The following is a 72089-nucleotide window of genomic DNA, read 5'->3' as shown; positions in this document are numbered from 1 at the left end:
CATTTATGTTATATTTTGCTATGCTTGTTAAACTCCTGGATTATATTACTCTGTTTACCTAGGTCCTTCTGAGACCATTAGGGGGAGTAATTTTTGATGTAGTTATCTTTATTACTTTGTTTTACCCTTTGTCCCTTTGAGACAAAAAGGGGGAGTAATTTTTATTTTTTGACCGGGATTATATTTTTAACCGGTCAAGTGATTTTTGTCCCAGAATGGCCAAAGGGGAAGTTTGTTAGTTTGTAATTGGCCACTTTCTGTTGGACAAAATCACTTCGTTGTAAAGATGCTTTTTAACAGGGATTCCACTATTCAGAGTACTTCAAGAAGATTCTGTGCAGATTACAAGTCAGAAAATTCGATTCCCTGTCAGCCGTCTAGACGACGTGTCATACCATTTGAACGCCCAGCTATCTAAAGCTTCAGCCGTCCTGACGACGTGTCATACCATCCAGAAGCTCATCAGACTAAAGCATCATCCATCCGGACGACGTGGATTCCCGTCCGGACCTTTCAGCAGCCCGTCTGGACGACTCTCAGTGTTCAACCATGCTTCAGATTTTCTTTCCAAAATCAAATATGGGAAGATTGCTGCAACCATCCGGACGACATGGATTCCCGTCCGGACGCGCTACTCCTTAAGGCAAGTTCGCAATTCAAATTCAACCATCTAGATGCCAGACTACCATGGTCCGGACGTGCGTATGACATATATGGAAATTGCGTGCAGTAGATCACCCGTCCGAATGGCCATCCTCCTAGTCCAGACGTGCGAAGCCTTTATAAGGAAATTACTTGCAGCGGATGTGCGACCGTCCGGACAACAGTGCCTTACCATCCAAACGCGGCTCTCAAATAGGAAAGATCTTCAGCGAAATTTTTGGAATTTTGGTCGCATAGTTGTCCGTCTGGACGGCCTATGACCACCGTCCGAACGACACCCAGCTTTATCAAGCCAGATGCTCATTTGAGCCCTCAGCCTATAAATAGAGGCCCTTGTACTTGAGAATTGCATGAATTCGGTATTGAATTCCACTATTGCTTAGAGAGTTATTTTGTGAGGTTATTGAGCTGAATTGTTCTCTCTAAAGCCATTGCTGTGTGTGCTGTTACTGCGCTTAAACTGAAGTCTATCTTAGGGGTCTGCCCTAAGGTAAAGGATTCCATTGAAAACCCCTTCAGGTAGGAGACCTGGTTGGGAGGCGTTCGTGTTAGGCCACATGTTAGAGTGTAAGGTACGACCACTGCATCAGGGGTATGTGAGTGCTACTATCTTGTAACTAGTCTTGTCTTTTGAATAGTGGATATCCTGGGTTTGGCTGCTCCGAAGTGGTTTTTCTCATCTTGAGCTTCCACTTCGTTAACAAAAATTCTTGTGTTAATTTCATTTTAGAAGTTAATTTCATTTAGAAGTTAATTTCACACACTTGCTTTATTTTAGAAGTTAATTTCATTTTTCACATGCAATGCGTGTATATGTGTGAAAGCTTTCTCAATAAGGTATGAAGTTCACTGATATGACTTAAAGCAACCAGATTTTCTAAATAAGAGAGAAAATCAATGTTAGATCAGTCAAAAGTCAAACCTTATTATGCTATGGCCTAGTTACCTTCATCTGATACACTCCACCTAAGCTACAACACTTTTCTTTTACTATGTCCTTTAGTGACCGTCTATTTCTGCAATGATGTGGTCACTGACTGTTTCTTTAGGGACAAGATCAAGAACAGATTTAGCACAAAAGTAGTGGATCTTTTTATTTATCCATATTTTTTTTTTTTTTTCAGTTTTGAATGCTTTTTTTCACTTGGTGCTGCAACCTAGAAAGAATGCTAGAATTTATGGGTTCTAGGATCAACTAGCGAGTTGGTCAATTTGACCATCTTAGCAAAAAAATCTCTCTCATTTAAAATTTCCAGAAGCTAAAAGTCAGAGAGAGGGGAAAAAAATGTACCTTAGGGGAGCTTTGGATAGTGCACAATTTTTTATCGCATGAAAGAAACAACTATCTAGTATTAAGATGCACAGGAAAACTTAGCAGATATCAGACATAAACTCTCAATCATATATAAGCATACTCAATTAATGCACAATGAACTAAGATATCAGGTAAAAACACATACAATATCTGAAAAGCAACTAAAAAGGAAAAGAAAAAAATCTACCTCTTCTCCCCCAATTTTTTTATTTTTTTTTTTTGTTGAAAGGAAAAGAACATATGTCTAGACAAAGCATGTAGGTAAGAGCAAACCTGTCCTCAGGGAGAGAGGTTTGACTCTACTAAGACAGAAAAGCAGTGACATGCTTTCTCTGTCTTCCCTAGAATGTACCTGTAGAAAATTCTCAAAGCAACCAAGAGAAAATTTAGGGATAGAAAAGGTGGTTCCTCAAACAGAATGCAAGGCAAAAATAGGATATGTAAGATATGACAATCAATGCAATGCAAACATACATGGTATGCACTAGGATTTAGGAACCAAAATCCTAGGAATGTTGAGACCTCACCTACTAGGTAAGTCCACTCCCGCTCAAGGGGTGAATGGTTTCATCCTTCCTTACCCATACCTTCTCTACCTATGAGGCAGGGGTGTGAGCCATATCCAAATTGATCAATCTGACTAGGACACTCTTCATCATGTTTGACAAGCCCTTTATTGGTCTAATTCTTCTTGGGTTTGTAAGACTTCATTCTGAAGCTTTCGGCCTTGGTGTGTCCATACTTACCACATTGACGGCAAGAGGGAGAACCCCTTTGAGGATAATGTTGTTGTTGCCAAAAAGCATGATGAGGCTTAGAAGGTTTAGACCTAGACTTACCTGTCTTTTGCTCTGTTTTCTTGATCCAAGGCTGCTGATGTCTGATCTGAGGACAGTGTGGCCTGATGTGTCCAGAGACACCACAATGAAAGCAGGTAGGCTGACTTCTTTTGCTGAAATGCTTCTTGAAAGGTTCTGCAAATTTAAGATTAGCATTTTCACAAATAACAAAGTCCTTACCTCTTTGAGATATATGCCTCCTATGGGGTGGGACATATTTATCTGAAGAGGTTTTCTCAATAAAGCCCTATTTGGAATCCTTCTGCTTCTTCCAAGGTCTGTGGGATTTTAACAGATAACACTTTGGTCTAATGTAACCAACCTTCCCACAATGATAACAAATAGGAACAAACTTACCTTGTGTTCCTGAATCCTTGGAGTTAGGCTTCACACAGTTATTTGAGCAAGAAATATCTAAACAAGCTGCATCTACTATCACATGCTTAATATAAACAGAATCTAATTCAGAATCAGAAGCATGTGAAGTAGAAGTACTTAAATCATTAACAATTAAATCTGGCTTGTTAGAAATATCTGTATGAATAGAAAGCATGCTTTTCAAATTATTACTAGAGAATTTTTCCAATAGATCCTTTGATTCTTTTAATTTATTCTCTAGTGTATCAACAGTATCAAAAAACATGATATTCTCAGATTTCAAAGAGTCAATCAAAACATGTGATTCAAATAATTGTAAAATCAAAGACTCTTTTTCTTGCTTAATCTTCTTGAGTTCTTTATTGGATTTCTTAAAGAGTTTACTTATCAACAAAGTATCTTTAGAGAAATCATAAGAATAATCTTCAAAGAACTCAAGAAGATTTATGTTAGAAGAAGTCATGGATCACACTTAAGAAATAAATCTAAAACACAAGTGTAACCTGCTCTGATACCAATTGAAAATAATTTATTGGCTTCTTAAACAAACCAAGTGTGTGTTTGTGTGCAAACAAATATCTTAGATGCGGAATTGAAATGAGACAAGATATTTGTTACGAAGTGGAAACTCTATGAAGAGAAAAAAAACCACTCCAAGGTAGCCAAACCCAGGAAATCCACTCCAAAAACAAAGCTAGTTACAAGACACTCGTACTCACATAACCCTATGCAGTAGTCATACCTTTAACTCTAACGTGTAGCCCAACACGAACGCTTCCCAACCAGATCTTCCAACTGAAGGGGTTTTTGATGGATTCCTTTACCTTAGGGCCGACCCCTAAGATAGACTTCACACAAACAACAAGCACACACCGGCAACGGCTTGAGAGCTAGCAGATCTTCAATTCTCCCTAAACACTCTCTCAAAACAGTATGGAATTCACCACCGAATTTTGTTCAAAACACAGACATAGAGCCCCCTATTTATAGGCTTTAAGAGACCTTGAAAACTGCTGAAAATCAGACTTTGTCTGTCGACCGTCCGGACGGAAGTTTGCCCCGTCCAGATGGGTTTCTACTATATCCTTCAGAAACAACGCATATCTTATCCTTATCAGGTGTGCGTACGGACGGCTTGACCGAGCGTCCGGACGGTCTTCATTGAAATCCTTTCCGCGTTCGAACGAAATTCTTGAGTTATCTGAATTACTGTATATCGTTTGGACGTGTTGTCGAGTCGTCCGGACAGCTTGTAGATAATGAACATCGTCCGGACGTGATGCTGAGTCATCCGGACGGAATACCGAAACTTCCTAATCGGTGTCGATTTCTGAGAACAGACTTCTTGTAGAATACTGATTGACCGAGCGTCCGGACGGTGTGGCTCTGACGTCTGGATGTCGTCAATGTTTATCTGTAGGACACTATGGGGCGTTCGGAAGCCTTCGAAGGCCCGTCCGGACGGTTGCACAGGAACCAATTCAATTGACTTGATTTTTGCACAGGACTCTTCATGGATAACTTCTAGAAGCTTGTGAACAGTAGATGTCTGAATATATGAAGATTCCAATTTGAAAACCGACTATCCTGTTAAAATGCAACCATTACAAAAAGTGTTTTTATTTTAACCAGAATGTAGCCAATAAAAATACTAACAAAGATGCACAGGAAAACTTAGCAGATGTCAGTCAAAAACTCTCAATCATATATAAGCATATTCAATTAATGCACAATGAACTGAGATATCAGGCAAAAACGCATACAATATCTGAAAAGCTATATAAAAAAAATAAAATTCTGCATTTTCTCCCCCAATTTTTTTTTTCTTGAAAACAATAAAATAGAAAAACAACAAGGACATGCTTATGGAAAAGGAAATAACATCTAGTCCTAGCATGTAAGGTAAAATCAAACTTGTCCTCAGGGAGAGAGGTTTAGAAATACCAAGACAGAAAAGCAGCCGCCCGACGTGCTTTAACTATTATCTCCAAAAATATCTGCAGAAGTTTCTCAAGACAACAAGAGAAAATATGAGGATAGAATAAATGGTTCCTCAAATAGAATGCAAGGCAGAAATAGGATATGACATGATAAACTAAGCAATGCAAAAACATACCTAACATGCACTAGGATTTAGGAACCAAAATCCTAGGCATGATAAGACTTCACCTCTACTAGGTGAGTCCACTCCCCCTTAAGGAGTGAATGGTCTCATCATTCCTGACCCATACTTGCTTGACCCGCAGCGGTGGTTTGTAGGTCTTGTCCATGTTGTCCATTCTTCTTAGTATACATTGCATTAGGCTCAGCAACCCTTCATAGCCCTGGTTGCTAATGGGCTTTAGCGGCTTTCTCTTGTAGCGCCTTGATTTGTTCTTCTTTGATTTGCCACTCTGATTGGCAGGAACCAACTTCAGCTATTGCTGCTGATGCCGTGGAGCCTGAAATGTAGTCGGAGATAGAACACCTGTTGTAGCTCTTTTTGGCAGCTCCTTCTGAAGCATCAACTTCTGAGCCTAAAGATATAGACATTTGGGTAGGATGTGACCGGTGATGCCGCAGTGATGACAGGTGGGTAGGCTTCTTTTGTTGGAATGCTGCTTGACTTTCTCTACAGAAATATGGTTAGCATTCTTACAAACAATATTGCCCTTACCTTTTATATGTCTCTTATGCGGAGGGACATATTTTGACGAGGAAGAATCTTCAACTTCACTTTTCCTCAAAGCATCCTGCTTAATCCAAGGCATGTGGGATTTCAACAAATAACTATTTGGCCTAATATGACCAATCTTCCAACAATTATGACACTTAGGAATAAACTTAACTTGTATTCCTGATTCCTTGGAGTTAGGCATCACATGATTAGTTAAGCAAGAATTATCTTAACAAGCTGTATCTTCTATCACATGCTTAATATCAATCGAATCTAAATCAGAATCAGAAGCATGTGAAGTAGAAGTACTTAAATCATTAACAGTTAAATCAGGCTTGGTAGAAATATCTGTATGAATACAAAGCATGCTTTTCAAATTATTACTAGAGAATTTTTCCAAGAGATCCTCTAATTCTTTTAATTTATTCTCTAGTGCATCAACATTATCAAAAAGCATGGTATTCTCAGATTTCAAATAGTCAATCAAAACATGTGATTTAGATAATTTTAAAAACAATGGCTTTTTTCTTGCTTAATCTTCTTGAGTTGTCTATTGGATTTCTTAAAGAGTTTACCTATCAAAAGGGTATCTTTAGAGAAATCATAAAAATTATCTTCAGAGAACTCAAAAAGATTTATGTTAGAAGAAGTCATGGATCACACTCAAGAAATAAATCTAAAACACAAGTGTAACCGGCTCTGATACCAATTGAAATATTTATTGACTTCTAATTTAAACCAAGTGTGTGTTTGTGTGCAAACAAATATCTTAAATGCGGAATTTAAATAAGACAAGATATTTGTTACGAAGTGGAAACTCTATGAAGAGAAAAAAAAAAAAAAAAAAACCACTCCGGAGTAGCCAAACCCAGGAAATCCACTATCCAAAAACAAAGCTAGTTACAAGACACTCGTACTCACATAACCCTATGCAGTAGTCATACCTTTAACTCTGATGTGTAACCCAACACGAACGCTTCTGATCTTCCACCTGAAGGAGTTTTTGATGGATTCCTTTACCTTAGGGCCGACCCCTAAGATAGATTTCACACGAACACTTGAGCACACACTAGCACCGGCTTGAGAGCTAGTGGATCTTCGATTCTCCCTAAACACCCTCTCAAAGTACTATGGAATTCACCACTAAATTCTGTACAAAACACAAACCTAGAGCCCCCTATTTATAGGCTTCAAGAGACCTCAAAAACTGCTGAGCTACGGACTCTATCTGTCGAGCGCTCGGATGGAAGTTTGCCACGTCCAGACGGATTTCAGTGATATCCTTCAGAAACAACGCAATTCTATCCTTATCAGGTTTGCTTCTGGACAGCTTGACCGAGCGTCCGGACGGTGTTCACTAAAATTCTTTCCGCATTCGAACGAAAATCTGGAGTTATCCGAACTACTGGATATTGTCCGGACGTGTTTCCGAGTCGTTCGGACAGTCTACAAATACTGGACATCGTCCAGACGTGTTGCCGAGTCATCCAGATGAATTGCAGAGACTTCCCAAATAGTGTCAATTTCTAAAAACAGACTCCTTGTTGAATACTAATTGACCGAGCATCCAAATGGTGTTACTCTGACATCCGAACATCTTCAATGTTTATCTGTAAGACATTGCAGGGCGTCCGGACGCCTTCAAAGGCTTGTCCGGACGGTTGCACAGGAACTGGCTGATTTGACTTGTTTTTTGCAATGGACTCTTCATGTATATCTTCTAGAAGCTTGTGAACAGTAGATGTCTGAATAAATGAGGATTCTGATTTGAAAACCATCTGTCCGAATACATGAAGATTGAAAAACCGACTGTCCTGTTAAAATGCAACCATTACATAAAGTGTTTTTATTTTATCCAGAATGTAGCCAATAAAAATACTAACAGTAGTATCTAGCACAGTGGTAGTCAGAGGGTAGTAGCTCTTGGCTGAGATATGTGGTAAGCCTAGCATTGAAGTGCTAGCTCATGTAAGATGTGTGCCTTGCGGGTCATAGCTTTACGGGCGGTGTTGATGGTAAGCCTAGCATTGAAGTGCTAGCACTTGTGAGATATATGGTAAGCCAAGCATTGAAGTGCTAGATCATGTGAGATATGTGCCCTGCGGGTCGTAGCTTTACGGGCGGTGTTGATGGTAAGCGTAGCATTGAAGTGCTAGCTCACGTGAGATGTGTGCCCTGTGGGTCGTAGCTTTACCGATGACATTGATGGTAAGCCTAGCATTGAAGTGCTAGCACTTGTGAGATATGTGGTAAGCCTAGCATTGAAGTGCTAGCACACGTGAGATGTGTGCCCTGCGGGTTGTAGCTTTACGGGCGGTGTTAGTAATTTGGATGGGCGGTGTTAGTATTTTGGCCTCATTCTGTATTTGGACAAAATCACTTATGTGTAAAAATGTTGTAAAAAGGGATTCCACTTGTCAGAGCATTTTCAGAAGACTCTGCACTATGAAAAAGATAGAAGATTTCAGATTCCCTATCAACCGTCCGAACGACGTGTCATCCCGTCCGGACGCCCATCTGTCCACTATTCCATCCGTCCGGACGACGTATTCAGCCCGATCGGATGCCAGATAGACCAGCATCATCCGTCCAGACGACGTATCTTTTTCATCCAGACCCTACACTGTATTGAGAAACTTCTGTTCCAGCTTGCATCCGTCCAGACATCTCATTAGCCCGTCCGAACACCTCTCAGTACTCGAACAGTCTCATATTCTTTCCAAGTTCCAATAAAGGGAAGACCGATCAACTGTCCGGACGATGTGGTATCCCGTCCGGACGCGTGTCTCCTTAAGGCAAGAATCGCAATTCAAATTTCACCGTCCGGACATCAGTCAGCATTGGTCCGGACGCGCACTCATTAGTTAAGGAAATTGCCGATTCGACTTCAACCGTCTGGACGTCTGCCTCTCTTGGTCCGGAAGCACGCATAGCAGATATGGAAATTGCATGTTGAAGAATTGCCGTCCGGACGTTCATCCCCCTTGGTCCGAACGCGCTAAGCCTTATATGGAAATTACTTGCAACGGACGTGCGACCGTCCGGACATCAGTGTCTCACCATCCGGACGCAGGTCTTAAACAGGTAAGATTTTCAGTGAAATTTTTGAAAAATCCTATCGCACAGTTGTCCGTCCGGACGGCCCAAGTTCACCGTCCGGACGGTGTCCGTACATATTACAGCAGTCGCCCATTCTACACCTCAGCCTATAAATAGAAGCCCTCAGGCATTGAGAACTGCAAGAATTCGGTATTGAATTCCACAAGAGCTCAGAGAAGTTCAAGATCCCTCTGATGCCGTTTCAAGTGTGTTGCGCTACAACTGAAGTCTATCTTAGAGGTCGGCGCTAAGGTAAGGAATTCCATTGAAGACTCCTTCAGGTAGGAGACTTGGTTGGGAAGCGTTCGTGTTGGGTTACACCTCAGAGAGCAAGGTACGACCACTGCATCGGGTTAAAGTGAGTGTTACTATCTTTTATCTAGCTTCGTCTTCTGAATAGTGGAATTCCTGGGTTTGGCTGCCCCGGAGTGGTTTTTCTCTTAATTGAGTTTCCACTTCATCAACAAAAACTATGTGTCTTTTATTTTCCGCTGTGCTTGATTTTTGTTGACACTTGTTGCACACACTTTCTTTTAGAAGTCAATTTCAATTTTCAATTGGTATCAGAGCTTGGTACACTCTGAGAAGATTAAATTTCTTGAGTGTTATTTCTTTGACTTCTATAATGTATAATTTGAGTATGCATAAAGTTGCTTCTGTTTCTCATGATATGTCTGTTCATAGAACCATGTTTGTTAAGCCTATTATGTCTCATACTCAATCTATCTGTGGGAGAAAAGGGGTAAATCAGTCTATACCTACCTGTCATCATTGTGGTGTTACTGGTCATATACGCCCTAATTGTTTCCAGATTAGGTCCCAAAAACCTAGGAACAACACTCTTGCCCCTAGAAAAGATGAACCAAGTTTTACAGAACAAGTTAAAATGTTAAGTGATCAAGTTAACCTCATTAGTGAGAAGTTAGCATGCCTCACCTCTAATGAGCAAAGATCTATCCTGGTAAATAAACATAAGAAAACTTCCAAACAAGTCTGGGTCAAAAAGGAAGATAATCTGTGTTTAGTTTCTCATACTGCACTGAAAATTCTTGATACTTGTTTGTGGTATTTGGATAGTGGTTGTTCTAAGCACATGACAGGTGACAAGACGTTACTGAAAGAAGTTAAGATGGGCAAAGGTGGACGGATCACCTATGGAGATGGGAGTCAACCCAAAGTTATTGGAAAAGGAATCATTGATATTCCAGGTCTCGGGGCATCCCATGAAGCTTTGTACGTAGAAGGGCTCAAAGCAAATCTTCTCAGCATCAGCCAATTTTGTGACAATGACTTAGTGGTGCAATTCTCCAAAAAGGAATGCAATATATTTGACAGCAGTGGTAGATGGCTTATGGGGGGAGAAAGAACTGTTGACAACTGTTATGGTCTTCCTGGTCTCACTACAGATCCTCAGATCTTCTGCAATAAAGCAACCATAGATGACAATGAGCTGTGGCATCGGAGGTTAGGACATTTAAATTTCTCAGATATGTTAAAAATTGCTGGCAGAGAAATTGTTAAAGATCTACCCAAAATGGAGAAGACTGGGAAAGGAATCTGTGGTGCTTGTCAATTGGGGAAACAGATTCGGGCAGCCCATAAAAAGACCTCAGGTATTCATACTTTAAAAAATTTAGAATTGCTGCACATGGATCTCATGGGTCCTACTAGAACTGCTAGTCTGGGTGGGAAAAGATATATTCTGGTTATTGTGGATGATTTCTCTCGATACTCTTAGGCCATCCCCCTTCGGGAAAAATCTGATGCTTTTGATACAACTCAGCATTTATTCAAGAAGATTCAGGTTGAGCAAAACTGCCAGATTATGAGAATCTGCAGTGATCATGGAAGAGAATTTGAAAATTCCAAATTCAAAGAATTCTGTCTCTCATACGGAATCAATCAAGAATTTTCCTCTCCTATCACTCCTCAGCAAAATGGAGTTGTTGAAAGAAAGAACAGGGTTATTCAGGAGATGGCTCGTGTGATGATCCACTCAAGGAATCTTTCTCAACATTTATGGGGAGAAGCAGTTAATACTGCATGCCACATTATCAACAGCGTATACCTGAGGCCTGAAACAAACAAGACTCCCTATGAAATTTGGCGAGGTAAGAAACCCACTGTAAAGTATTTCAAAACTTTTGGAAGTAAATGCTATATCCTTCGTGACAGGGAGAATCTTGGGAAGTTTGATTCCAAGAGTGATGAAGGTATATTCCTGGGATACTCCACAAACAGTCGTGCCTACAGGGTCTTCAATAAAAGGACAGAGACAGTGATGGAATCCATAAACGTGGTTGTTGATGATGAAGAAGATGAAAGACCAAGCAGCAGTGAAGAAAGTCAGCTCAATACAGTAGAGCCAGCTCAAGCAAATTGTACTAAGTCTTCTCCGAACATGTCTCCAGAGAAATCTCCCTCTCCCACAGCTTCGGACACCACCTCTTGTACTTCCAAAGATGAGGATATTTCTGCTAATCAGCCTAAGCAAGCATGGGTAAAGCACAATCATCCTCCTCAACAGCTCCTCGGAACCATAAATGAAGGGCGTAGGCTAAGAAGCAGGGTCATTCAGCCTAACAGTGAAGTAGCCAATCAAGTTTCCTACAGCTGCTACCTTGCTCAGTCAGAACCCAAGAAAGTTGATGAAGCTTTACTGGATGAAGGATGGGTGTTTGCCATGCATGATGAGCTCCATCAATTCACCAGAAATGATGTTTGGACCTTGGTTCCCCGTCCTGCTGAACATAACATCATTGGGACTAAGTGGATCTTCAAGAATAAAACAGATGAGCATGGCACTGTGGTCAGGAATAAAGCTCGCCTTGTTGCTCAAGGATATACTCAAATAGAGGGTATAGACTTCGATGAAACCTTTGCTCCAGTTGCAAGGTTAGAATCCATCAGAATTCTTCTCTCCAGTGCTTGTCATCTTGGGTTCAAGCTATACCAGATGGACGTAAAGAGTGCTTTTCTTAACAGTATTCGTCAAGAAGAAGTTTATGTAGAACAACCAAAGGGATTTCAAGACCCTCATCATCCCCATCATGTGTACAAACTGAAGAAGGCATTATATAGGCTTAAGTAGGCCCCTCGAGCATGGTATGAGCGTCTCACCACTTATCTCCTGGCTAAAGGGTTCACAAGGGGACAAGGTGATCGAACCTTGTTTATCAGGCAACAAGGTAATCACAAACTCATCGCTCAAATTTATGTTGATGACATCATTTTTGGAGCCACTTTAGACTCTCTTGCCCATGAGTTCTCTGAGGAAATGAAGCAGGAATTTGAGATGAGCATGATTGGTGAGCTGAACTACTTCCTTGGCCTTCAAGTTAAGCAAACTGTTGAAGGCATCTTCATCTCTCAATCTAAGTATGCTAAGGATCTGGTCAAACGATTTGGTTTGGATGGAAAGAGTCGTGCTCGCACTCCCATGAGCACCAGTGTCAAGATTAGTAGTGATCTTGCAGGAAAATCTATTGATCCATCCCTTTACAGGAGCATGATAGGGAGTCTTCTGTATCTTACAGCCAGCAGACCAGACATTACTTTCAGTGTGGGAGTATGTGCTCGTTTTCAGGCAAATCCTAAGGAATCTCACCTCACTGCAGTAAAGCGTATCATCAGGTATGTCAATGATACCCTTTCTTATGGCATTTGGTATTCTAGAGAAACAAACCTTGTTGTTGCAGGATACTCTGATGCAGATTGGGCTAGAAATGTTGATGATCGAAAGAGCACCTCGGGAGGATGTTTCTATGTGGGGAACAATCTTGTTGCATGGATGAGCAAGAAACAAGCCTCCATATCTCTCTCCACTGCTGAGGCTAAGTATATTGCTGTGGGTAGCTACTGTACCCAATTACTATGGATGAAGACATTGCTGGGGGACTACGGATTCTCTCAAGATACTATGATTATCAATTGTGATAATACTAGTGCCATCAATATTTTCAAGAACCCTATTCAGCATTCCCGGACCAAGCACATCGACATCAGACATCACTTCTTATGTGATCTTGTGGAATCCGAGGTAGTCTCACTCTCATTCATCCCCACTGAAAACCAATTGGCTAATATTCTTACCAAACCTCTAGATGGTGGCAGGTTTGAGTCCCTTCGAAAAGCCATTAGTGTGTGAGCCATGTCCTAGACATGATGTTCCATGTTGGGATAAGATTCTTGCCTGCATGATGTTGTTATAAAAAAATAAAAAATAAATAAAAAATTTAGCAGGTTGGTCCCTTCTAAGGTATGTCAGCTCTCTCATGCATTTTACTTGGTTTATTAGTTCACTATGCATGGATGAATTTTCTTACATATGGTTGAGAACACAAATCTGACATATGCTAAGGTTTCCTGTTCACTTGCTTTGATTGATAGCTTTTTTTCCTCATGCGATGAAAAATGTACACTATCTACGACTCTCGTATAAGGTACATCTTTCCTTCTCTGACCTTTTTGTTTCTAGAAATTCTGGATAAGAGAAGAAGTTTTTGATATGATGACCAAATTGACCTCATGCTAGTTGAACCTAGAGCCTATAAACTCTAGCACTCCCTATAGTTTGCAGCACCATAAGAAACAAGCAGTTAATCGTATGAAATCTATGCTTTACAGTATATATTCTCTGCTTATGTGCTACATTTGCTTTATGCCTTGCCCTTTACGTTCAAGTAAAACATTTACGTTGTCCTTCATGGTACAAGTAAATCACTTAGGTGCTGCATCGCAAGGGGAGTGAATCTGTGCCTATCTTATTTTTTTCTATCAACTGTATGTTTGAATAATTTTGACATGCTTTGTGTCTAATTTCTCAAGATAGGGATACATGCGCGTGCTCTTATACTTGTGAAGGACCTATCCATGCTGCTTTTTTTTTCTTCTTCTTTCCATTCAGCTTGATGTTTTTCCTTCCTTTTTGGTTGTAAAACTGGTTGACTTATATTACTCTGTTTACCCGGGTCCTTCTGAGACCGTTAGGGGGAGTAATTTTTATGACAGTTGGTCTTTATTACTATGTTTTACCCTTTGTCCCTTTGTGACAAAAAGGGGGAGTAATTTTAATTTTTGGACCGGGAATGTATCTCCAAACCGGTCAAGTGATTTTTGTCCCAGAATGGCCAACGGGGGAGTTTGTTAGTATTTTGGCCTCATTCTGTGTTTGGACAAAATCACTTATGTGTAAAGATGTTGTAAACAGGGATTCCACTTGTCAGAGCATTTTCAGAAGACTCTGCACTGCGAAAAAGATAGAAGATTTCAGATTCCCTGTCAGTTGTCCGGACGACGTGTCATCCCGTCCGGACGCCCATCTGTCCACTGTTCCATCCGTCCGGACGATGTGTTCATCCCGATCGGACGCCAGATAGACCAGCATCATCCGTCCGGACGACGTATCTTTTCCGTCCGGACCCTACACTGTATCGAGAAACTTCTATTCCAGCTTGCATCCGTCCAGACATCTCAGCAGCCTGTCCGGACGCCTCTCAGTACTCGAACAGTCTCATATTCTTTCCAAGTTCCAATAAAGGGAAGACCGATCAACTATCCGGACGATGTGGTATCCCATCTGGATACTTGTCTCCTTAAGGGAAGAATCGCAATTCAAATATCACTGTCCGGACGTTAGTCAACCTTGGTCCGGACGTGCACTCATCAGTTAAGGAAATTGCCAATTCGACTTCAACCGTCTGGACGTCTACCTCTCTTGGTCCGGACGAACGCATAGCAGATATGGAAATTGCGTGTTGAAGAATTACCGTCCGGACGTTCATCCCCCTTGGTCCGGACGCGCTAAGCCTTATATGGAAATTACTTGCAGCAGACGTGCGATCGTTCGGACGTTAGTGTCTCACCGTCCAGATGCAGGTCTTAAAGAGGAAAGATTTTCAATGAAATTTTCAGAAAATCCTGTCGCACAGTTGTCCGTCCAAACGGCCCAAGTTCACCGTCCGGACGGCGTCCGTACATATTACAACAGTCGCTCATTCTGCACCTCAGCCTATAAATAGAGGCCCCTAGGCATTGAGAACTACAAGAATTCGGTATTGAATTCCACAAGAGCTCAGAGAAGTTCAAGATCCCTCTGAAGCCATTTCAAGTGTGTTGCGCTACAACTGAAGTCTATCTTAGAGGTCGGCGCTAAGGTAAGGAATTCCATTGAAGACCCATTCAGGTAGGAGACCTAGTTGGGAAGCGTTCGTGTTAGGTTACAGGTCAGAGAGCAAGGTACGACCATTGCATCGGGTTAATGTGAGTGTTACTATCTTGTATCTAGCTTCGTCTTCTAAATAGTGGAATTCCTGGGTTTGGCTGCCCCGGAGTGATTTTTCTCTTAATTGAGTTTCCACTTCGTCAACAAAAACTGTGTCTTTTATTTTTCGCTGTGCTTGATTTTTGTTGACACTTGTTGCGCACACTTTCTTTTAGAAGTCAATTTCAATTTTCAGGCAGTGTTGACAGTAAGCCTATCATTAAAGTGCTAGCAATAGTGAGATGTGTGGAATTTTGTTTATGGTATGCATGGAATATTGTTAGTAAAAACCGTGATAATATACAAGTGTGTGATGAACAGCGTGACTTGTACTCGATAATGTGTTCTTGTGTGAACTTAATGATTTGTGAATAACGCTGTTGAACCCTGCATGCATTTATGTTTGTGTAGATTGTATACTTAGTGAGTTTTATACTACTGAGGCCTCGACACTTCTTATTGAGGCGGTGAACTCACACTTTCACCTATACGGATGTGGCTACACCACAACCGTATAGATGGAGCTTCTTTGGATGTAGGTATTGATGATGCGGAGGATGACTCCATTGCACACTATGTGGAGTACTACGACTAAGCACGTCGCTTGAGTCGTAGGGGTGTAAAACTCGGATAGTCCCTTTTGTGTATTTTGTATATGGCTAGTGTGACTTGTAACACGTAGATGTAGCCATTCTTTTGTATGCATAACTTATGCTTAAGACTTAAATAGATAGACATTAATAGGCTCTTTTGTGTAATGGGCAGTTTATGATTATGTTGTTGACTTCCGCAGTTAGATTTGTATTCCGATGCATATATTATGTAACTCTAATATATCAGGTACTTGTTAAGGAATGTGTACTATGAGTGGCTTAGTGACACGTAGTTATGTCACTGTGATGACTCATTTGTATGTTTATAAAAAATAAAAAAAAAATAAAAAAATAGGTCGTCACAACCCCATAGCATAGTATATGGGGTATTGCAACTGAAGGTTGACGCGACAGTTGTAATGTGATGGACCACGTGTTGTTCATGTCTTTTGCATATTTTGTATATGGCTTGTGACGCTTGTGTCAATTAATCTTTTGTAAAGCCATCTTTTGTAGTGTAATTAATGTTAAGTTTAAGCCTTAAACATATAGACTTATGTATGGATCATTTGTGATTAACAGTTATGTTACAGAAGTGTTTTTACGCTATTCAGATTATGTATAATTGAATGTTCCTTTGTATAGATGTAACTCTAAATATCAGGTACATGTTATGGAACGTGTACCATATGTTGGCTGAGCGACAAATAGTCGTGCCACTTTGATGATTCATTTATGTTTATGTTTTTTTTTTAAAAAAAAAAAATGGTGAGTCACAAGTGAGGTGGTTCTAGATGAGATGGTGATGCAATAAAAACTACATCTTCAGAAATTTTTGAAGATGAGGTGGTTGTATCAGATACACCACAGATTACTGTTAATGAGACACCAAGTAACATCATACCGCGTCCTAGTGGGAGGATTGTTAGGGCACCTGACAGATTCATAGGAGTAGCTAATGTAGCTATTTCAGATGAATTTGAATCTGATCCAAGTACCTACAATGAAGCGGTTAATGATGTGGATGCAGACCATTGGGTCAAAGCTATGAAAAGTGAGTTTGAATCTATCTATTCCAACAATGTCTGGTCTCTTGTAAAGGCACCTAACGGCATTAAACCTATTGGTTGTAAATGGGTTTACAAGAGAAAGAGAGGGGTGGATGGGAAGGTTGAAACCTTCAAGGCAAGATTGCTAGCTAAAAATTTCACTCAGAAAGAAGGGATCGATTATGAGGAAACCTTTTCACCTATTGCCGTGCTTAAATCCACCAGATACTCTTGGCCATTGCCGCTCATTTTGACTATGAGATTTGGCAGATGGATGCCAAGACTGCGTTTTTAAACGAGCATCTTGACGAGGACATTTATATGATGCAACCAAACGAGTTCATAGCTAATAAAGGTGGATATGAGATGTAAGTTGCAAACGTCGATTTATGGAGAGACAATCAAATGGTATGGTTTTGAACAAAACCTGGATGAACCATGTGTGTACAAAAAGTGTCAAGATAAAATAGTAATGTTTTTAGTGTTATATGTTGATCAGATCCTGCTAATTGGAAATGATGTAGGAACATTATCAACAATAAGAATTTGGTTGTCTAATCAGTCCGATATGAAAGACTTGGGAGAAGCAAGATATATTCTAGGGATCAAGCTTTAGCGAGATCGCCGTAATAGAACGATAGGCTTATCTCAAGATGCATACATAGATAAGGTCTTAGCAAGGTTTAGCATGCTAGACTCTAAGAAAGGGTTACTTTCCTTTAGACATGGAGTTCCTCTTACTAAAAAGCAGTGTCCTAGGACACCTCAGGAGGAAGAGCATATGAGGAATGTTCCTTATGCTTCGGTTGTAGGAAGCCTCATGTATGCTATTCTATGCACTAGACCTGATATTTGTTTTGCAGTTGACATGGTCAGCAGATATCAGTCAAACCCTGTACCAATACATTGGGTAGTTGTAAAGCATATACTCAATTATGTTCGGAGAACAAGGGATTATATACTTGTCTACCATTGTGAGGATTTGACAACAATTGGTTATACAGATTCTGAATTCCAGTTAGATCGTGATTCTCGAAAATCTACCTCAAGGTATGTCTATACCTTAGATGGAGGGGCCATTAGTTGGAGAAGTGTGAAGCAATCCTGTATTGCTGACTTCACTATGGAAGCTGAATATGTTGCGGCTTGTGAAGCCGAAAAGGAAGCAGTATAGCTCAGGAAGGTCCTAGCGGATCTTGTTGTTATGAGGATAGAGCAGCCTCTTATCACGTGGTTTTACGACAACAGTGGAGCAGTTGTACAATCCAAGGAACCAACCATAGGAGAGGGAAACACATCGAGCACAAATATCATCTCATCAGAGAGATAGTGACTCGAGAAGATGTGATTGTGGCTAAGATTCCATCGGCTGAGAATTTGGCAGACCCGTTCACAAAGACCTTACCTCAAAAGATTTTCGAATCTCCCTTAGAGGGAATGGGAGTCAAATGTATGCCTAATTGGAATTGAGTGCAAGTGGGAGTTTGTTGGGGTTTATTGTAACGCCCCGAATTTGAGCCAGCAAATTCGTAAGCAGAAACCTCCGGTTCCCACGTGACGTTACTACATCAGAGATAACTCTCGCAGCGGAATATATTTTTGTTCTTCTAAAGACTTAGGAATCGATAGCATAACACGTTAGAGCTGACTTGAAATACTTCGATGCGTTTATAAAAAGTTACTTAGGTTTATCTTTACACGCCATTTGCACACTAGGTGCATTAAAATAAGTGCCACAAACGGCACATAAACATACAACATGAAAATACACCAAACAAAACATCGTCATAATTATTACAAGCCTTGAAATAAAACACACATAAATATGCCTAGCAATTTCTAAGCTAGCACATATTGCTACAGCAATGGTTTCAAAAACCATTAAAACAGGCATATGAGTCCATGCCTTCGTCCTCCAGATCTGCATCAGCAACTATGTAAATATGACGTCATCATATTTACATAGACAAACAAGTGAGTCATCTATTTTCATATCTAAGTTACCATCAGATCAATAACAGTTCATAAATAGTATATATGCAAGAGTTGTATGAATATACATCGTAGTAACCATTTAGTTTGTATCTTATGATCATCTTTCTTCAGACCCCTCGTTCTAGGTTATCAGAACCCGTTCACGTCCGTTGCCTCCCACTTAAAGTCTTACCTGTTTTTACTGGAATCCTACCGGTCCCAGCATTAGTTTATATATTAGGACTTCGGACTCGCACTTTTTAGGGTTCACTGATGAGCTTTACCTCCCCTTTGCTACTACATCAGCTTTGGTTTTTTAACCCCCCAAGTCAACTGATGTACTGGCTATCTTATCAGCCGTTATATTTTATTAGACTCAACATGCTATGCATAAACAACCACATGCAATAAGCACACAACACACAGTCCTAATGAAACATAGAATCATTCCTCAGTAAGTACATCCATACTTACTCTCTTCTTCGTGTAGTTCCTTTAAACTTCTTTCCTGCATATAAATCCATCCATACAATAATATATTTATCAATCATCTATCAAACAAATCATTGTTTATAGACCCTCATCTTTTTATATTTATTATTCATCACTTCATTATGTTTGAGACGATCACTCATAATAAATCTTAAAACCTTGGTTCATGATTTGGTGACGAGGCTATATGACCAATGCTACCAAATATGAACTTGAAGGCTTAAAATATATCATAAGGACAATAAGGAATAAATACGATCAACTCATGAGAATCATGAGGACAATGAAATGTAAAGGGAATATAAATACGATCAACTCATGGAAGTCATGAGGACAATGAAGTATAAAAGAAAATATAAATACGATCAACTCATGAAAGTCATGAGGACAGTGAAATATAAAAGTAAATATAAATACGATCAACTCATGAAGTCATGAGGACAATGAAATGTAAAAAGGAAATATAAATACGATCAACTCATGAAGTCATGAGGACAATGAAGTATAAAAGGAAATATAAATACGATCAACTCATGAAAGTCATGAGGACAATGAAATATAAAAGTAAATATAAATGCGATCAACTCATGAAAGTCATGAGGACATTGAAATATAAAAGTAGTTTATATTACTTTTTATTTTAATTCTTTTTATCTCATAAGCTTATTGGGTCTTTAAACAACTCATAAAACAAGTAATGCAACCAAAACCTATATCATCAAATTAATGAAATTAATGATTGGAAGCTTACCAAAATACTTTTTAGCACACACTTCAAGTCTTGAACCACACAAAACTATACAAATCTCACAATTTTCTCTCTTGGTTGTAGGTGTGTGAGTGAATGAAGCTTAATGAGTATTGCATCTTCCACCATGGTTCTATTTATAAGAGAATGAATGGTTAGGATCAAGTAGACACATTGTGATCCAATGGATGGGAATTGGTGCATCTTAGCCTTATCTCCAAGGCACATGGGTTTCATCATTACTAAGGTGGTGCATTCTAGATGTGGGATGTGGGCAACACTTGTGGTGTTGAGTGCAACTCATTAGAGGAAGTGGGTGATGAGTTGTTCAATCAAAGGAAGTATTAAATAATGCTATATATGAATTTTCGTCTAAATAGAGGCCAGCTTACTCCAAGTAACGTTTTGATGGTCAAATCTACTCCGATCGCTGTAAAATTTTGAGGGTAGATAGATGACGTCAAGACGAACACTTTATATTTTTGGTTCAACTCAATCCAAGTTCGTTATGACTTAGTTTTGGTCAATCAAAGTTTCTGGTTTACTTAGACAAGTTAAACCAAGATATTGTTTAGACTACTTTCATTTTATGATTACTCTAGATTCTATTCTAGACATCTTTTATTCTTTCATCATAAGAGGGGGAGGGAATAAATGTAGTGGAAGGTTGCACTAGGTGTTGAATCATCATATCTTACACTATCCTATTTAATCAAATCTAACTAGGATGATATATTTAATGACATTCTTAAAGCATAAAATATAGGTCTTCCACATGTTGAGTTGGGTGATAACACATGTAGTAATCATGGCTATGGGCAGATGACATGTGATAAGTGGGTTGGGTTTGTGGATAGCAATTGGAATGGGTTGGGTTAAGTTCAAAGATGGTCCATTAATGAATAATGTGAATTTCCGTTCAGAACAGGGGTTGTATTTTTCACCGGTGTTTTCATGGCCTTAACGACTTCCAAACATCATGAAATTTGGAGGGAAGCTCTGATACCATTCTGTAACGCCCCAAATTTGAACCAGCAAATTCGTAAGCAGAAACCTCCGGTTCCCACGTGACGTTACTACATCAGAGATAACTCTCGCAGCGGAATATATTTTTGTCCAACAGGCTTGGATTAAATAACACATTAGAGCTTTTTAAATTAAATACCTCTAGATATTCATTAGAAAATACTTATAACAGATACAAGGAAACAGGTGTCCATAATGACACAAAAGAATACATATAAATCATTAGCAATCTTGTCAACATAAAATGCTATAAACACAGAAGACTACAAACAAAATATAAACTATGCGTCCTTAGCTATAAAACCTCTTGAGTTCTGGTCTTTGTCTATTAACCTGCATTAACGGAATATATATATATATATAGAAACAAAAACACAAAACAACCAAAGTGAGTCCACTGTTTCCAATAATAAGGTGAATACTGATTTACTTAATAAATTCCTTAACATGCAGATATGGCTTTATAGCCACGCGTATAATGCAAATGTATGGGTTGTATGAATATGCATCGTAGTAACCATTTAGTTTGGTATTTTATGATCATCTTTCTTCAGACTCTCGTACCCAAGGCCATTAAATCCCTGTTCGTTTACGCCCGTTGCCTCACACTTGATGTCTTAACTGTTTTTACTGGAATCCTACCGGTCCCAGCATTAGTTGTTATTAGAACTTCGGACTCGCACTTTTTAGGGTTCACTGATGAGCCTTACTCCCCCTAGCTACTACATCAGCTTTGTTCTTTTCTAACCCCCCAAGTCAACTGATGAAATGGCTATCTTATCAGCCGTTATTTTTTATTAGACACAACATGCTATGCATGATCGGCCACATGCAATGAACAAATTAAATAGAACAATAAACACAATATTATGGAAAAATCCACCAGCTTCGTCCTCAGTAAGTATAGAAATACTTACACTCTTCTTCGTGTAGTTCCTTTAAACTTCTTTTCTGCATATAAATCCATCCATGCAATAATATATTTATCAATCATCTATCAAACAAATCATTGTTTATAGACCCTCATCTTTTTATATTTATTATTCATCACTTCATTACGTTTGAGACGATCACTCATAATAAATCTTAAAACCTTGGTTCATGATTTGGTGACGAGGCTATATAACCAATGCTACCAAATATGAACTTGAAGGATTAAAATATATCATAAGGACAATAAGGAATAAATACGATCAACTCATGAGAATCATGAGGACAATGAAATGAAAAGGGAATATAAATACGATCAACTCATGGAAGTCATGAGGACAATGAAATATAAAAGGAAATATAAATACGATCAACTCATGAAAGTCATGAGGACAATGAAATATAAAAGTAAGTATAAATACGATCAACTCATGAAGTCATGAGGACAATGAAATGTAAAAAGGAAATATAAATACGATCAACTCATGAAAGTCATGAGGACAACGAAATATAAAAGGAAATATAAATACGATCAACTCATGAAGTCATGAGGACAATGAAATATAAAAGCAGTTTATAAATACGATCAACTCATGAAAGTCATGAGGACATTGAAATATAAAAGTAGTTTATATTACTTCTATTTTTAATTCTTTTTATCTCATAAGCTTATTGGGTCTTTAAACAACTCATAAAACAAGTAATGAAATCAAAACCTATATCATCAAATTAATGAAATTAATGATTAGAAGCTTACCAAAATACTTCTTAGCACATACTTCAAGTCTTGAACCACACAAAACTACACAAATCTCACAATTTTCTCTCTTGGTTGTAGGTGTGTGAGTGAGTGAAGCTTAATGAGTATTGCATCTTCCACCATGGTTCTATTTATAAGAGAATGAATGGTTAGGATCAAGTAGATACATTTTGATCTAATGGATGAGAATTGGTGCATCTTAGCCTTATCTCCAAAGCACATGGGTTTCATCATCACTAAGGTGGTGCATTCTAGATGTGGGATGTGGGCAACACTTGTGGTGATGAGTGCACACATTAGAGGAAGTGGGTGATGAGTTGTCCAAATCAAAGGAAGTATTAAATAATGCTATATATGAATTTTCGTCCAAATAGAGGCCAGCTTACTCCAAACAACGTTTTGATGGTCAAATCTAATCCGATCGCTGTGAAATTTTGAGGGTAGATAGATGACGTCAAGACGAACACTTTCTCTTTTTGGTTCAACTCAATCCGAGTTTGTTATGACTTAGTTTTGGTCAATCAAAGTTTCTGGTTTACTTTGACAAGTTAAACCAAGATATTGTTTAGACTACTTTCATTTTATGATTACTCTAGATTCTATTCTAGACATCCTTTATTCTTTCATCATAAGAGGGGGAGGGAATAAATGTAGTGGGATGTTGCACTAGGTGTTGAATCATTATATCCTCCACTAACATATTTAATCATCTAACACACATTAATTAATGGCATTTCTTTAAGGTATAAAAATAGGTCTTTCACATGTTGAGTTGGGTGATGACTCATGTAATCATCATGATCATAGGACGATAACATGTGATAGATGGGTTGGGTTTGTGGATAGCAATTAGAATGGGTTGGGTTAAGTCCACAGATGGCCCATTAATGAATAATGTGAATTTCCGTCCAGAACAGGGGTCGTATTTTTGACGGATGTTTTCATGGCCTTAACGATGTCCAAACATCATGAAATTTGGAGGGGACCTAGAGGACTTCAAAACGAGCGTCTCAGTTTTTTAATCGACCAAAATGGAGTTCATTTGACCCTGTTTCCGTTATTCCAAAGTTTAAGGTCTGTTTTGAGTTTTTATCAAATTGCAACTATAAACGTTTCTACAAACAAAAATACACATTTATTTTCATAAATAATCGTAGTTATTCTTTTTCCTTATTAAAAATGTTTTAAAATTAATTTAAACCATTATAATTTATGTCTTAAAATCTGGGGCGCTACATTCCTCCCCCCTTAACAGAATTTCGTCCCCGAAATTCGTAAACTATGCTTCGCATAAAGTTTACATTAAGGGAAGATTTAGATTCCTAAATCTTAAGTCTAGTGATACAGATGTTAAGTGAAGCATCCAATTATGGAAAAAATAAACAAGTATACAGTATAAAGTTTACATTAAGGGAAGATTTAGATTCCTAAATCTTAAGTCTAGTGATACAGATGTTAAGTGAAGCATCCAATTATATAAAATAAATAAACAAGTATACAGTACCGTATGACAAATTATCATATATAGAATTTTAAGCTCATTACAGATTAAACTAGTATGTAGACTGCAGAAAAGAAAGCATTTATTTAACTAATCAAACTAGTATGGAAATTACTACAGCGGTTGCATTTATTTTTCTCATTATAGGAAAAATTTCCTGTATAACATTTCCCTTTTGCGTTGATGCTTTCTGATAATCTTGGTGGAAAGCTTGCCAAATAAGAACATGGAAGCCTCGAAGGTGAGGAAGGTGGGGAAGGTGAAGAAAGCAAAGAAGGCGAGGCAAGCAATCAGGAAAGGATATGAGTGCGGTACTCATATCGTAGTGCTCTCTCTCTTCTGTCATAGATCGCCATCACCGGATTGAGAGTAGATGCCAGAAAAGTTTATGGTGATGCGAAGGAAGAGAAAGATACTTCATCTCAGAAGCATGATCAAGAATAATCTTGCTTCTGGATGACACGATCAAAAATAATCTTGCTTCGTTGTTTGTGAATCTGGTTGTGATGCTGCATTTTTCTAACTTTAGACTTCGAAATTGGTTATGAAACTACATCTTCTTTCTCAGGAAGCGATGAAAAGCTTAGACCAAAAAATTTTGGCTTTCAAAGTGTGAAGGGTTGAGAGCTCAAAGGTGTACTTTGCAAGGGAGAAGATGAGTGAATTTATAGAGGAGATTTGAGAGGGGACGGTGCAAGTGGTGCTGACAGTGGATCGTAATATCTCCATCCCTTTCTCGGAATGCTCATCCAGCTCTATCTCGAGATGCTCTTCCAGCTCTACAAGGTGCGAAAAGTGCGGCGAGAAATCCGGAAAAGTCATTGGGTAAATTCGGAATTCGAGAAGGTGAAAAGGGTGAAAGCCGAAAAGAAGGAGGGTTCGCGATTCGAGTATTGAAATACAAAGTACATGTGATAAGTTTTTTGAGTATGAGAATAATATATAAAATCAGGAGACTCAGGGAAAAAGAGGTGGAGAATTAAATGGTAATATCTTAACTATGAAAGATTTTATGGAGGAACCAAAAGTCAAAATTAAGTAAATTTAAAGGATTAATTGTTTTAATAAAAAAAAAAAATATAAACTAGAGTGCAATTGCAATTGTTTAGTGGAATCAATTGTAATAAATAGTGATTGGATGAGTCATAACTATTTTAGCTAGTTTTTATTTTTCCTTTAAGTCCCTCACCAAGCTGATTTAGTTTAACCAAATCAAACTTTTTATTTATTGGGCTAGTTGTTTTTATGTAATTAAAAACATTGGTTAGAGATAAACTGTGCATCTGATGCAAGAGGAGATTGGGCTTTGGGATAAAACCAAGCCCATAGGCATGAAATGGACACATGGGCCGGGGAGTTAATCCCTAACCCCATGCGTCACTTTTAAGTGGTGGAAGACTAGGAAGTTTCCTAGCCCTAGCCATCCACAACTATAGGGAGTTCTAGGTTATCTAGAACTTCAACTACTGCTTGCCCCACATTACTTAAGTCTCTCAGTCTCCTAGTATTCTGAGCCTATAAATTGACATGACTGTAGCTCTTCAAAGATAAGCTATTTTGCTCAGTTCTTTAGTTTTTACTAAGAACTAATATTATTGAGTTAACTCTCAAGAATAAGTTTAAATTTTGAAGAGGAAGTTGAGAGCCCAGTCTCCTGGTTATCATCAGTCATTGGTGAGAAGATCTGAAGGTCATCACACGTTCTTCGTCGAGGAGCAAGGAGCTTAATCTTGCCCATATAGCCAAGGAGTGGCAGTTTAATTTTAAACACGTTCAAGTGTTTTTGATTTACAGTTTATTTTTAAAATAGCATTATTCTTCGCCTGTTTTTCATAAATTTCGTTCTTAGATTTGGGAATTTTATTTTCTGTTGTGCAATATTATTTTTGCAAACCAATTCCCAACAGAAAGGACCTAGGGAATCCTTCCATGATATGAAATATATCATCTTTATGTTGTATCTTCTTAAGTGTAGGCTTTGAGTCTTGTTGTTGGTGACTCTTAGACCTTTTGTTTAGGATCCATATCATTTTGATGACTGGTCTTTTGGTCGTTCTTTGAAAGTTCCAGCTATCTATGTTATGATGATGTATTAGCTTACTCTGGCTATTCATGATGTGATTGTGGATTTTAGAATGCTACCTTTATTTCTTTAACTAAAAATCTTCCTATGCATACTCTTTTCGAAGAGGATGATATCCCTGTGATCTTGTTCTTCTTAGAATAAGGTTGGGAGACGGACCATGAAGTCAACTACCAGTTAGTTAATTTCATCGGGCATTGCAGCGTACATATCCGGGGCATTAGTGTTGTATTACAGGTCCCTTGGGATAGTGCCAACCCTGCCGGGAATGAGTTAATTAATATCCTGGGCAGATCATATGGGATAAACTATGACATATACATATACGAATATATATTTATAGCATGATTTCTCCTGCGTTAAACTATAAGTATTGTCACCAAAATTATGCATTCGTAAATATTTTCAGAACAAACCATGACCTTTTAATGAGAGCATAGTAACGGGGAAATACACGCCATTTTCTCAAAAAGACTCACGTTTATGATTCCACAAATAAAATTTGATACTTAAAGCTTATTTCATCACTAATCTTGTAATGATTTACTTACAAAGTCATAGACTTAATTAGTGCTCTCCTCTGTCTTGAAACTTCTCTGTATGACAATAATTATCAAGCTGACCTTGGTTAGAGTTGGTAGGTTCGTAAGGGTGAAGGCACCAAGCGAATGGTCCATTGGCAATAGGTTTGTCTAGATTGGATTTAATTTTGGATAACTCTTGGTCTATATTTGATGATAGTGCTATTTGAGGTTTAATTACTTTTAGATTCTAAGATTTCATGTCCTTCCGTTTTTCGCCTTTCTTTCACTATGATTAGTTCACAAATGGTGGTTCCACTAGGCAATTACCAGTTGATTGTCCTAGAGGTACTACAGTAACTCTCCAAGTTAAGTAAAATCATTACCTAATTTTGGGGGCGTTACACCATTGTTTGAGTCGTCCTCCACTACGTTCACAGACCTTGAGGAACCTTCATTCTCATCATCCTTGTTCTTCTTTCGGTCTGGACAGTCCCGCTTTATGTGCCCTTTCTTCCTGCACTTATAATAGTTGACGTCCCTTCCTCTTCCTGGACTTTAACCAAGAATTCTTGTCGTTCGAACCTACCTTGTTACTGGTTGTTCCACGCTTCTGGATACCCTTCACAATTAGCCCTTCTCCTTGAGAATTATCATCACTGACTTTCTTCCTTTGATGAAAGGCCAACATGGCTCCTATAACGTCCTCTGACTCCAAGGACTCTTTCCCCCATATCAGAGTTGTAACCAAATTCTCATACGTGGTAGAAGCTGGGAGTGAAATCAATAACATCAACGCCTTATTTTCGTCTTCGAACTTCACATCAACCCTCTTCAAATTGCTAAATACCTGATTGAACACGTTGATATGTTGGCTCAAATCCGAGTCCTCCGCCATCTTCAAGCCATACAATCGCTACTTTAGATAGAGCTTATTCGTCAATGACTTGAACATATATCAATTCTCTAGTTTTAAAGAAACTACTGCCAGAGATTCTTCGTCCTTGACATGATACATCACATCATCCCCCAGAAAAAGCCGAATAGTAGCCACCGCTTTCGCCTCAAGCTCCTTCGAATCTATGTCCGGCATATCATCTGGTTTTGTCCCATATAAAGCCTTCACCATCCCTTGTTATCCCGAATTTACCGGTTCCATCAAACTTCATCACGTCGAATTTCGCAGTAGATGTGCCAACCCCAGCCATCGCAGAACCTGGGCTTTGATACCAATTATTGTTACCGTGCACAAGAATGATGAATAATAAGGAATTGAAAAGAGAGAGAGAGAGAGAGAGAGAGAGAGAGAGAGAGAGAGAGAGAGAGAGAGAGAGAGAGAGAGAGAGAGAAAGAGAGAATCAAGACACAGATTTTTACGTGGTTTAGCAATGTGCCTACGTCCACAGGAGTACAGCTATATTTCGGTATATGATTTAGGATTATAGCATAATATATTTATATAAAAACCCTACTATATAGACAAATAAGAAAAATCTCAAAATACCCTATACCGTACCATGAGGGAGTTGGCCCCACACCCCCACAACCTATTTGTGCCAAGGCTAACATAAACTTAATTGCGCCCAATGGGCCAATTGTTAGAGCTCGGGTACGCGTCGACAATTTGGCATTTATACTAGCATGTCGCATTACTCTCAATGCATGAGAGAATATGAGCTACTTGTTCCAACAAGCCAATTACTAGTTATTTCCAACCAATAAACAAAAGCGGTTTGCCGGTTACCAGCCGACTTTACACTCCTATGAACGAAACAATAAAACTCAATTGGATTCCGATTGCTTTTCTTTCAAATAAAATGTAGAAAAACAAATTGATGATGGTTTGTGGTTTTGGTGTCGTTATAAAATAAAGAAAGCAAATATAAAGATTTAAGGGTGGTTTGATGTTAGACACATACAATTACTACTAAAAAAAGTCTAAAATGGTTACATCTTGCGCTTCTTTTTGGATGAAAGCTATAATGCAAAAAATTTGTATTTATACGAGAATTTGGATAGGTAAAGGTAAGGATAAATATGTAATTAAATCAAAATGGTGAATTTTTAAAGGTGATTATTCTATAAGATTACAATCTCCTAACTTCTTCCCTCATTTTGTGATAAAAATGAACCCCCTTAAAATCTTTTTATTAGTAATATATGTTATATATCATACTACTATCTCACTCACTATGCCATATAGTATAATTTTGTTTCAAATCCAATCTTATCTCAAATTTCGCCACTCCATCTCAAGAACGTACATGCATGATTCCTTTTGTTTCCCTTTATCCTTGTACACTTAAAAAAAAAACAAAGTGAATGAGGTTCTTGAAAAACTTGTGGACACATGGATGGATCGTTTCGCAACAAAAGTCACATGATCACGAGGCAAATTCATTTGGAGTTAGGCGGACAGGACTAAATCGGTGGTCCAGCTTACAGCATCATTGTAATTAATACGACAAGGATCTCACCTGTTCCTCTATTTTCTGTGGTGGCAAATGCATGTGGGCTTCATGCGACTCATCATCTACCAAATGGAGAGATTAATAAAGAGAAGAAAACATCGGGAATTTGTGATCTCTGGTTTTTAATATTACTTTCGTTTTTTTGTCAATAATGAGAACCAAGAGCTAGAGACGGCCTCTATTATTGTGAGAGAAAGAATTGAAGGGCCTTAAGCTTAGTCATCACTTGCGTGTGGCTGGAAACATCTCTCCGGCCGATCCCTTCCTAATTGCATTTATTGCATGCGATAATTAATATAAAATTAAGCATTAATGCTCCGACTTAAGAGCGCTAGTCACCTTCAAATCTGAATCAGCAATCACTAAATTATTAACATTAAAAAAAACAAGATTTGTGGTGCTGAGTGACTGAAAATGGAGTATATAATACGGATTATTATAATGTTTCTTTGGACTCATTACACGTGTAAATTCTGCATTCAATACTAACAATCATGCATGTTTTACTCACTAGCCCGAGCTTTCACTTCTCTTAACGTGGGTGGGGTCTCCATCCAATCAAATAAAAAAAGCTGTGCATGTTGAGTCCATCCTTATCCCCAACAAGTGGGCTCAATACTTCATTCTGTTCGGAATAAGTGAATTCTTGCTATTTTTTTAATTCCTGATCAACTCTCATTTAATATTTTTTTGAAACTAATTATTTGATTTGTTTCCTACGTGTCAATCTTTCATATTCAATGATTAATTTTTTTTAAAAAAAAAAAATCATTAAAATCCGATAAAAATTTGACAAAAATTGAAGAATTAGCATTTGTCACTCAATCAATAGTTTTGATTGGGTGAGAAGCTGTGCATTTTGAGTCCATCCTTATCCCCAACAAGTTGGCTCACTTCATACTGTTCGGGATTAGTGACTTCTACCGTTTTCTAAATTCAAAAAGAAACTTGCTATCTTTTTAATTCATGATCAACCCCCATTTAATATTTTTTGAAATTAATTATTTGATTCGCTTTTCTACTTGTCAATTTTACAAATTCAATTATTGATTTTAAAAAGAGTTGTTAAAATCCGATAAAAATTGAAGAAATTGCTTCTTCTTCTTTTTTTTAAAAATTTTTTACCGTGGCCTTGAATTTATTGTTTGCGGCTCCTTAATTGATGTATTTCCCATACACATTCAATAATTTTTGAAATTAATTATTTGATTCGCTTTTCTACTTGTCAATTTTACAAATTCAATTATTGATTTTAAAAAAAGTTGTTAGAATCCAATAAAAATGGAAGAAATAGCTTCTTCCTTCTTCTTTTTTAATTTTTTACCATGGCCTTGAATTTATTGTTTGCGACTCCTTAATTGATGTTGATGATGTATTTCCCATACACATTTTCCAAATGAGGCAAATAAAGGTTAGGTGCTCTAATTAACTTTCATAATTAACATGTGACAAGAAATATGATATAGAAGAATCATAGCGTGGACCAATGACCAGTACTGCAGTAGTAATAATAGAGGGAGCAATTATGACACTTGCTTTCATGACCCAAAAAGTTGATTGCCACTAAAAATGCCGTTCCACCAACCGCAGGACTCACATGAAGTATGTTTTCCAATGTTGCGGAATGAATATATATATATATATAATTTTTATTTAAAAATAAATATAAAATTTCTGAGCATCGTGTCTATATATATACCCAACTTACAGCCAAGCTAGGCAAACAGCGCTCCTCCAACAAAGCAGGCAAAGGCAAAGGCAAACCAACCAGCAAAAAAACAAAGAGCTCGTCCATTGAAAAGCTTTTGTCAATAGCATATCGGAGTCCGACACATCGCCTTGTTCTCTGCTGTTACCTGTTCCAACCACCAGGCTGTAACATGGAAGGTTGCACCCTTCCATGCTCGTACACTCCTCTCCCCCATGAACCCCTCCCTGCAGAATCAACTCCGGCGAGGCGCAGGCCGCCCAAGAAGGCTACCCTCGTTGTCTTTTCTGGGTTGTTGATGCTTGGTCTATTTTTGGCCATTATCAATGGTTATAGGGATTCAGATGTCCATGCACCATTGGATAAGTTAACATCATCAATGTCATTTCCGTCGGAGCCCTTGCAGCCGGTGTCACGTGGGTTATCCGCCGGCGTATCGGAGAAGTCGAACCCGGTACTGGCCAGCGTCAATGCGATGTCGTTTCCATGGAACAATACCATTTTGTCCTGGCAGAGGACAGCTTACCATTTCCAGCCAGAGAAGAATTGGATGAATGGTAAGTTTATAATTTGAAATGGATTTGTTTGACATTTGTTAATTGTTATTTGTTATTTATTTTTTCATTGGTCCAATAAAGAGTTTCCAAAATTATTAATATAATCTCCGGTTATATTCTGTTAACCATAAAATTTGAAACTTTAATGTATCACCATAAATATAGGAGTTGTGGTTATACTTATAGATATATATAGTTAATTAAGATTTTAAATTCCTATAGAATAGTAACAAAATGCATTATCTTATTATTACCTAGTCGGACAACTGCGTCTCACACCAACTCTCTTATAAAAGTTGCCCAAATTGCTGTCGGATTTCAATTCAAAAATTATTTTATTTGGACCAAAGAATACAAAAAATTAATGTGTTATTTAGTAGTACACTTAGTCCTTCGCCCATATCTTTCCATTTTGAAAGGAGACATGTTACTTCTCCAACTCTTATGTAACAATCTAATTTTTATTTAAACTAACCATTAGATTTATTTTCCGATATGTATGTCATACATATCTAATGGTTGATTTTTGAAAAAAAAAAAAAAAAAAAAAAGTTGTTAAAGTTGGACATAATTTTTTTAAAAAAATTAACGTAATGCCTTTTATCAGTATTCTATAGGAATTTAAAAATCTTAATTAAGTATATATATATATATATATATATATATATATATATATATATATATATATATATATATATATATAAATATAACTATAACCACTATGTACTCCTATATTAATGGTGTTCGATACATTCAAGTTTCAAATTTCAATAAGGGGCCGAGATTACTAATATATAATTTTGGGAAAGGTACAACTCGGACCAATGAAAAAATAAATAAATAAATAACAAATGTCAAACATTTCTATAATGACATTTCTCAGAATGTAATCGCAATTAGAATATCAATATTTACTTTAAACAAGTATCAGTGCGCATATTTTATTTATTATTTTCTTATTATGTACTGATTTGGGTCCCTTTTTGTTTTAATCTTTTTATGGTTAACTATCACGCCTTTGATGGGGGACTCTTGTCGTTGTTTCTGCTTCAGATCCTAATGGTAAGTGGCCCTTATTATCACGAATTTAATGTTGCCAATGCTTTAATTTGTTTCCTTTTTTTTCTGCGCTTGATTAATATTTACCATAAATTAAACACTTGGACAAAGTAACATCTGATGATGATCTGGAAACGATGTGGGAAAAAGGTCAGTTGAAGACATGATTTCACTGTTAGGATAAAACTTTTCGAAATGGGGTTCCACAAAATTGGCCGGGTCTAATAACTATGAACTTAAATCCCACCCCAGTGTGTGTGTACACATCCTAACACTACCTAATTAATTAAGCTTAATCTTTAACAGTTTTTGAAATTTCGCCTTCAATTAATTCACCCATATATAATAACTTATATATACTATTTTCATTTTCAAAAAATAATCCTACAGGCCCTATGTTCTACAAGGGATGGTACCACTTTTTCTACCAGTACAATCCTAATGGAGCAGTGTGGGGTGACATAGTTTGGGGGCATGCGGTGTCCAAGGACTTGATCCATTGGCTTCACCTCCCTTTGGCAATGATGGCTGATGAGTGGTATGACATAAACGGTGTTTGGACAGGGTCTGCAACACTCCTTCCTGATGGCCAAGTTATGATGCTTTACACTGGATCCACTAATGAGTCAATGCAGGTTCAAAATCTTGCATATCCTTCCAACCTGTCTGATCCCCTCCTCATCAACTGGGTCAAGTACTCTGGCAACCCAGTTCTTCTCCCGCCACCGGGCATCGATTTGAAGGACTTCCGTGACCCAACAACGGCTTGGTACACATCGGACGGGAAATGGCACATTGCCATTGGATCCAAGGTCAACACAACAGGCATTACTCTGGTCTACCACACTAAGGACTTTAAGAGCTTTGAGCTTTTAGATGGGGTGCTCCATGCTGTCCCTGACACTGGCATGTGGGAGTGTGTTGACTTCTATCCTGTGTCAAAAAGTGCTGAACAAGGTTTGGACACATCGGTTAATGGGGCTGAAGTGAAGCACGTATTCAAAACAAGCCTTGACATTGATAAGCACGATTATTATGCACTTGGGACTTATGATGAGAAGGCTCATGTTAAATGGGTTCCCGATGACCCTAAGATTGGTATTGGAATTAGGTATGACTATGGGATCTTTTATGCATCCAAAACCTTCTATGATGTGCGCAAGGGAAGGAGGGTGTTGTGGGGTTGGATTGGAGAGTCCGATAGTGAAAATGCTGATGTCAAGAAGGGCTGGGCATCAGTTCAGGTATTCTTTCCATCGAGCTAACTCATAGATCACCCTGTCCTCTTTTCCTTTCGTTAATACAACTATTAAAGCATTCATTAAATGATTAAATTTACTCTTTTTAATTTCTATAAGCCTAATTAAGCTTTTTGAGATAAACGGTGATTTTTCTTGATAAGCGGTGATTTTTCAGAGTATTCCAAGGACAGTGTTGCTTGATACAAAGACTGGTACCAATTTGCTTCAATGGCCGGTGGAGGAGGTAGACAGTTTGAGACTGAGCAGCAAAGAGTTTGACAAGGTGGAGGTGAGGGCAGGAGCAGTTGTTCCACTAGATGTTGACACAGCCACACAGTTGGACATTGTGGCCGAGTTTGAGATAGACAAGGAGGCTTTGGAGAGGACAAACGAAACCAATGTGGAATTCATCAGCTGCAGCACCAGCGGTGGAGCTGCTGGACGCGGTGCACTGGGACCTTTTGGTCTGCTTGTTCTTGCAGATGAGAGCCTTTCTGAGTACACTCCTGTGTATTTCTATGTTGCCAAAGGAGCTGATGGCAATCTCAAAACTTTCTTCTGTGTTGATCAAACAAGGTATATATTCCTCTATCTGGACGTGTTGACCAATTAAGCATATATAAATCACAAAATACTTCATTATTATTGTTTCCTTCTAGGTCTTCGGAGGCAAGTGATGTTAATAAACAAGTTTATGGGAGCTCTGTTCCGGTACTAAAAGATGAAAAATTATCTGTGAGGTTACTGGTAAGTTGATGATCAGCTTAATTAATTTGAGTTTTGTTACGTTATTCATGAATGAATGAATATGGTTATCTGATATCATGGCATAATTCCTTAATTTTGCATGGAATGTTTGGTCATCCGAATCCAGGTGGATCATTCAATAGTTGAAAGCTTTGTTCAAGGTGGGAGGACATGCATCACGTCGCGTGTTTATCCGACAAAGGCAATCTACGAGGCTACTCGCCTATTTCTTTTCAACAATGCTACCGAGGCCACTGTAACTTGTTCACTCAAGATATGGCAAATGAATTCTGCGTTCATACGCCCCTTTCACCCTGATGATCACCAACATACTTAAAAATGAAAACAACAAAATTGCTCCTTAATTTGTAACATTCCTTATCTTCTTAGCCTTAGTTTGTCCATAGGAATGTGCAGACCCGATGGGTTTGAGCCTAAATTAGCTTAATTGGTAAAACATTGGATCAAAAAGGTATGATAAAAATTTAGTTTTGTTTTTTTTTTTTTTTGTAGGTCTGATGTAAGGTTAATCAAATTTGATTCTATTGAGAACCTAAATTGATGCAAACTTTTTCCACATGCATGGCACGACATTACCAGCATCTGCAATTGATGCATGCATTGAATAAACGAACCTATACAAAACATATACAACCTATCAAAAAAAAAAAAAAAAAAACTTATACAAAGAAACAAATCAGTACGGTAAATATCAAAATATATTCTAACATCCCCTCAACCTCAAGGTGGTAATGTAGATATCAACTTGAGTTTGAAAAGAAGATCACAAAAACGTCTAGGTGAATATGCTTTGGTGAACACATCAATCAACTAATCAGCAAATGTAATACGATAAAAGCAGAGAGTGACTTACATGCAAGAGATGGTGGCGCACAAAATGACAATCAATCTCAATATATTTAGTGCGTTAATGAAAAACATCATTATGTACAACCTGAACTGCACTCCGATTGTCGTAAATAATCTCTAGATTTAACCAAATTATTACTTGAATTTAATGTCAAGAGAAGTAAGGTTTCTTTTAAGGAAAAAAGCCCCTCTCATATTGCTACAAGACTTTGAGAAAAGAATTTCAAAAAGAAAAGAGGAAGTTCAGGCATATATATAAAGAGGCGGTCTAATTTTAAAATTACGTGTTGGCCTAAAAAAATAAAGAAGCACAGTACTGAGTTAGGATTGAGTGCAATTGCCATAGAGTAGTCCATCACTTAATTTGCCAAACTGAGTGCACCTAGCAATTAATCAACTCATTAAATGCATGCATGTCCGCAGTCACGGATATTGCCATGATCTAGAAGGTAGATCGTAGACCCCTAGCATGCACAGTATAATAGTATGCATAGATAACAGCAAAAGAAGAAAGTTTTATTAAGTTCAATTTCTACAAATAATAAATTCTTAAGAGTTCCTTTTACAAGTTAAGCAAATGTTTTGAAGGAAAATGTTTTACTCAACCGATTTTAAATTGGTCGGAAAATATTATTCTTCAGGAACTATGTATGATTCTTCTCTATAATTGTGTGTTTTACAAAATACCCAATACTCCCTTTTATAGACATAGAATCAAAGTGGGAGGTTAAGGAATAGGAAAGGATAGGACATGAATTAAAAGGCTACATCAATGTATTACATGAATGTTATGGAATTCTAAAAGATGACATAAATGTGTAGAATTCCAATAGATGAAACTACTTGGTCATCCACCAAATGCATGAATGCATTCATAACACTCCCCCTTGGATGACCATACACTAAGAATATGCCTCATTAAAACCTTGCCAAGGAAAAACCCAGTAGGAAAAAAAAAACCTGTGGCGAAGGAAAAAAGAGTACATTATTCTTGTGTGTCGTCATATGCTTTAAGATTACCTCATTAAAACCTTGCAAAGGAAAATCCAGTGGGAAAAACCTTAGCGAAGGAAAAATAGTACAATCAGCATAATCATTTTACTCCCCCTCATCAGGATGAAGAGCTTCAATTGTTTATGATGAAAGATTCTTGAGTCGGCGCATTCCAATGTTATTCACCAACTTCTTAAATATTGCAGTTGGTAATGTTTTGGTAAATAAATCTGCTAAATTGTCTCTTAATCGTATCTGCTTCACATCAATATCACAACTCTTCTGGAGCTCATGTGTATAAAAGAATTTTGGTGAAATATGTTTTGTTCTATCACCTTTAATGTATCCTCCTCTAATCTATGTGATACAAGTAGCATTATCTTCATATAATATTGTCGGGCTATCTTTGATTGTGGATAAACTACACTTTTCTCGAATGTGTTGAATTACTGATCTTAGCCATATGCATTCCCGACTTGCTTCATGAATTGCAATAATTTCTGAGTGATTTGAAGAAGTAGCAACAAGTGTTTGCTTGACAGATCTCCATGAAATAGCAGTACTTCCACATGTAAATAGATATCCTGTTTGAGATCTACTTTTATGCGGATCAGAAAGAAAACCTGCATCTGCATATCCAACTAACTATGAATTTGAACCTTTTGGATAAAATAATCCCATGTCAGTTGTTCCACGAAGATAACGTAGAACATGTTTGACCCCATTCCAATGCCTTCGAGTTGGTGCAGAACTGTATCTTGCTAGTAATTAACTGAAAATGCTATATCAGGTCGTGTGCAATTTGTAAGATACATGAGTGCGCCAATTGCACTAAGATATGGTACTTCAGGACCAAAAATTTCTTCGTCATCTTCTCGAGGATGAAAAGGGTCCTTTTTCACATCAAGTGAACGAACAACCATTGGAGTGCTCAAAGGATGAGCTTTCTCCATGTAAAAGTTCTTCAGGATTTTTTCTGTGTATGTTGATTGATGAACAAGAATTACATTTTGAAAATGTTCAATCTGTAAGCCAAGACAAAATTTTGTATTCCCAAGATCTTTCATCTCAAAGTCATTTTTTAGATAAGTGGCAGTTTTTGTGAGCTCTTCTGGAGTCCCGACAAGATTTAAATCATCTACATAAACTGCAATGATAGCAAATCCAGATTCTAATTTCTTAATGAAAACGCATGGACAAATTGGATTATTCTCAAATCCTTCTTTCAATAGATATTCACTAAGACGATTGTACCACATGCGTCCGGATTGCTTTAACCCATATAAAAATCTTTGTAGCTTAATAGAATAAATACTTCGGGATTTTGAATTACATGCTTCAGGCATTTTGTATCCTTCAGGGATTTTCATGTATATATCATTATCAAGTAATCCATATAAATATGTTGTAACCACATCCATTAAACGCATATCTGAACTTTCTGTAACTACCAAGCTAATCAAAAATCTAAATGTAATTGCATCCACTATAGGAGAATATGTTTCTTCATAATCAATACCTAGTTTCTGCAGGAAACCTTGTGCAACAAGTCTTGCTTTGTATCTCAAAATTTTATTTTTCTCATTACGTTTTCGTACAAATACCCACTTGTATCCAACAGGCGACACACCTTCTGGTGTTTGGACAACAGGTCCAAATACTTCACGTTTTGCTAGTGAGTTCAATTCTGTCTGAATTGCTTCCTTCCACATTGGCCAATCATTTCTACGTCGACATTCTTCGACGGATTGTGGTTCAATATCATCATTACTTCTGGTAATGTCAAATGCAACTTTAAATGAGAATATGTTGTCGACAACAATTTTGTTTCTATCTAATATTTCTCCTGTACTTATATAATGTATTGAGATCTCATTATTTTCAGGTACCTGTTCCTCTTCAGGGGGTAACTCTTCAGGAGATTCCTCTTCAAGAGGTTCCTCTTCAAGGGATTTCTTACCAGGAGAATTTTGTACAAAAAGTTTGGATGGATCAATTTCCGTTGCCTGTTTTGTGGGTAAGGCCTCTTCAGGAGCGCCGATTTCATTTCTTTGTGCTTTTCTCTTCCGAGGAATCTTATCCTTTGCACCAATAGGTCTTCCACGCTTCAGGCGTGCCTTAGACTCATTTGATGTTGTATTAGTTAATTGTCCTACAGGGACTTCTATCTTTGCTGGAGTATTAGCAGCTGGAATATGAGACTTAATTATTTTCTTGTTGTCAGTAAATGCATCCGGCAATTGATTTGCAATACTCTGCAAATGAATGATCCTCTGAACTTCTAGTTCACACTGATTTGTACGATGATCAAAATGAGATAACGTCGAATTATTCCAAGTGATTTCTTGTCGTGCTTCTGGCAACGACTTTTCTTTCCCTAGTGATGGAAATATATTTTCATCAAAATGACAATCTTCAAAACGTGCTTTAAAAATATCACCAGTTAAAGGTTCAAGATATCTAATAATAGATGGAGAATCAAAACCATTATAAATCCCAAGTCTACGTTGAGGTCCCATCTTAGTGCGCTGAGGTGGAGCAATTGGAACATATACAGCACAACCAAAAATGCGAAAATGAAAAATATTTGGTGGTTGACCAAATGTAAGTTGTAAAGGGGAATATTTTTGGTAAGATATTGGTCTGATCCGAACTAATGATGCAACATGTAATATTGCATGTCCCCAAGCAGAAACAGACAGTTTTGATTTCATAAGCAAAGGTCGAGCAATTAACTAAAGTCGTTTAATAAACGATTCAGCTAAACTATTTTGAGTATGTGTATGAGAAACAGGATGCTCAACATTAATATCGATTGACATGCAATAATCATAAAATGCTTGAGATGTAAATTCACCCGCATTATCCATCCGAATAGATTGAATTGGATAATCAGGGAATTGTGCCCGTAATCTAATTATTTGGGCAAGAAGTCTAGCAAATGCAACATTACGAGTAGAAAGTAGGCAAACATGTGACCATCTAGTTGATGCATCTATTAAAACCATAAAATATCTAAATGGCCCACATGGAGTGTGAATTAGCCCACATATATCCCCTTGAATTCTTTGTAAAAATGATGGAGATTCAAGAATTACCTTAGAATGGGATGGTTTTATTACAAGTTTACCTTGAGAACATGCAGCACAAGGATAATCACTTTGTAAAAGAATCTTCTGGTTCTTTAAGGGATGCCCATGAGAGTTCTCAATTATTTGACGCATCATAATTGTTCCCGGATGTCCAAGTCGATCATGCCAAAGCATAAACATCTTTGGATTAGAGCACTTCTGGTGCATCACAACATGTGATTCAATTGTTTTTATTGTTGTATAATACAACCCGGAAGAGAAAGCAGGCAGTTTTTCCAATATGAGCTTCTGGCCCGAAATTATTGAAGTAATATAAAGATATTCGTCACTGGCTTCATTAGTGGTTTCAACATGATAACCATTTAGACGAATATCTTTAAAACTGATTAAATTTCTTCTAGATTTAGAAGAATACAAAGCATCATCAATACAAAATTTTTTTCCTTTTGGCAATATAATATTTGCTCTTCCAGAGCCTTCAATTAGGTTTGATGAACCTGATATTGTATTGATACTAGCTTTGTTTAATATTAAGTATTGAAAATATTTCTTATCTCTAAGAATTGTGTGCGTTGTACAACTGTCTGCTAAACACAAATCTTCACCAATCATCTTTGAATTAATCATTCCATCAGTATGGCCCATGCCTCCATATATAAATGAAATAAATTTCATTAATCAAAAGAAAATAACAAAATACAATTAAAAGTGACAATGTAAACATAATATGATAAAAACATAATGAAAACATATTAATTGTTGTAGACATATTCATCACCAATCAAAAGATCTGTTTTTCTGTTAGAGTCTTCAAAGAAATCAAAAACATCAAGATGAGTGCTAACCTCTCCTTTTAGAGTATCAAGAAAAAATGGAGAATCTGCAGGATTACTGTGATTGGCAAAATCATTTCAATCCCTTTTTCTTTCTCTTTTATGGAGGCTTGATATAGGTCTACCAGATGTTTAGGCGTACGACAAGTACGCGACCAATGTCCTTTCATACCACACCTGTAACATTTATCTTCATAGTTCTTTGTAGGTTTATTCTGCAAACCTTTGTTTTCATTTTGTTTCGCCTCAGTGTGGTTCCACTTCTGGTGGTAAGGGACATTTCTTTTGTAAGAATTATGAGTACGTTCCCCTTGACCTCTATAATTTTTTCTACCACGTCCACGTCCACGACCACGGTTTCCTTTATTACCATGAATTGAGGTTCCATTTGCTTCAGGAAATGGTGTAGAACCCGTTGGACGAGATTGGTGATTTTTCATCAATAGCTCGTTGTTTTGCTCAGCAACTAGAAGACAAGATATTAGTTCAGAATATCTTGTGAATTTACGCTCTCGATATTGCTGCTGCAGGAGCACATTCGACGCATGAAATGTGGTATACGTTTTTTCTAACATATCCACATCAGTAACTTTTTCTCCACACAATTTTAATTGTGAGCTGATTTTAAAGAGTGCAGAGTTATATTCACTGACACTCTTAAAATCTTGCAACCTCAGGTGCATCCAATCATAACGAGCTTTAGGGAGTATAACTGTCTTCTGGTGCTCGTATCTCTCCCTTAAATTATTCCACAAGGTCAAGGGATCCTTTACCGTAAGATACTCAGTTTTTAATTCTTCATGCAAATGATGGCGAAGAAAAATCATTGCTTTAGCGCGATCCTGCTGGGATGCTTGATTATCTTCCTTAATAGTATTTCCAAGATTCATAGCTTCAAGATGGATCTCAGCATCAAGGATCCAAGATAAGTAATTGTTGCCAAAAACATCAAGAGCGACAAACTCAAGTTTTGTAAGATTTGACATTATCTATGACAAAAATTTATCAAGAATTAAATAAATAAACATTATTTAAAATTAAGTGATAATATACGCAAACAAACAAAAAATAAAATAAAATTTTAACTATAAATCATCATAGTCATAGCATTAGGATGATAACGTTTTAGTTCACATTAATCTCACATGGATCATAAGATTTATATGTTATAATATGATTCTTAAAACAATAAAAATATCTAAGCATATGTTAGAATGTTAATTAACAAAATAGATAATAAGATTATTAAATCTTAAAGAGACTTACAATGAATTGAGAATATCCCACGGATAGCTTTTGATGTTGAAGATCAACAACTGGCTAGAGCTTCGTATTGATAACGTGTTGTAAAATTAATGAAAATAACAAGACAAGATAAAGAGATTGTAAGTATGAAACTAGTTCTTCAAAAACTATGTATGATTCTTCTTTATAATTGTGTGTTTTACAAAATACCCAATACTCCCTTTTATAGACATAGAATCAAAGTGGGAGGTTAAGGAATAGGAAAGGATAGGACATGAATTAAAAGGCTACATCAATGTATTACATAAATGTTATGGAATTCTAAAAGATGACATAAATGTGTAGAATTCCAATAGATGAAACTACTTGGTCATCCACCAAATGCATGAATGCATTCATAACAGTTTACTGAGTTTTTACTTATTAGTTTTGTTTTCCATTTTCATATCAGAATGATGCTTTAATTGGTAGGAGGCCCAAAAACAAGTAGATAGAGGAATAGAATAAGTCATGCAATTGACAAGTTTTTTTTTTTTTTTTTTTTGACGTCTACACAAGAGGGGGAATAGAGGATTTGAACTAGTGACCTCCACTTCATGAGGTATGGTCCTCAGCCGATTGAGCTACCCTTAGATGACACAATTGACAAGTTTTTAATAAAGGTTTAGACCTATACATTTCCACATTTAATTTTAATAAAGGTTTTTCAGAAATTTTAATATCATGCCTTTAATATTAATTATGCTATGGATGTTCTATTTATCACCTTTGTGCCTCTTAAGCTCCTTAGTTAACAAACCTAACTCCAACAAATTGGGGTGTTACACCAACCATATAAAAGATGGATGAAATTTGTACTTTAACAAGCACTTATTTTTCAGAGAGACTTGAAGCCTCGTAACACAAGACTGGAAGGCAACTTATGGGATTGTGAATCCCATTCTTTCTTATATTATTTGGTTCTATCGGTGTGTTTGGTAAACTCTTTTTTTAAAAAAATTTTAATAAGAAGTGATTAATGTAATATGAAGTATAATGAAGTTTTAGATTTTTTTTTGTAAGAAAACGTGAAAAGTTTTGTTTTGTAGTGAATTTTTTTGTTTGAATGATAATAAAAAATTATTAACGTAATATAAAAAGTAAAAAATAAATAAATAAATAAATAAAAAGGTAGAATGTTTTAATCTTGACTTTTTAAGAAAAAATTGAAGGTGAGGGGAGGGATTTGCCATACAGGCCCTTACCCTCTTTTCTCCATTCTAATAAATATGACTCATAAAAAACTGTAACGAATGTTAAAAACCCAAAACTAGGCCTTTTGAGGCTCACGAGCCCAGTAGTCTTTGTAGACCCAGGTTGTGTCCTTCTTTATGTTATACTCTAACTAATAAAAAAAGTTATCTAAAAACTAATAAAAAAGAGGAAAAAAAAAAGATGAAAACAAAAAGAAGAAGAAAAAACGCTTAATATGGTTCGTGTGGAGGGAATCGCGGCTGGATCTCTTTATTTAATCATAGCCTAAAGTTGAAAAAGCTGCCACCTAAGTTATTTATAAACAATTCTCTCATCATGATTTGGGTGTTGGAGCCAATCGCGGCCAGATTTACGCCAATTGAATTCACTTAATTTTGTTTCATTCCATTACCGTACAACAAAAAGCTCATGCAAACAAATGTGTAATTTAATCAATTTTATATTGCTAAAGTAATTGATTTTTATAACCCATTTATATATAAGCAACCTAATCAATTTTATATTGTTATTTGTATGATAATCAAATAAATTAAGGTATCGACAATAGTCCAAGCAAGACAACAACATTCCTTATTCAAATTGATGACTTTTTAAGAGTAGGTTTTCTTGTCTTTATAAATATAATTTTCTATACGTTTCTTTTTGTAGGGTTTGAAGATGGTACGTTCCTAGTCAGTAATTAGGTGCCTGTTTGGAGTGGGAAGTTAAAGTCTTTACTTTATGGTGCTTTTGGAATTACGATTTTGTAGAAAATAAGTGCGATTTTAAACAAAATCGTAGAACATAAATCGTTTAGGAACTACGTTTTTAAAATCACAGGTAAGATGGTGTTTTTTTGAAAACGCAGAATTTTAAAGGCTAATTTGCGATTTTAAAGGTTAAACTGCAATTTTACCAAACGATGAACTGTGTTTTTAAATATCACTTTTTCAAATCGCACATTTTAAAATCGTTATTTTAAATTGCACTTCTTGAAATTACAAACCCAAACGGATCCTTACTCACTTCACACTGTTTTCTTCAACTTATAGTCTATCAAGAAAATATTTATTTTGCTTAAAACCATTACCAACTAAATTTTAGTGAAAATATTAATTTATTATTATGAATTTTAGGACAGTATCAAATTGTTAATTGGCTTTTTAATTTTTGCAATTTACTCTATGCATTTTGCTCGAATTTTAAATAAATCATTCCATCTATTTTTCTGTCTGATTTTTAACAAACAATAAAGTAGAGAAATACTACACACTCTCACTCCCAAGTGCATACTTCATAATGTGATAGTGAAAATCACCTTTGAACTTTAGAAGAAACACTCTTGAATTTTGGATTCAATAGTAATTTTCACAACCACTTCAAGGAGTGTGATAGTGAAAGTGTGCGTATAACATTTTTCAAAGAGTAAAAAAAAAAAAAAAAAAAAACCCAAGTTGGAAAAGAGTATGTTGAGACCACCCCCTCAAGCTAAGGAGTGATCCAACCATCCCATCACGTGGATACAAGAGATGTTTGACACCCCTCAAGGTGAGGTGATAAATGATCCATCCAGAATGAAACGGGTGGTCGGGCTATCTGTAATGCCCCAGATTATTATCAAGGTTTAATTATGCCTTAATTAGGAATTTGGAATTCTTTGACTTTTTGAGTTGACCGAACCAAGAACGTTCGTGGTCCCCACCACGAACGATCATTGACGTGTTGTACTGTGTGTCGGAAGGTACATCTCACGTCTTCAACATGTGTGTTAGACCGTACCCCCACTCCAATTTCTCCTCCTATAAATACCCATCACCCTTGCCCTTTTCAAATCATTTTCACACATTTCGTCTGTATAATCCCATACGATGAGTGAGACAGTGTTTTTGAGAAAGAGAATAAGCTATCTTAGTTTTTGATCTTCAAAAGAGGCAACATCCTTAACCTAACTCATTTCTTAAGTTATTTTTATACTACTTAATTAGTTTTCATGACCTAGCTTATGGTTTTTGTGTCTCTACTTAGTTTTTTGTTTTAATTCTAGATTAGTGTTTGATTAGTAGTTTGAATAGGTTTAACATACCAAGTTCTGAATGAAGATGTTATTGAAGCTTAGGACTCTATTAGAGATCATATTAAGACCCTAGGACTTACTTCGAACTAGTTTTGTGGATATTAGGTTCGGATTTGGGATTCTGTCCAGGCACCGAACATTCGACCTTTACTAGACGAACAAACGATGTAAAAGCTGAACATTCAACCCTCCAGGCCGAACGATCGGTAGACGGGCAGAAATCCTATTTTGAACTGTCTAGGACTTAAGACCTGTTTTAGCTCAAGTTTAAGGCTGATGATAGGTTTTTCTTAGATTTTGAGGTTGTGGAGCCTCAATGAGAGTTTTTGGAGTTGTCGTGCGATACAAGTGAGTAAAACTCACATGGATACTTGTTATTATTATTTTTCCACATAACGTGACTATTTTGTGTATCAAAACATGCATATTTACAACTCACATGAAATATCCTTTTGATTACTGTTGACTCTATTTTGTGAAAATGTGTGAAATATGGTACGATAATGAAATGTTTATAGTGTGTTATGAATGGTTGTTTTGTGACCGGTGCACCATGCTTGAATGGGAGTTATGGCTACGGCTTTGCTAGTAGCATGTGCTACCCAAGGTCGAACTCGGTCGAGCTGCTAATATATGACGGTATGCGTTCATATCCGAGGCACCGATGTTGTATTACAAATCCCTAAGGACAACGCCAACCATGCTGGGAAGGGGTTAATATCCTAGGTAGACCACCTTGAATTGAACTATGACATGACTCTTATTATAAGCATATGTATATATATTATATCTTTATCGCATACACCATCATCTTGTACAATGAAATAATACTCTAATGCATGTGATTACAATTTAAGCTGAGTTTACCATATGATAACATGTGTATCATGCGTATTATTACTCACTAAGTCGTGGATTTACGCTTGTATCTTTTCACCTATGAAACATGTATTGTTTATAGATAGTGTTTGTGATGGCAAGTCCGGAGCAGCATATGGTCCTGCTAGAGGGAGTACTCAGGATCATTTTTGAAAAGTTAGATCTCATATGGCTGGCATGGATGTGGAGAGGACCTAGTGAATCCCATCGAGATATGATAGATATCATCTTTATGCTTTATCTTTGTAAGTGTAGGATTTGACTCTTGATGTTGGTGACTCTTAGACCTTTCGGTTTGGATCTGGACTTATTATTTTTATGACTGGTTTTATAACCAGACTTTGAAAGCTTCAGCTATCTATGTTGTTTTAGAATGCTATCTTTATTCTTTTAAGTGAAAGTCTTTCACTGCAGACTCTCTTCAGAGAGGATGGGATACATGTGGTCATGTTCTTCTTAGAATAAGACTAATAGATGAACCATGAAGTTAAATACCAGTTAATTAATTTCATTGGAGCGTTACAGTTGGTATAAGAGTATAAGGCTCTAAAAGACTATTGGACTTATAAAGATAGCCTGAAGGAGATAATCATGCCAGAGCTTAGGATAGTTACCCCTTAGAATTATGCCTTAAGTGATACTTGGTTCAAGTCAGTTTTGACTCTGCTGCTTATTGCAGACAATGCCGCCCTGAAGGAATCCAGTGATCATGCCCAACACCTAGAATTGGTGGACAATGGAGAGGACACCCACCCTGAGCCTGTGGACATACCAATTCATGGGGTTGTCAACCCAGAGTCGACGCAACTTATGATAGCAATTACCCAGCGACCTTGCCAACGCCCTAGAATTGGGGGACACTAGGGAGGACACCCACCCTGAGCCTGTGGACATACCGATTCATGGGGCTATCAACCCAGATTCAACGCAACTTACGATAGCAATTACCCAGCTAGTCACGACAATGGCGCAGGATTGAGGGGCTAGGTATCCTACCGAAGGACATGGTTGTACCCTGGAGGACTTTTGTAGTCACAACTCCAATAATTTCGATGGGAGTGGTGATCATTTCAGAGAAGAGAATTGGCTAAATGACATTAGGGAACTCTTAGATACAATCGGCTGCACCATTTAGCAGAAGGTAAGATACGCTACCCATAAACTGACTGGCGAGGCAAAGAGATGGTGGCAATCGAAGAGCCTACTTATATTAGACTTGGAATCGGAACATGCCATCACTTGAGAAATGTTTAGGGATAAATTCTTCAAGTAATTCTTTTCCCGAGTGGTGTAGGAGGCAAAGGCTAGGGAATTTATGGACTTAGTTCAAGGAAGCATAACGGTGATAGAGTATGCAACTAAGTTCATTCAGTTATTGAGGTTTGTTGTATACCTCATTTCAGATGAGGAAAAGAAGGCCGAGAAGTTCAAGAGAGGCCTTAGCCCACGCGTTAAGACCATGATGACAAGCTTCAACATCCGCAACTTTTCTCAATTGGTGGACCTTGCAGAGTTGAGGAAAAGGACTTCTCTTCAGGCAGTTTCCTCTGGAGGGACTGGACCAAGTAAGATAGTAGCTATGGGAGGTCAACCCTTTCAACAAAGCCTTCAAGGACGAGCTCCGAATGTTCATCAGAATCAGCCCTGGCAGCCCCAAAGGAGTCAAGCACCCAAGCTATGTCGGAAGTGCAACAAAGTTCACTAGGGACTTTGTAGAGTAGGAACGGGCACCTGTTATTGGTGTGACTATTTTCTCCATTTCAGCAAGGATTGTACAGAAAAGATAGGAGCCCCAAAGCAAGGAAACGTACCGAGACCATTGGCTACATCGCGACTCTATTTGCTTATTCCTAGAGAGCCGGAAGGAGATACAGATGTGGTGACAGGTATTATCTCCATCTTTGGATTTAAGGCATCAGTTTTATTTAATTCTGTTAGTTTTTGGCCTCATTCTGTGTTTGGACAAAAATACTTGTTTGTAAAAGATGCTTCACAGGGATTCAACTATTCAGAAGTGCTTCAGAGTCAGAAGATTTCCGGTTCCCTTTCAGCCATCCGGACGATGTGTCATACCGTCCGGACGCCTATCTATCACTGTTCCATCCGTCTGGACGACGTGCCATACCGTCCGGACGCTAGACTGACCAAGCATCATCCGTTCGGACGACGTGCATTTCCGTCCGGACCATCCACTATGTCGAGCAGGTTCTGTCCAACTTGCATCCGTCCAGACGTCTCAACAGCCCGTCCGGATGCCTCTCTGTACTCGAACAGTTTCAGATTCTTTCCAAGTTCCAATAAAGGGAAGATCAATCAACCATCCGGACGATGTGGTATCCCGTCCGGACGCGCATCTCCACAAGGCAAGAATCGTAATTCAAATACACCCGTCCGGACGTCAGACAGCCTTGGTTCGGACGCTCGTTCATCAAAGAAGGAAATTGCCGATTCGACTTCAACCGTCCGGAAAACTGTCTATCATGGTCCGGACGCGCGCACATCAGTTATGGAAATTGCGTGTTGAAGATCAGCCGTCCGGACGTTCATCCCCCATGGTCCAGACGAGCGAAGCCTTATATGGAAAATACTTGCAACGGACGTGCAATCGTCCGGACGAATGTGTCTTCCGTCCGGACGCGGCTCTTAAACGGGAAAGATTTTCAGTGAAATTTTCAAAAAATTCTATCGCACAGTTGCCCGTCCGGACGGCACCCACATATATTTCAGCAGTTGCCCATTCTACACCTTAGCCTATAAATAGAGGCCCCTAGGCATTGAGAACTGCAAGAATTTGGCATTGAATTCCATTAGAGCTTAGAGAAGTATTAGCTGTTCAAGTTTCCTCTGAAGCCATTACAAGTGTGTTGTTGCTGCGCTACATCCGAAGTCTATCGTAGAGGTCGACTCTAAGATAAAGGATTTCATTGAAGACCCCTTCAGGTAGGTGACCTGGTTGGGAAGCATTCACGTTGGGTTACACGTCAGAGAACAAGGTACGACCACTGCATCGGGTACATGTGAGTGTTATTATCTTGTATCTAGCTTCGTCTTCTGAATAGTGGAATTCCTGGGTTTGGCTGCCCCGGAGTGGTTTTTCTCTTGATTGAGTTTTCACTTCGTCAACAAAAATCTGTGTTATTTTTATTTCTGCATTGATATTTTTGTTGCACACTAAGCACACACTTGCATTTTATTTAGAAGTCATTTTCAATTTTCAAATTCAAAAGCTACCCACTCCTTTGTATCTAGCATGTTCGTAAAACTATCTAGACTCTCTATTAGAACCTTAGAAGTTAGTTTAGCAGTAGCAACTCTAGTAGGGAAAACATTAACGTGTAATAGAGTAGCACGTGGATGCCTTATAATCATCAATGGGAGGATTCTTCCAGCTAACCTATTAGTATTACCTCTGCACGAGTATGACGTAATACTTGGGATGGATTGCTTAGCTAAACATTTCGCTAGTATTGACTATGCGCGAAAACTCGTGACGCTTAAACCCTTGGGAGACGCATAAATTAAGATCGTAGGAAAGGAAAGGAAGCACATCATTAATGGAGGCCAAACGTAATTAGCATTCATCACCAAAGTCATGGAAAAGAAGGAGAAGGACTTACACAAAATCTTTGTAGTACACAACTTTCCAGACGTCTTCTCAATGGACTATTCTGGATTACCTCTCGAAAGGGAGGTCGAATTTTGAATAGAATGCTTTCCGGGAATAGAACCCATATCAAAGGCACCATATAGGATGGCGCCAATGGAGCTGAAGGCCTAGCTGCATGAATTATTGGACAAGGGTTTTTTCCACCCAAGTTCATCACCATGGGGAGTGCCCGTTTTGTTCGTGAAGAAGGATGGATCGATGAGGATGTGCATCAACTATCAGGAGCTAAAAAGGGTTACGATCAAGAATAAATATATGTTGCCCAGAATCGACGATTTGTTGGATCAACTACAAATCGAAACTCCATGTTTAGTCAAAAATCAAGGTAAGACTCAACCCTATATTTTCTCTAAGTGTAGTGATTCAAAGATTGTTGTGTAACCTTAGGATTCCTCTATGGTTTAGTGTCTTTAGCTATTGGATTGTCAAATGGAACTCTATGGGTTGCCTTGGTATTTAGCTCTTGAGACAAATAATGAACATATGTGGTGTTTAGAATTAGAAATGCTTTGGACTAGTCCTAATGTATTATTCTGATGTGGTGTTAAGTGTATCAATAATAAAATTATCACTCGCAAATAGAACGAATTTTTGTAGGATAGGTCTATGAGAGGGTGTCACACCTCAAGAACTGTGGGTTTGATTGTTAAGTTACTAAGATTAACTCTAATCTAATTCAGAAAAGATGTTTGATTTTTTATTTTCAATTGAAACTAATTAAAAACGTAAAAGTAAAAGTAAGATAAGTTGGAGAAAATATAGGGGATTGATTTCACCTCTTGCCGCATAATAATGGTAAATTGCATTTAACATGAGCATTTCACTTACATTGATATGACTTATGTGTGTTTGTCAAACACCCAACGATGTCGTCAAGAAAATTATTTTATTAAGAAATAAGAATAACCCATCTTCAGTTAGTACGGATTGTCTACCTAAGCACTAAGATGAGGTACGATCAGTCTTCCCTAGGTTTGAGCTAGCAAATCTCTTAATTAGCATACATGTAATCATTGGATTAGTATAAATCATCTTTCAACAAGCATGAATTGTTCTACCTAATTTAAACTAACTAGGGAGTAGAACAATTCATCCTTCCTAGGCATGGCTTATCTCTTGATTTCGTATCCATTAAAATCGTTGTTGAAAATAAATAGACTCCTAATTAAATGTTTGTGTGTGATCAATTTGTGTAACAAAATCTCTAAATGCCGAAATAAAAGAAGACATATTTTGTTAACAAAATGGAAACTCAGTTAAGAGAAAAACCACTTCGGGGCAGCCAAACCCAGGAAATCTACTATTCAGAAGACAAATCTAGTTACAAGGTAGTAATACTCACATAACTTGATGCAGTAGTCTTACCTTTAACTTTGACACGTACCTATACGTGAACGCTTCCCAACCAGGTCTCCTACCTTAAGGGGTCTTCATTGGACTCCTTTAGCTTAGGGCTCATCCCTAAATTAGACTTCAAACGATCAAATCACACAAAGAAAAATTCTTAGAGAGCTAGCAAATCTCACAATTTCTACCTAAACACCCTCTCTAAGCATAATGGAATTCAGTACAGAATTCTGTGAAAAATACAAGCCTAGAGACCTTTATTTATAGGCTTTAAAAGACCTAATACAATACTGAAAAATCTCTAAATGCCGAAATAAAGAAGACATATTTTGTTAACAAAATGGAAACTCAATTAAGAGAAAAACCACTTCGGGGCAGCCAAACCCAGAAAATCTACTATTCAGAAGACAAATCTAGTTACAAGGTAGTAATACTCACATAACTCGATGCAATAGTCTTACTTTTAACTTTGACACGTACCTATACGTGAACGCTTCCCAACCAGGTCTCCTACCTTAAGGGATCTTCATTGGACTCCTTTAGCTTAGGGCTTATCCCTAAATTAGACTTCAAACGATTAAATCACACAAAGAAAAATTCTTAGAGAGCTAGCATATCTCACAATTTCTACCTAAACACCCTCTCTAAGCATAATGGAATTCAGTACAAAATTCTGTGAAAAATACAAGCCTAGAGACCTTTATTTATAGGCTTTAAAAGACCTAATACAATACTGATTCAGAGTTCTCTGGGCAGCGTCCGGACTTAGACAGTGGGTGTCCGGACTGCAAGTAGGAACCGACTTCTTTTACGCGTCTCACGCGTTTCTTGATTATACTTCAGTCTCTGCGTTCGGACGATGTTGCCTTAGCATCCGGACAATTTCATGTTGTCTTCACCAACCATGTCTGTTGAGTTGTTCAGAATCTTCTCAAACACTGATGGGCGTCAGAACATTTCTCTGGGCCATCCGGACGACAACTAGGGAACTGACTATGCTGAGCTGTAAACTGCACAGAATCTTCCTGGACTCCGGAAATTGCCTTCTTGATGCTTGTGACAATGATATTGTCATATTAAGGCTCTTTCCAAGTTGGAGAAATAAACTCTGAATATAGCCAATAAAACTAACAAACTTCTTATTTGGCCATTCTGGGACAAAAGTCACTTGATCGGTTAAAATTACAAAAACTGGTCTAAAAATAAAAATACTCCCCATTTTTTTGTAAAAGGGTAAATATAGTATGAAAAACCACAGATTAATAGTACTAATATTCAACAAAACAGGAATAAAAGTAAAGTGTCTCAAACAGTAGCCCAAATAAACAGAAATTTGTAAAACAATTGTAAAATATGAGTGATCAAACCACTCATTCATCCTCATCGTCATCCTCGTGCTCCAAATGTTGTAGACGCTCAACATCGAGGTTGATTTGCTGCACTCTAGCATCAAGATCTAAATATTGCCGCTAAAGAGTCTGTTGCTGGCCCATAATCCTAGAAAACATCTCCTCAACTGTGGGAGGAGGGACAGCCTGTGAGGAAGAGGCTGCAGAGGGATCAAACTGGCTGGTGGAGTAGATAGAGGAGATTTTGCTATCTATCGCTCCTCAACCCGTGGCAGCTGTGCATTAGACTTCATAACTCTGTGCTTGCCAAATGAATCCTCTAGTCTTTGCACCGGCTCCAAAGCATGAATATCAAGGACGTACTGCTGACAGATCCTCGTCACCAAGCACCCAAAAGGAAGACTGCTATGATGGTCATCCTTCATCTCTAGCATCATGAGCAAGATGTGTTTGCAGAGGCAGAAGGGTACTCTGTGGATAATAGCATAAAAGAATCTAAGTTTGGGAAGAGTGAGCTGACTGCGTCGGACCAGTGACCATAAATTCTGCAAGACAATCCTGGCAAGCAGTCTATGAAGAGAGTTGAGCTGTCCAATCCTGATGCTCTATGAGTCCATATCTATATTATTGGGAGCTGCTAGTTTTATTGGCTATATTCTGTAGACAAAATCACTACCATGTAAGTGTGCTGCTGTAACAAGAATGACGTAATTATTCAAAGTCTTCAAAATATTCAAAGATTATTTCTCCAATATGGAAAGGGCCTTAATATGACTATCATCAGTGTCGCAAACATCAAGAAGGCAATTTATGGATTCGAGGAAGATAATGTATAGTTTACAACTCAGCAAAAGTTGGATCCCTAGTTGATCATCAGGACGGCCCAGTGAAACATCTGACGCTATCAGTGTTCGAGAAGATTCTGAACAGCTCAGCATAGACAGCATGCAACCGTTCGGACAATAGGACAACACAGTCTGGACGCTATTCACTATTCGAGAAGATTCTGAACAGCTCAGCACACGCTTGGTGAAGATTGCATGTAACCATCTCGACGCTAGGGAAACATCGTCCGGACGCTAGGGCAACAACGTCCAGACGCGGAGACTGAAGTTTAATGAAGAAATGCGTGAAGCGCGTTATGGATGTCAGTTACTGCTTGTCGTCCGAACGCCCTCTGTCTAAGTCCAAACGCCACCCAGAGAACTCCGAATCAAAATTGTATTAGGTCTTCTAAAGCCTATAAATAGAGTTATCTAGGCTTGTATTATATATAGAATTCAGTACTAAATTCTTTTGTACTAAAAGAGTGTGTTTAAGCAGAGATTGGGATATGTGCTAGCTCTATTAATGTGTTCTTGTGTGATTTGATCAACCTGTGAAGTCTAGCTTAGGTATGAGCCCTAAGCTAAAGGATTTCATTGAAGACCCCTTCAGGTAGGAGACCTAGTTGGAAAGCATTCACATATAGGTACGTGTCAAAGTTCAAGGTACGACCACTGCATCGGGGAATGTGAGTGTTACTGCTTTGTAACTGGCTTTGTTTTCTGAATAGTAGATATCTTGGGTTTGACTACCCCGGAGTGGTTTTTCACTTAACTAAGTTTCCACTTCGTTAACAAAATATCTATCTTCTTTTAAATTCCGCATTTAGATATTTTGTTACACAATTGATCACACACGTTAAGTTAGGAGTCTTTTATTTTTCAATTATTATCAGAGCGGGTACACTCGTTTTTGGATTAATTTCCTGAGTGCGATCCATATTTTTGTTGACTCCTTTTTTCATGAATTCTTCTCAGCTACCTGAAGATAATTCTTTGAGGATTTTCTTAAATTGAGTAAAAATTCATAAAATTCCAATAAAGAGCTCAAAAAGGTTAAGCAAGAAAAATAGTCTTTAATCATTCAATTGTCTGAATTACATCCTTTGATTGACTCTTTGAAATCTGAGAATACCATGTTGTTTAACACTATTGATACACTTGAGAATAAATTAAAAGAATCTGAAGATCTCTTGAAAAAATTCTCTAGTGATAATTTAAAAGGCATGCTTTGTATTCATACAGATAATTCTAACAAGCCTTGCATAATTGTTGATGATTTGTGTACTTCTACTTCACATGCTTCTGATTCTGAAATAAATTCTCTTGTTATGAAGTATGTGATAGTAGATACAGCTTGTTTTGATAAATGTGACAATTCTTGCTTAAAAAATAATGTGGAGCCTGAATCCAACGATCATCAAGAAAAACAAACTCAAGGTAAGTTTGTTCCTACTTGTCATCATTGTGGGATTATTGGTCACATTAGACCAAACTGTTATTTGCTAAAATCCTAAAAACCTTGGAATAAGTAGGATGCTTCCAAAAAAGGCAGTGGTGAGAAACCCTCTTTAGATAAATATATCCCTCCCCATAGGAGACATATATCTCAAGGAGGTAAGGACTTTGTTATTTGTGAGAATGCTAACCTTAAATTTGCAGAGCCTTTCAAGAAGCATTCCAACAAACAAAGCCAGCCTACATGTCACACCTCTAGGCATATCATGTCACATTGTCCTCAGATCCGAAATCAGAAGCCTCGGATCAAGAAACAAGAGCCAAAGATAGGTAAGTCTAGCTCTAAACCTTCCAAGCCTCATCATGCTTCTTGGCAAAAGTGGCAATAACCTCAAAGGGGTTCTCCCTCATGCCATCACAGTGGTAAGAATGGCCACACCAAGGCTGAATGCTTCAAATTGAAGCATCACAAGCCCAAGAAAATTCAGATCTATGAAGGGCTTGTCTACATGATGAAGAATGTCCTAGTCTGTTTGGACAAATTGGACATGGCTTCTAACCCTACCTCTTAGGTAAGGAAGGTATGGGCAAGGAAGGATGAGACCATTCACCCCTTAAGGGGGAGTGGACTCACCTAGTAAAGGTGAAGTCACACCATGCCTAGGACTTTGGTTCCTAAATCCTAGTGCATGTCAGGTATGTTTGCATTGCATTGTTTTTCTTGTCATGTCCTGTTTATGCTTTGCATTCTGTTTGATGAACCATATATTTTCTATCCCCATATTTTCTCTTATTGTCTTGAGAAAATTTTTGCAGGTACTTTGTGGGGATGACAAAAAAAAGCACATCGGGCGACTGTTTTTCTATCTTGGTAATTCCGAACCTCTCTCCTTGAGGACAGGTTTGATCTTACCTCACATACTAGGACTAGATATTGTTTCTTTTCCTCATAACATGTCTTTGTTGTTTTTCTGTCTTATTTTTTTTCAACATTTAAAAAATTAAAAAAAAAAATGGGGAAGAAGATGCAGAATTTTGTTGATAGCTTTTCAGATATTGTATGTATTTTTACCTGATATCTCAGTTCATTGTGCATTGATTGAATATGCTTATATATGATTGAGAGTTTATGCTTGATATCTGCTAAGTTTTCATGTTGCATCTTAATGCTAAATAGTTGCTTTTCTCATGTGATGAAAAAAAATTGTGTACTATTCAAAGTTCCCCTAAGGTACATTTTTTTTTACTCTTTGATTTTTAACTTCTGAAAATTCTGATGAGAGAGAATTGTTTTAGCTAAGACGATCAAATTAACCAACTCGCTAGTTTAACCTAGAACCCATAAACTCTGTTAGGACAAGGAATAAATAAAGCATTAAAAAAATCAAAAAATCTGAATTCAAAAGATCCACTGCTGAATGTGCTTAAAATATATTTATGAACTTAACGTTATAGCAACAATCTGTGACCAATTCATTGCGGAAACAGATGGTCACTAATGGACTAAGTGAAAGAAAAAAAAAAAGTGTTGCTTTTTAGGGCGACTTTATCAGATGAGGGTGATTAGGCCCTAGTAAGATAAGGTTTGACTTTTGACTGAACTAACATTGAATATTTCTCTCTTGTTTAGAAAATTTCGTTGTTTTAAATCATATCAGCAAACATCATACCTTATTGAGAAAGCTTCACACACACACACGTATAGCTTAAGTTAAGTCATCTATTTAAAAATTGTGTTTGCAAGGAAATTTGTGTTTATTGAATACTTAACTCTTAATTATATCTTTGCATATTTTTGAATTGCTATTTTACTGTCTTATAAGCTATTTACACATGCGTGTTTTGAAGCTAACTTTAGGAAAAATTATTTTTCTACGAATTTTCCTCTGATTTCAGCTTCCAGTGTGAAACGTCCGGACGAACCTGTTCTTTGGTCCAGACGAGCACGGCTTTGTCGATCGATGATCTAGCTATGTGCCGTCCAGACAAGTGAGTAATACATCCAAACGCAAGCCCATTACTTTCTTGGCCAGCGGCACACCATTGCATTTTTTCTTGATTTATCATATCATGTTGTGTGCGTTTTCTCACGGATTTCTCCCGAGATTTTGGCATTCTCTCCGCATCTCCTCTCATTCTTTGTATTCTCTTTTTTTTTTTTCCTTTGTTCTTCTAAGTTGTTATGCTTTTTAAAATAATCAAATATTTATTGATTGGAATATTTTCTGGAGATATTGTGCATGAAAATGCTATTCTGTCTATGTGTTGGGTTGATATTGATATATCTGTACCATTTAGATTGTGACAATATTTATTGACTTCTAATTGAAACCTAGTGTGTGTGCTTGTGTGCAAACAAATATCTTAAATGCGGAATTTAAATAAGACAAGATATTTGTTAAGAAGTGGAAACTCTATAAAGAGAAAAAATTATTCCGGGGCAGCCAAACTCAGGAAATCCACTATCCAAAAACAAAGCTAGTTACAAGACACTCGTACTCACATACCCTTATGCAGTAGTCATACCTTTAACTCTGACACGAAGCCTATCGTGAACACTTCCCAACCAGATCTTCCACCTGAATGGGTTTTTGATGGATTCCTGTACCTTAGGGCCGATCCCTAAGATAGACTTCACACAAACAACTGAGTACACACTGGCAACGGCTTTAGAGCTAGCGGATCTTCGATTCTCCCTAAACACCCTCTCAAAGCACTATGGAATTCACTGTCGAATTCTATACAAAACACTAGCCTAGAGCCCCCTATTTATAGGCTTCAAGAGACCTCAAAAACTACTGAGATTTGGACTCTTGCTGGCGAGCGTCCGAACGGAAAATAGCCTCGTTCAGACGGTTTTCTGCAATATCCTTTTAGAAACAGCGCAATTCTATCTTTATCAGGTTCACGTCTGGACGGCTTGACAGAGCGTCCAGACGGTCTTCGCTAAAATCCTTTCTGCGTTCGAACGGAACTCTGGAATATTCTGAATTGCTGGACATCGTCCGGACGTGTTGCCACGTCTTCCAGACGGCTTGCAGAGACTTCCCAAACAGTGTCAACTTCTGAAATCAAACTCCTTGTTGAATACTGATTGACCTAGCATCCGGATGGTGTTGCTCTGACGTCCGGACGGTGTTACTCTAACGTCCGAACGGATTCATCGTTATCTGCTAGACACTGAAGAGCGTCCAAACGCTTTCAAAGGCCCTTCCGGACGGTTGCACAAGAACAGGTTGTTTTTGTCTTGGATTTTGCAAGGACTCTTCATGGACGTCTTTAAGCAGCTTGTGATCAGTTATTGTCTTTGATTTGATCATTGTTTGAATACATGAAGATTCTAAATTGAAAACCGACCATCCTATTAAAATGCAACCATTACATAAAGTGTTTTTGTTTTATCTAGAATGTAGCCAATATAAAATACTAACAGATTGCTATATTTGCTTTTGTATCTTTTTGGCATCCAATTGATAGCCGTTATAATACCACAATTGTTTGGAACTAACAGGATCTAATCTTTCTTTGTGGTGGTATTTGTTTTGAAAATATTTATGTTTAAATTTTTTCGGGGATATGTCATCTAGCGGCTCCCAGCACAGTAGCCGACATATGGATCCTTTGGAAAACAGACTGTTGTTGAAGTCATATGCTCAAATTCCAAAGGTCTTAGGTTTTAGATGAGCTTTTTTTCTTCCAGCTCATGCAGAGCCTTCCGTAGCATCTTTCTTCAGATCTGCACCAGTTAGAGGTTCAGTGGTGAATCTTCTCATTCGTCTAACAAACTAGTTGACTAGAGGATTTTAATCTGCGGATGATCAGTTTCAGGTTTTGCAGACTCAAGTGATTAAATGTTTTTTCAGTCTATGGGTTTCCAGCTTCAGGAGCTAGAAGCCGAAGTGGCTGAAATTCATATCAATGTGTGGAACATTCTCCGTCACTTGATGCCAGAGGACCAGTGAGATTTGGTTCCTTGAGGATTTTCTTTCCTCTTTTCAGTTGTTTTGAATTACAACTTGATTATTTGGGCTACTTTCCAACAGTTTACTTTTATTCCTATTGTTAGTTTGTGATTGGCTACATTTTATTGAACAAAATCACTTCTATGTAGTAATGCTTAATAAACAAGGAAGTTGTTATTTTCAAAGTCTACATTTCAGTTATATGCTTCAAGAAGACTTTGTGCAGATATCAAAACAATGAAGATCAAGTCCCTTGCATCCATCCGGACGATGTGATTTTCCGTCCGGACGCTCATCTATCAAGCATTATCTGTCCGGATGACGAGAACTTTCCGTCCAGACTCCAAACTGTGTCCAGAAGCTTTGAACTATTCCAAGTTGCATCCTTCCGAACATCTCAGCAACACGTCCAGACGCCTTTCAGTGTTCGACAAGTAAACAAATTTCTTTCCAAAACACAGATATGGGAAGACAACTGCAAACAATCTGGACGACATGGCTATTCCGTCCGGACGCTCTCCTTGATAAGGCAAGTCGTGCAAAAGACGTTCAACCATCCAGACGTCAAACTCCACTATCCGGACACTCCGGCCTTAATATGAAAATTGCGTGCAACAGAAGTGCAATCATCCGGACGTTAGGGCAACACTATTCAAACGCGGCCCTATTCAGGAAAGAATATTCAGCGAATTTGGAAAGCCAGTTGCACGGTTGTCTGTACTAGCTTTGTACTAGCTTTGTCTTCTGAATAGTGGATATCCTGGGTTTGGCTGCCCCAGAGTGGTTTTGCTCTTAATTGAGTTTTCACTTTGTCAACAAAATATCAGTCTCTTTAAATTTCGCACTTTCATATTTTATTGCACACTATATTACACACACTTGGTAATCAGAAGTCAATTTTATTTTTCACCTGTTTTGTTGAATATTAGTATTGTTTATATGTGGTTTTTAATACTATGTTTACCCTTTGTCCTTTTGAGACAAAAACGAGGAGTATTTTTAATTTTTGCACCGGGATTGTATTTTTATCCGATCAAGTGAATTTTGTCCCATAATGGCCAAAGGTGGAGTTTGTTAGTTTTATTGGCTACATTATGTTGACAAAATCACTACCATGTAAGTGCGCTACTGTAACAAAGATGTTGTAATCATTCAGACTATTCAGAGATTATTTTTTCAATATGGAAAGAGCTTTAATATGACAATTATCAGTGTCACAAGCATCAATAAGGCAATTTTTGGATTCCAAAAAGATTCTGCATAGTTTAGAACTCAGCAAAAGTCGGATCCCCAGTTGACCGTCCAAACGGCCCAGTGAAACGTCCAGACGCTCATCAGTGTTTGAGAAGATTCTGAACAGCTCAGCATAGACAGCATGTAACCATTTGGACGATAGGGCAACATAGTCTGAACGCTATTCACTGTTCAAGATTTTTAATAGCTTAGCACATGCTTAGCAAAGACAGCATGCAATCGTCCGGACGCTAGGACAACACCGTCCGGAAGCAGAGACTAAATTTTAATGAAGAAACACGTGAAGCTTGTTATGGAAGTCGATTGCTACTTGCCGTCTGAACGCCCTTTGTCTAGGTCTGGATGCCGCCCAGAGAACTCTGAATCAAAATTGTATTAGGTCTTCTAAAGTTTATAAATAGAGGTCTCTAGGCTTGTATTATATATAGAATTCGGTACTAAATTTCTTTGTACTAAGAAAGGGTGTTTAGGCAGAGATTGGGATATGTGCTAGCTCTCTTAGGGTGTTCTTGTGTGATTTGATCAACCTGTGAAGTCTTTCTTAGGGAGGAGCCCTAAGCTAATGGATTCCATTGAAGACCCCTTCATGTAGGAGACTTGGTTGGGAAGCATTCACGTATAGGTACGTGTCAGATTTCAAGGTACGACCATTACATCGGGGTATGTGAGTGCTATTGCTTTGTAACTACCTTTGTTTTCTGAATAGTGGATATCCTGGGTTTGGCTGCCTCAGAGTGGTTTTTCTCTTAACTGAGTTTTCACTTTGTTAACAAAATATTTGTCTTCTTTTAATTTCCGCATTTAGATATTTTGTTACATAATTGATCACACATACACGTTAAATTAGGAGTCTTTTATTTTTCAAGAGCGAAGAAGAGCATCATGTCTTCCATGGAGGGAGGGTCCACAAAATCTGGATAGGGTACCCCTAGAAGCTATGTCTCAGGGATGCCGATATGAGTGCTGATGAGGCACTGATCCACTCTATTATCACGCCACGAACTGTAGTTTGTTGGATGGGATAGTTCTTTGAATCCTGGACAATCTCCATGTATGCATAAAAGTCCTTGACGAGACGCGGGTGCACTAGATTGGAACAATTGTACAAATATTGCCATTTGCTCCCGAATTATCTCATCAATGAAGGAGAACGGTGCAACCATAACGTCTGCTCTAATGACGTTTTCTATAATGACTTGTCTCCTTTCTCCTCTAGCTCTGGCAGTTTCAAAATCTGCCTGTGTCCACTGCCGGACTCTGCGCTAGGAATTACTGGCTGACATGATCCTGAAAATATTAAAAAATATTTTGAAAAATAATACCAAAAACCAATTTAGATCTTGTTAGTACTAGAAATTTGGCATTATGACGGCTGTAATAGTCCAAATATCATAGATATATCAAATCCAACTACAGTATCTCAAGAATATTCTAAAATAAATAACCTAATATTCTAAAAAGCATAAAACCTTAAAAGAATGAAAGGGAACAGTGAAAATACCTAGAATGAGATGATATATGCACAAACTGGAAAAAAAAAAAAAAAAAAAAAAAAAAAAAAAAAAAAGTCGAAATCTCGCTAAAATCGAGAGAAAAACACACACATCTGGACTCAAAACCAATTTTTCAAAAAAAAAAAAAGTTTACAAGTGGCGGCAAGGAGAAAGCGATGGATTTATATCCAAAGGGTACGCGTCTGGATGGGTTACTAACTCTTCCGGATGGCACACTGCCCGATCATCAATCAGCAGGGCCGCCCGCATTTGGACACAAGAGTTGGTCCGTCCGGACGCTTCACACAGAAAGCTGATTTTTAGTGAAAAAATTCAGAAAATAATTTTTCCTAAAGATAGCTTCAAACACGCATGTATTAAAAACTGATAACACAATCAAATAGCAAGACAAAAAAATGCAAACATATAATTGAGAGTCAAGTAATCAATAAGCACAAATTTCTTTGCAGATAGAAATTCTAAATAGTTTACCCAACTCATGTTATGCGTGTGGGTATGTGTGAAAGCTTTCTCAGTAAGGTATGATATTTGTTGATATGATTTAAAACAACTAAATTTTCTAAACAAGAGAGAAAATCAATGTTAAATCAGTCAAAAGTCAAACCTTATCTTACTAGGGCCTAGCCACCCTCATCTGATACACTCCCCCTAAGATGCAACACTTTTCTTTTACTTAGTCCATTAGTGACCGTCTATTTCTACAATGAATTGGTCACTGATTATTTCTATAAGGACAAGTTCAAGACATTTTTAAGCATGTTCAGCAGTGGATCTTTTTTAATCCAAATTTTCTATTTTTTTTTATATGCTTTTCATTATTGCTTGTGCTGCAACCTAAAGAGAATGCCTGAGTTTAGCAAAAAAAATCTCTCTTATCAAAATTTTCAGATGTTCAAAATCAAAGAGAAAAAAAAAAAATGTACCTTAGGAGAGCTTTGGATAGTGCACGATTTTTCATCGCATGAGAAAAGTAAATATCTATCATTAAGATGCAATAGAGACACTTTAGCATATATCAAGCATAAACTCTCAATCATATATAAGCATATGTCATCAATGCACAAAGACTGAGATATTAGGTAAAAATACATGCAATATCAGAAAAAGCTATCAAAAGAAAAAATAAAAATATTCCTGCATCTTCTCCCCCAATTTTTTTTTTTTATTATTTTTATAATAAAAACAACAAAAACATGCTACATGGAAAATGTTAGTTTTGTTGGCTGTATTCTGTTTGACAAAATCATTGTTATGTAATGTTGCTGTCATAATCTGGGATGCCGTATTTTTCAGAGTCTTCAAAAGAATTTCAGAAAAGCTATTTCAAGTGTTCAAGGAAGATTCTGTACAGATTCCAACTCAGAAAAGTCGGATCAATGATTCCGTTAGGACGGCCCAGTTTTGCGTCCAGATGCCCATCAGTGTTGAGAAGCAGAACTGTTCAAAGTTGCATCTGTTCGGACGCTCTTCAGAGTTCAAGAAGAATTAGGTTTTCCTTTTCAGACACGTATGGGAAGACAGCTTATTCCGTCCGGACGTCAGGGTAACACCGTCTAGACGCCGAGATCATTGATAAGGAAATTGTGTGCATACATTCTGCATCTGTTCAGACAACAAAGCAACATCGTCCAGACACGGTCCTTATTATTACAATTACGTGCGGACAATTTGCAACTGTTCGGACGCTAGGGCAACACCGTCCGAACACGGCCTTAATATGGAGAGCGTGAAGCGCATTATGGAAAGATGGTTGCACAGTTGACCATCCGGATACTCTATGCTTCCGTCTGGATGGAGCCTAGAGAAATTTGAATCAGTGTCAAATTAGGTTTTCTAAAGCCTATAAATAGAGGCCTCTAGGCATGTAGTATATACAGAATTCGGTATTGAATTCTTTATAGCTTAGGGAGGGTGTTTAGGGAGATATTGTAAAGATCTGCTAGCTCTTAAGCTGTTGCCGGTGTGCAGTTGTTGTGCTCGGGTTGAAGTCTATCTTAGGGAAAAGTCCTAAGGTAAAGGAATCTATTGAAGATCCCTTCAAGTAGGTGACTTGGTTGGGAGGCGTTCACGTTGGGTTACGTGTCAGAATGCAACATACGATCATTGCTTATGGGTATACGAGTATTACTATCTTTGTACTAGCTTTGTTTTCTGAATAGTAGATTTTCTGGGTTTGGCTGCCCCAGAGTGATTTTTCTCTTAATTAAGTTTTCACTTCGTTAACAAAATATCTGTCTCATTTAAATTCCGCACTTTTGATATTTTGTTACACGTTGCACACACACAAGGTTAAATTAGAAGTCAATTTATTTTTCATTTGGTATCAGAGCTTGGTACACTCTGTGTAGATTGAATTCTTGAGTGTGATCCATATTTTTGACTTCTTTTATCATGAATTCTTCTATGTTATTTGAAGAGAATTCTGATAATGAGCTCTTTGAGAATTTTCTTAAACTGAGTAAAATTTCTAAAAATTCAAATAAAGAGCTCAAAAAGGTTAAGCAAGAAAAATAGTCTTTAATCATTAAATTGTCTGAATCATATGCTTTGATTGACTATTTGAAATCTGAGAATACCATGCTATTTGACAGTATTGATACACTTGAGAATAAATTAAAAGAATCTAAAGATATCTTGAAAAAATTCTCTAGTGATAATTTAAAAAGCATGCTCAGTATTCATACAGATATTTCTAACAAGCCTGACTCAATTGTTGATGATTTGAGTGCTTCTACTTCACATGCTTCTGATTCTGAATTAGATTCTATTGTTATTAAGTCTGTGATAGTAGATACAACTTGTTTAGATAATGTTGAAAATTCTTGCTTGAAGAACTGTGTGAAGCCTAAGTCCAAGGAATTAGGGACACAGGGTAAGTTTGTTTCTACTTGTCATAATTGTGGGAAGGTTGGTCATATTAGAGCAAACTGTTATTTGTTAAAATCCCACATGCTTTAGACTAAGCAAGTTGCTCTTAAAAAGGGCAAAATTTAGAATTCTTCTTCTAATAAATATGTCCCACCCCATTGGAGACATTTATCTCAAGCAGGCCAGAACTTTGTGATGAGTGTCAAATATTGTATATTTGGACCCCTTAATTTACATTTGTTAAATCTTTAGCTTTATTATTTTCTAACATTTTTTTGTTAGTTTTGGTGTTTCAGTGTTTTGCAGGACATTGAGATAAAATTGCAGTGTCTTTGTGGAATTTGCAGACAGGTAGGAAAAGAAGTTGTCAGAGCCATTCAAGCACAGGTGTTAGGGCTGACGTGGCAGCAATGTTGTAGAAATAAGTAGAGCTAAAACACCTACAGGGTGCTTGAGTGCATCAACACGATGTCGCTCGAGCACATCAACATGATGTCACTCGAGCGACCAAGAAGTTGCTCGATCGACTATTAAGGCTGTTAGTATTTTTATTGGCTACATTCTGGTTAAAACAAAAATACTTTTTGTAATGGTTGCATTTTAACAGGATAGTCGGTTTTCAAATTGGAATCTTCATATATTCAGACATCTACTATTCACAAGCTTCTAGAAGTTATCCATGAAGAGTCCTGTGCAAAAATCAAGTCAATTGAACCGGTTCCTATGCAACCGTCTGGTCGGGCCTTTGAAGGTGTTCAGACACCCCGCAGTGTCCTACAGATAAACATTGACGACGTCCGGACGTCAGAGCCATACCTTCCGGACGCTCGGTTAATCAGTATTCTACAAGAAGTCTATTCTCAAAAATCGAGACTGATTGGGAAGTTTCAGTATTCCATCCAGACGACTCGGCATCACGTCCGGACGATGTTCATTATCTGCAAGTCGTCCGGACGACTCGGCAACACATCCGGACGATATACAGTAATTCAGATAACTCCAGAATTCCATTCAAACGCGGAAAGGATTTCAGTGAAGACAGTCCGGACGCTCGGTCAAGCCGTCTGGACTCACACCTGATAAGGATAAGATATGCGCTGTTTCTGAAGGATATCGCAGAAACCCGTTCGGACGGGGCAAACTTCCATCCAGACGGCCGACAGACAGAGTCTGATTTTTAGCAGTTTTCAAGGTCTCTTGAAGCCTATAAATAGGGGGCTCTAGGTCTGTGTTTTGTACAAAATTCGGTGGTGAATTCCATAGTGCTTTGAGAGGGTGTTTAGGGAGAATCGAAGATCCGCTAGCTCTCAAGCCGTTGCCGGTGTGTGCTCATTGTTTGTGTGAAGTCTATCTTAAGGGTCGACCCTAAGGTAAAGGAATCCATCAAAAACCCCTTCAAGTGGAAGATCTGGTTGGGAAGCGTTCGTGTTGGGCTACACATCAGAGTTAAAGGTATGACTACTGCATAGGGTTATGTGAGTACGAGTGTCTTGTAACTAGCTTTGTTTTTGGATAGTGGATTTCCTGGGTTTGGCTGCCCCGAAGTGGTTTTTTCTTTTCATAGAGTTCCACTTCGTAACAAATATCTTGTCTCTTTTAAATTCCACATTTAAGATATTTGTTTGCACACAAACACACACACTTGGTTTGTTTAAATTAGAAGTCAATAAATTATTTTCAAGGGCTGACATGGCAGACGCGAATTCCCTTGCACCCGGTGGCTGTAAACACTCCAAAACCCTATCATTCTTTTCTCTTATTAGGGTTTTGAGGGGTAGAGGTGCCATGTTGAAAATATGGAACTAAACCCTAGCATTCTTTTCTCATATTAGGGTTTTGAGGGGTAGAGGTGCCATTTTGAAAATACAGGGTTTAACCTAATGTTTTGTTATAAAAACCCCATGATAGAAACCACTTTTTCATTCAGAAAATTGTATATACACATCATTTTTCAAGAGCATGTTTTTAGCTCTTTTATTTCTTTTGTAATTTAGTTTAATTTCTATCTTTCTATCTTCTCCATTTCTTTAGTTTCTTTTATTTTTATGTTTTCATTACAAGTTTGTTCGATGTTTTTTTTATCATGTGTAGCTAAATTCTCAACTAAGGTTGAGGATGAAGCCCCACCGTTGATTAGCAACAACATTTTCATGTAAGTTTATACTATCCGATTTTATGTGTTTTTGATTTCTATTGTTTTACTTTAAGTCAATTATTAAGATGATTCCTAAATATCTATTGTGATTTCCGGATACATGTGATGATTTAAGATAGTTTCATTTAATTGATTGTTTGGGTTTTTATTTATCAAAACGTTGGATATTCATTGTGTTTCGTTCTATAGATACATTTGATGATTTGGTTTAAAATAGATATCTTTTGTGATTTGTACAAAGAACGGATTCATTGAATGATTTAATTAATTTGTGAAGCAAAGTAGAACATATATAAGATTTGTATGGTGAGAACTTCGGATATGTATTGATGAACATGAGAATATGTTACTATGATTTGGTGGGTGTCGATTCTAAAACCTTAGTACCTTTTCTTTTGTTTTGCTTTATTTTTTTTTCTTTTCTTTTATTCATTGAAAAATAAATGGACTTCTAATTTAACAGTGTGTGTGAACAGTGTGCAACAAAATATTAAATGCGGAATTAAAGGAGACAAATATTTTGTTGACGAAGTGGAAACTCAGTTAAGAGAAAAACCACTCCGGGGCAGCCAAACCCAGGATATCCACTATTCAGAAGACAAAGCTAGATACAAGATAGTAACACTCACATATACCCAATGCAGTGGCCGCACCTTGCTCTCTAACATGTAACCCAACACGAATGCTTTCCAACCGGGTCTCCTACCTGAAGGGGTCTTCAATGAAATCATTTATCTTAGGGCCAACCCCTAAGATAGACTTCACAGCTGATCAAATCACACACTGGCAAAGCTAGAGAGCTAGCAGATCTTCAATATCTCCCTAAACACCCTCTCTAAGCTGTGGAGAATTCACCACCGAATTCTGTGTTGAAAGCATGCCTGGACCCTCTTATTTATAGGCTTTAGGAGCTCCAAACTAGGTCAAAAACATGTTCTGTGGTACGCGCGTCCGGACCGGAGCCAGGGCCGTCCGGACGGGCCAAGTTTTTCTTGTCCGGAAAGTAATTCTGGAATTTTCTGCAAGGCCGTCCGGACGGGTAAATGTTTCCATCCGGACGGGGTCCGTACGGATGAGTATAATGGCCGTCTAGACACTCAAATTACAGAACTTTTTCTTAGATTTCCAACGACACCGATTTCGTCCCAATCTGATATTTTAGTAAAATGTTATGACCAAAATACCGGAGGGCGTCCGGACGGTCAACTTCTGCTGCACGTAATTTCCATAATAAGGCTTTGAGCGTCCGGACCCTGAAGGCTGATGTCCGGACGGTTGAACTTGGTATGCACGACTTGCCTTATGGAGAACATCGTCCGGACGGTAGCAGCCGTCTTTCCATAACTGTCTTGAGGTAGAAACCCTAATGCTTGTCAAACACTGAATGGCGTCCGGACGGTATAGCCACGTCGTCCAGACGGATGCACTGAAACACTGGGATCTTCTCGAAATCTGAAGAGCGTCCAGACGATTTGCCATTACGTCCGGACAGATGCAATCTTGAACTGTTCGAAGCTTCTAGACACTGATGGGGGTCCGGACGGAAAGTACTCATCATCTGGATAGATGTTGCTGACTGATGAGCGTCCGGACGGGAGACCACGTCGTTTGGACGGCTGACAGGGAACCAAAATAAACTTCCTTGAAATCTTCACAGAATCTTCTAAAAGAACATAGCTGAAGAGTAGACTCTAGATAAAGCAGCATCCCTGTGAAAGCAGCAACATTACATAGAAGTGATTTTGTCCAACAGAATGTAGCCAACACAAAAACTAACAAACTCCCCCCTTTGGCCATTCTGGGACAAAAATCACTTGACCGGTTAAAAATACAATCCCGGTCCAAATCAACAATTACTCCCCTTTTTTGTCACAAAGGGACAAAGGGTAAAACAGAGTAATGAGAAAAAAAAAACCACACAACAATTACTCCCCCTCAATGTCTCAGAAGTATAAGGGTAAACAGAGTAATAATATCTACAGACAAAAACTTTCTAAAATCCAAAACGATAGGAAAATAGAGAAAAGTCTGCAAGTGGCCCAAAAAGAGGAATAAAAATCCTCCAAGTACCAAATCCTGTTGATCCACTGAAATCAAGTAACGGAGAGCAAACCGTATAAAAAGCTGGATTTGTACTACTTCGGCTTCGAGCTCAGAAAACTGGGAACCATGGACTGAAAAACCCTCAATCTCTTGATTTTGCAAAGCCTAAAATTGATTATCCGCAGATTGACATCCTCTTAGCAACTGGTATGCAAGATAAATGAGGAGGTTCACCACTGAACCTCTAACTGATGCAGATCTGAGGGAATGCTACGGAAGGCTCTGCATGAGCTGGGGGAAAAAGCTCATCTTAAATCCTAAGACCCTTGGAAGTTTTGAACATATGACTTGAACAACGGTCTTGTTTTCCAAAGGATCCATCTGTCAGATATTGTGCTGGGAGTTGCTGGACAACATATTCCTGAAAGGATTTAACAGAAATCTATCCAAAAATAACACCACAAGGAGATATTAGTTCATGTTAGTTCCAAAAAGAATGTGGTATTATGACAACATGCAATTTGGAGGCGTATGAATTACAAAAGCAAATATAGCAATCCAAATAGCATGGATATAACAATATCCACCCAACACACAGACAAAGTAGGTTTTTATGCACAATATCTCAAGAAAATATCCCAATCAACAAATATTCCAATATTCTAAAAGCACAAAAACTTAAAAGAATAACGGAAGACACAATGAAGATCATGGGATGAGAAGAGATGTGCAAAGAATGCCAAAATCTTGGGAGAAATCCACGAGAAAAACACACAACATGATATGATAAATCAATAAAACTGCAAAGATGTATGTATGGCAGAGGAAGAGAAGCAAGTCTTAAACCTATATAGATCCTGTCCGGATGTGCATCTGCTAGATCAGCATATGGCAAGACTGCTCTCGTCTGGACGAAGAATAGGTCCGTCTGAATGCTTCACACTTGAAAATCTGAAACTTGAGGAAAATATGCAGAAAAATATTTTTCCCAAAAGTTAGCTTCAGAACACGCATGTATAATCAACTGATAAAGCAGTCAAATAGCATTGCAAAAATATGCAAAGATATAAATGAGAGTTAAGTATTCAATAAGTACAAATTTTCCTGCAGATAGAAATTTTAAATAGATTACTCAACTCATGCAATGCGTGTGTGTGTGAAGACTTTCTCAATAAGGCATGAAATTCACTGATATGACAAAAAGCAACCAGATTTTCCAAACAAGAGAGAAAATCAATGAAAGATCAGCCAAAAGTTAAACCTTATCTTACTAGGGCCTAGCTACCCTTATCTGATACACTCCCCCTAAGATGCAGCACCTAATTGTTTTACTTGTACCATGAAGGACAAAGTAAAATTTTTTCTTGCACGTAAAGGGCAAGGCATATAGCAAATTCAGCACATAACCAGTGAATATACAATTTAAAAGCGCATTATGCATATGATTTACTGCTTGATTCTTATGGTGCTACAACCTAGAGAGTGCCAAAATTTTTAGGCTCTAGGTTCAACTAGCATGTGGTCAATTTGACCATCTTAATCAAAGCCCTCTTCTCTTATCTAGAATTTCTAGAAGCAAAAAGTCAGAGAAGGAAAAGAAGTACCTTAGGAGAGTCATAGATAGTGCACATTTTCATCGCATGAGGAAAGTAACTATCTATCATTAAGATACAACAGGAAAACTTAGCAGATATCATGCATAAACTCCCAATCATATATAAGCATATTTAATCAATGCACAATGAACTGAGATATCAAGCAAAAACACATGTAATATCTGAAAAGCTATCAAAAGAAAGAAATAAAGTTCTGCATCTTCTCCCCAAATTTTTTTTTTTTTTTTTTGTTGAAAAATGAGACAAAAAAAAAAAAAAAAAAAAAAAAAAAAAAAAAAACAATAACAACAACAACAACAAAGACATGCTTATGGAAAAGGAAATGACATATAATCCCAGCATGTAAGGTAAAACCAAACCTGTCCTCATGGAGAGAGGTTTAGAAATACCAAAACAGAAAAGCAGCAGCCCGACGTGCTTTAACTGTCATCCCTAAAAAAAAATCTGCAGATTTTTCTCAAGAAAACCAGAGAAAATATAGGGATAGAGTAAAAGGTTCCTCAAATAGAATGCAAGGCATGAATAAGATATGACATGATAAACGATGCAATGCAAACATACCTGATATGCACTAGGATTTAGGAACCAAAATCCTAGGCATGGGAGACCTCACCTACTAGGTGAGTCCACTCTCCCTTAAGGTCTTTATGTGAAAATTGCTTCACCTTTTTAAGCTCTTTATGTGAAATTTTAGAATGTTGAGCATTCTTCAATTTATTAAAAACCTTAAAGAGCTTAATATCAGAATCCTAATTAGATAACTGAGAAGAATCCATGATAAAAGGTGTAATCAAAAAATAGAAGTCACAAAGAGATGAGGATCACACACAGGAAATAAATCCTAAACAGAGTGTACCCGCTCTGATACTAATTGAAAAATAAATGGACTTCTAATTTAACAGTGTGTGTGAACAGTGTGCAACAAAATATTAAATATGGAATTAAAGGAGACAAATATTTTGTTGACGAAGTGGAAACTCAGTTAAGAGAAAAACCACTCCGGGGCATCCAAACCCAGGATATCCATTATTCAGAAGACAAAGCTAGATACAAGATAGTAACACTCACATATACCCGATGCAGTGGTCGTACCTTGCTCTCTAACATGTAACCCAACACGAACGCTTCCCAACCAGGTCTCCTACCTGAAGAGGTCTTCAATGGAATCATTTATCTTAGGGCCAACCCCTAAGATAGACTTCACAGCTGATCAAATCACACACTGGCAAAGCTAGAGAGCTAGCAGATCTTTAATATCTCCCTAAACATCCTCTCTAAGCTGTAGAGAATTCACCACCGAATTCTGTGTTGAAAGCATGTCTGGACCCTTTTATTTATAGGCTATGGGAGCTCCAAATTAGGTCAAAAACGCGTTCTGTGGTACGCGCGTCCGGACGGGAGCCAAGGCCGTCCGGACAGGCCAAGTTTTTCTTGTCTGGAAAGTAATTCTGGAATTTTCTGCAAGGCCGTCCGGACAGGAAAATGTTTCCGTCCGGACGGGGTCTGTCTGGATGAGTATAATGGCCGTCTGGACACTCAAATTACAGAACCTTTTCGTAGCTTTCTAACGACGTCGATTTCGTCCCAATCTGATATTTGAGTAAAAAGTTATGACCGAAATACCAGAGGGCGTTCGGACGGCTTGACCTAGTGTCCGGACGGTCAACTTCTGCTGCACGTAATTTCCATAATAAGGCTTTGAGCGTCCGGACCCTGAAGGCTAATGTCCGGACGGTTGAACTTGGTATGCACGACTTGCCTTATGGAGAACATCGTCCGGATGGTAGCAGCCGTCTTTCCATAACTGTCTTGAGGCAGAAACCCTAATGCTTGTCAAACACTGAATGGAGTCCGGACGGTATAGCCACGTCGTCCGGACAGATGCACTAAAACACTGGGATCTTCTCGAACTCTGAAAAGCGTCCGGACGATTTGCCATTACGTCTGGACGGATGCAATCTTGAACTGTTCGAAGCTTCTAGACACTGATGGGCGTCCGGACGGAAAGTTCTCGTCGTCCGGACTGATGTTGCTGACTAATGAGCGTCCGGACGGGAGACCACATCGTCCGGACGGCTGACAGGGAACCGAAATAAACTTCCTTGAAATCTTCACAGAATCTTCTTGAAGAACATAGCTGA

At 37.8% G+C, this 72089-nt stretch overlaps 1 protein-coding gene and 1 long non-coding RNA gene across 2 annotated transcripts; one reads left to right on the top strand and one right to left on the bottom strand.

Annotated features, from left to right (window-relative positions):
• Positions 1 to 21238: 21238 nt before the first annotated feature.
• On the bottom strand, positions 21239 to 22869 carry LOC133855020 (uncharacterized). Its single transcript, XR_009896911.1, has 3 exons — positions 22782 to 22869; positions 22012 to 22045; positions 21239 to 21427 (listed from the first exon to the last, which is right to left on the bottom strand). It is a non-coding gene; the product is annotated as an uncharacterized LOC133855020 (long non-coding RNA).
• An 8218-nt stretch (positions 22870 to 31087) lies between these two features.
• Positions 31088 to 35172, top strand: LOC133854515 (acid beta-fructofuranosidase-like). The gene is made up of 6 exons (XM_062290754.1): positions 31088 to 31625; positions 32679 to 32687; positions 33075 to 33928; positions 34101 to 34501; positions 34585 to 34672; positions 34800 to 35172. The coding sequence occupies exons 1-6, from the start codon at positions 31241 to 31243 to the stop codon at positions 35007 to 35009; spliced, it is 1947 nt and encodes a 648-aa protein (XP_062146738.1). The 5' UTR covers positions 31088 to 31240; the 3' UTR covers positions 35010 to 35172.
• The last annotated feature ends 36917 nt before the right edge of the window (positions 35173 to 72089 follow it).

This window comes from Alnus glutinosa, chromosome 13, assembly GCF_958979055.1.
Source record: "Alnus glutinosa chromosome 13, dhAlnGlut1.1, whole genome shotgun sequence".
Lineage (NCBI taxonomy): Eukaryota > Viridiplantae > Streptophyta > Magnoliopsida > Fagales > Betulaceae > Alnus > Alnus glutinosa.
The sequence above is the reverse complement of the archived record's forward strand: the minus strand, read 5'-3'. Positions and strand labels throughout refer to the sequence as shown.

Coding starts and splice junctions, on each gene's coding strand:
- LOC133854515 (XM_062290754.1), top strand. CDS start 31,241: ATGGAAGGTTGCACCCTTCCATGCTCGTACACTCCTCTCCCCCATGAA. Junction 34,502..34,584: donor TTCTGTGTTGATCAAACAAG/GTATATATTCCT, acceptor GTTTCCTTCTAG/GTCTTCGGAGGCAAGTGATG. Junction 34,673..34,799: donor AATTATCTGTGAGGTTACTG/GTAAGTTGATGA, acceptor ATCCGAATCCAG/GTGGATCATTCAATAGTTGA.